We start from the raw sequence: 71,763 nt of genomic DNA on the forward strand, positions 1-71,763 counted from the left end.
GATTTTCGGGCCGTTCGCACGTGCGGACAGGTTAACGGAAAAACGACATGTGCAAGAATTGTGTGAAAGTTTCGATGCGCTAACTTTCGGCGACGCAGTAATGGCAAACGCTGTCTACGTAAGGCATATGTAAGGACTCACTCACTCACTCACTCACTCACTCACTCACTCACTCACTCACTCACTCACTCACTCACTCACACTCACTCACTCACTCACTCACTCACTCACTCACTCACTCACTCACACACTCACTCACTCACTCACTCACTCACTCGCTCGCTCGCTCGCTCACTCACTCACTCACTCACTCACTCACTCACTCACTCACTCACTCACTCGCTCGCTCGCTCGCTCGCCCACTCACTCAATCACTCACTCACTCACTCACTCACTCACTCACTCACTCACTCACTCACTCACTCACTCACTCACACCGTGGCCGGGCTGCTAATTTGCCTCCAAATGTGGTGTGCATTGAAACACAAACTTACCGTGGTGTGTGCAGGGAACCCGACGTCTAGAAAAAGAGGGAAATTAGAGCATAGAAGCAACGATGAATGCGACAGCATTAAAATCGGCGTTGTCCCACGTCCCATCACGCTCATTTGAAGGGAATCTGACAAACAGTAGTCGCAGTTTCTCGCCATTTGTAAAATGGAACACACAAGAAGAGCATGGCGCTTGTGTCGCGCGACTTTTACACGCACAGTATATTCACTGAAAGCAAAAAAACAGTGCAAAAGAGCAAGACTTCCCTCTGTGCAGAATTCCCTCTGTGCCTTGCCTTATTCTTTGTGCCGGTGTTCTGCTTCGTTTTGAGGCAACGTCTGTATGTACAAGTACAACTTGACCAATCGTTCATGTGCGTGTACGTGAAAACTCAAAGTACGCGCCAAAACTGATCCGCAAACCGAAACTTTTTTTCAGTCACAATATACTATAAACCATCAAAACAAAATATCCACGCGTTGAATATTGTGTTTTAACCAACATAATATTATAACTGGCAAAAATGTGCGCTTTAACTAAAGAAATTGTTTGTTTGTGCCGTATTTTCGTATCGGCTTCGTATCACATGCCTCGACTCCCAACATTGTGCGTGGTCTGGCGTTTGCTTTCAGCTGATCGAAGTTTCGGAGGTTCTTGTCCCGAGTTCTTGGTATTTGTTCTTCTGTGTGTCAACTACTTCGCTTCTGTGCTATAGGAGCTGCTTGCCTTGAGTCGGAGGTAACTACTCACTTTGTTTACTTGTTAGTTAACGCAAATCTTCCTATTCATCCACCTACTTCTCCTCTCGCGCGCTTAAGCCTATGGTCCCGTTTTGCGCTCTTAGTTTTAAACGGTGCATGTGAGAAAGCTGTTTCTCTTTGCCTGTCATTGCGAGTGCGTTTTGACGTTTCGAGAAAAAGTGTTAACCGCGTGCTGCTCTGCTTAACTGTCGTTGGAGAGCTCTTCTGTGCCTTAAGCGCGGAATCGTACACAGCCCCCTACTGACAGCTGGTTGTTCCGGCTCGCTGAAGCGCGGAGACGCAGTTAGGTTGCAGTTTCCCCCGCTCCCTGCCTTAGCTCACAAAGGAGGTGGCATTGCCTTGAAAGCAGAAATCGCTGCCCCAGTTTCTGCGTCTCGGCAGTTCGAACGGAGGGCGGTTACGTAAGAAGGGGTGCTTTTTACGCGCGTACGATCGCCGTTCTCGCAGCGGTTGCTGCTTGCTTGTTTTCCCTTCGCTTGTGCTGACATTCGATACAACTTTGAGCTTCGTTACATAGTTCGCTGGAGGTTCGTGACTTTATTTGGCGGTTCCAAACTGAGCGAATTCTCTTGTACGTTTTAAGTTTGCCGAAGGGAGTATCGAGCCTAAAGCTGTCAAAGTGCTTAGAACCTATGCCGCTTTGTGCGCAGTTGTGTGCTAAAATAACGCGGTTGCTAACGCTGCTCGTTCTCTGTGATACACCCTGTGTGCCTCTGCAATTCATTGATGTTTCATGTAAATGCGCCGATAAAAGCGGCCCCAGCTGTGGGCGTGTTGTTCCGGCGTCAATCATCCTTTGTTTCCGTACACATGCCTCTTCGCTGGCATGGCCGTCTGGCTGATAGGGCGACCACTGCGACGGAGGGTCGTCGCTATCTTTTTGGCATTTGCGACTGCTGTACACTCTTAACAGTCTCAGCCGACGGCTTGTGTCTGGGCATTTTCACACTGAAGGTTATGTAAGCTGCTCGTACTCGGCGTCGTCGCTGCGATGTTTCGCGCGGCATTTCACGTACATTTTTGCTGCGATAGTGGAGACGATCATGTTCAGATATGGGCAGTGCTAGCCTTGCAATAAATATACCTGTCTGTCCCCCACAGGCACATGAGAGGTCATATCTTCTACGACCGTACCGAAGGGTCGGTGTCTTTTAAAAACTTCATAGGTTGCTATATGTGGGTTTGAGATGAATCAAATTCACTGTCGGAAACTGTACAATACAGCGTGACAAACTGCACACCTTTTGGTTCATGATTTCACTGGCACAGAATCTAAGTGATGCTTCCCAATAACACATCCCGCCCTCTCTGATTGCACAATAAGGCTTCACAATTGTCTTTAGAGGACGGACACAGTATCAAGAATTACTGAACATCTCCCTCCATTTTATAGTTCACAGATATAAAGTTGAAGTGCACTACCAGACGAAGGCGGTGAAAGAGACGAGACAAACGAGCGCTAACTTGATGTGGGTTGAAAGTTAGCACTCGTTTGTCTCTTGTCTCTTTCACCGTCCTTGTCTGGTTGTGCGCTTAAACTTTACATCATGTCTCACCAATGCGCCCAAACAGCCACTTTGCTGAACTTCATGCACAGAGGTGGTGAAAGTCACAAAATCGTGTGGGGTGCTGGTGTATAGACAGAGTTGTGTATTTGATAGAGGGAGCTAGGTTTTTCTCATGGGAGTTGCAACTCAAGGGGGACACAAAAATAGCCATAGTTATGAGAAGTAGTGTACCATTAGTTAAGTGTTTGCGATACCATTTCCATACTGTACTAATTCAAAGGCTATAGTGTTCAGGTTTATCTGCCTAGCTTAGTTACCAACACCTGAAGGTTATTTTGGCGAGAGGAAAAAAGCTTTCACACTCCTAAATGCTGTTACCCATACAAATTTTTTGTTTGATGTGAGCAAACCATATTTTGTGTTATCAAGAAAAATGCTTTCGTTTTGAAGCCTTTCTGCTGATTTTATTTCCTAGAACCTGCACATGATTGGCTCAGTTGGCATCGTCGTTAAATCCTCAGTTCATTTGATCAGACTGTTCACTCGGTATTTGTGTGTAAAGATAGTTTTCTGCATTTCACCGCCCATTGTGGAGAGTTATTTGCAGAAAGACTTGCAGCTGAGACAGTGTAAACTGTGGCTTGTCATTCTTATGGCACATGTCTTGAAAGCACTTTGCCACATTGTTTTGCTGTGTTTGCTTTCTTTAAGAGTGCTCTTTGTTCATCGCCGTATGTATAAGCCTTATCATTTTGTTTGCTATACAGGGCCAGTTGTCTTGTGTGTTCTTTGGACTCCACTAGAATGATAAAAGAACACTGAGGGCAAGTTTATTCAGTTTTTGTTCTTGGTAAAAAATTTATTCATTTGCCCTTTGTGGCTTTGTTGACGTTCGTTGTACAGCGAAAGACATTTACTGTTGAGGAAGTTTGATCTATAAATGGAACATTTTTTTCCTCGCCACTGTGTTCTAACTCATGACGCCAGTAATGAAAATGGACTTAGTGATCAGTGGTTCGAAGTGAACGGTGGTGTTGCGTAGTCTCTGCCTAGCCTTAGTGGTCCTTTAACAAAGCATTGTTATCACAGGCTGTATCCAGGACTGTTTACGATGGTGTGAGCACGTTATCCGGAAGCTTCCAAGTAGTATTTAAATCAAACGCAGTTGCCAGCCGTAGCCAGTCTTATCTTGACTGCAGCAGCCATTCATGTTGCTACTGCTGCCACTGAGTGATAAAGGAGAAGAGGATGCACATCACATGGGAAATGCATGTGCACTGGGTGAAAGAACAATAGGACATTCTTGCTTGATGTGTCATGCTAGTTCCTTGTTCTCCCTATTCTCATACTGACTGTGCAAGACTGATTGCAAGGATCTCACTCGTGCCTCCATTCAACACTTCTTTCTCACCGGGAGTTCGGCCTTATAATCAATTTGCTTTCAAGCCTTTGTTAGCCTGTGGTTATACCTATTGTCACCACTACATGACAGGACGTTCCTCATACAAAATCATTGGAGGGAAAACATGACGTGCTTGCTATTCATTATTGTTTTTAAAAGGAATGCGTGCTGAATGCAACCCCTTTTAAGCTTTCTGCATTCATTCATAGGCTGTGTGTGTTTATGTGCTTGCTGTGTTGAGCCAGCGGTCTTGATTTGCTGAACACAAAATGGCTTAAGCGTAAACAAATCTGTGGTGTCGTCGTGAGCTGTGTGCAGGAGTGAACTGAAGTACACGGACTGACTTTTAATTGCACTGCATTTGTATGTAAGTTCGTACAGGCGTGGGTAAGATTGTTGGGCTTGAAGAAATTTCTGGTTTTCACATTTTGCAGTTGCAATTAGCGTCGCGTGGTTGGTTTTCAAAGAATAGTTTTGGAAGAGGCGTTGTGGAGGCTGATAGGTAATTTTTGGCTGATTTGTAGCTACACACCTAGGTTCATTTTAAATTGGCAGCCACCAATTGGTGTTCTTGCTCGTGGTTGTTTGCCTTGTAGTTGCTTCCAGTTCCCTCCATTACTGGAGCAAGTTTAATGCATCGCATGGTCTTTTACTGGCACCAGTGAAAAAAGTTGAAGACTTGGCCTGAAAGCAAAATGAGTCGTTTCTTGTGGTGCATTAGTCTTTCAAACTTGAAGGAATTGGTGAGCGCTAAAAAACCTTGGAAAAAGGACGAACACACAGGACGAAGCGCTTTCTAACAACTGTTTTAATCTCAAAAGGAACATGACTATATACACACATTTGACGTCTTATCATGCACAGAAGAGGGAGGTACGCACGCGCTGACAAGAATAAAAATGAAGGAAAAAAAGGAAAACAACAACAGCGCTTACAACAGCCGAAGATTGCTATTCTTGAGATAGGTTAATTCAGTTCCCCCTAACATCACCGAAGGGGAGCTGACGCATTGCTTATCCGTAGCAACGTGCATTGCGAAAGCTTCGATAATTTCTCTTTCCCGTCTGTTTCGAGCCCTACCTATAACCTTGGTGTTTTTGAGCAGTGGTATGCATTTACAGTGGGCACAATGAGGTGCCAGATTCCCGGATTTTGCAATTTGTTCACATAATCTTTCGTGTTCCCGGAGCCTCTTGTTAAGGCATCTGCCCGTTTGCCCAACGTAAGTTCGTTGGCAGCTGAGTGGAATGCTGTAAATGACGTTTTCGTCTCACTTTACTAGGTGTTTTCGTGTTTGATATTGCACCCAGTCTTTCAAGAAGCCTTCATTGTTGTTTTTGTTTTTTTCTAGCTGTTAGAACAGCTTTCGCTCAGTCGCGTCATGCTGTCTAGTGTGACAGTGCAGTGGGCATGTCATTTCCTTCGTGTGAGTAAAAGTTCATTTTATCCGTCTGTGACAGCGGTCGGCCGCTGCCTTCCTGGCTTGAAGCAGTTCTCTGTGGACCGGCAATGACGTCATCCCTGACCTGAACGCTGTGCCTGTGTGGTTACACGACTCGGCCAGGATGACGGACGACGTGCTGGGCAGTGACGTGCCCAGCACCACTTCCAGCTACTTCAATGTCACATCACCCTCCCCGACCCCGGCTGTGCTGCAGCCGGAGTACTTTTGCAAATGGGTCCTCTACCACGAGATCCCAGGCTCTCGGTGAGTGAGCAGCTCTCCTTGCTCGAGGCGGCTCTCACTGGCTCCCTGTGTGAATAGCTGCTGGGTGTATTGTCCTGGCATAGCTTTTCCTTCTCTTCTTCAGAGGCCTTCTGGAGTTGATGACGTGCTGCACTTAACCTAATTTCATGGGGCATAGATGTTCCTAGTTATGCCGTACCACATGGCTGTTCTGAATGTGCCAGAGAAAAGTGCCGCATCGGTGGACTTTGGTTACAGTCTTTCTTGGTTAGAATTTGACCGCCAAAACTGTCATTAGCAGCATAATGAAGACGGGCAGAGTGATTAGTAGCAGGGACCTTTCAGATTAAAGGGACACTGAGGAGAAATTGAAGTTGGCTTGTATCGACAGAATACCAGCTCCTGATTACAAAAACGCCACTCATACTGACAACAAAGCTCTTGTAACGTAGAGAAGAGCAAGAACCAAAATACAGGTGTCGCCGCCACAGGCCAAACTCGCAAGTACAAGCGTCATGACGTCATAGGACAAAACAGTGTTGCTAGAACCAATGGTTCTAGCAACGCTAGGACACGAGAAGCACAAATCACTGAGGTGCAGCCAATGCATGCGCAAATCTCCTTGACGTCGCCAGATGGCGCCACGTGCCCGGCAGCTACGCGCGCGCCTGAAGCATCGAGACCAATCAGCGCCTGCTCACCGGGCTCCCGGTATTCCGCTAGCGGTAACAAGGTACACGTTATGCTAAAGGTGTCTATTTGCGAGAACTTCGTTGACGACTTCGAGAGCAGAATCCATCGTAACGATGGCAAAACGCCGGTGCAAACGTAAACGAAGCGACGGTAGCGACGGCCGCAATAGCTGATAGATGCCTTCAACGTGCGGCCAGCGGTAGCTTTCTTTTCGGCTGCTGCTAGGACGCACTGCTGGCCATCAGAAATCACGGAGTCTGCGTCACGTCATGTTCACGTCATGTTTCACGTCACTTAGTCCTGTGTCGTCATAGGAGAATCCCAAGTTTGAATCAGAGCGACGGGAAAAACTTTTTCAACTTCGAATCCAAATTTCTTAGAAATAAATGCATTTTTCGCTGCCGGCCAAGTGGCAACAAAGCCATGACATGCCGAACTATCGGATTTTGCTATAAAGAAAATATTAATAGTGCTCTCCTCAGTGTCCCTTTAAGTTAATAATTTCATTATTAACATCGCATGGGTGCACTCTGCTGTTGTTTCATAGGCTGCACAGGATATGCCTATAAATACCATATTTCGAAGCCATTGTTGTTGGTTTTTGCGAGTTATGGAATGCAAAATAGTATCTCTTTTCGCAGATTTTAAAGCCGTGAAAACACGAGGACAGAGATTGCTTCCAAATCTGTACTTCAAAGTTTGTAATGTGTAATCCCAGGTATTGCAATGTACTTGTAACCTCGTTCTTCCTATAGGAGTTTTTTTTAGCGAAGTACATGTTGCCGAGGTTGTTGCTGTTCACAAGGGTGTTATACTACAACAGACGTATTCAACTATAGACTGGTTTTTGTTCTGCCAGGGAAGTTGAAGGATTTAGAAAAGTTGTGAGTCTTATACCCGTGCCACACGCGCACAAGAAATGGCAGTAAATGCTTAAGGCCTTAAGTTTGTTAATGCCATTATTTTCGGAGTTGGTGCTACACGTCCACTTTTAATGCCATTATCGAAAGTGACGATGACGATAACGCTTGCAAGGTAGTCAAAAGTTTCATCTTAATATAAACATTCCTAATGAGCAGAATATATCGTGAATGATGTTCAAATGTAATGTAAAAACGATTTTCCAGAAAATACTGCTGTTCCTGCTTTACAAGTCGAAAAAGTAGCCATAAACTCGCATGTCAGCACATAAGTCGAGAGTACCTGTCAATAAGGCTGGTTAAAATGGCGCTCTTCGCATCGAAAATGCTGTTTAGGTGCCTCATCTGGCTGAAAGTTAAGAATTAACCATTTTATAGTGGGCTAGGCAGTTGTAACTGACAAAGCTGCATGCTTTTCTGCGTGGGGAATGGGAACGAGAGTACACATTGCACGGGCGAATGAGTTGTGGCGAACTCAGTAGGTCGCGAATGGCAGTAAGGCTAATGCCATTAAATTTATGCGTATGGCACCACACGAATGCCATTAAAACTTAAGGCAGTAAGCACTTAATGGCATTAAATCTGTCCGTGTGGCACGGGTATTAGAATAAGTTTTAGTGAAGGTGTCTGTGCTGTCTGGTTGTCAGTATGGAAAAAAAATGCAGAAAAGATCTACAGAAGTTGCGTTAATCAAGGAAGAAGGGATAATTATCGGTACTATTGAAAGAAAACTGTTTTGTTGTCAGAATTTGTGTAGATTTCCCTGAAGCATTTATGTAACCATAATTTGTTATTCATAATTCAGCTGTTGTGGAATTAGAGAAATCAGCCTAGGTGTGACAGAAACGTATCTGAAACACTCCATGCAAATGGTGATAAATAATTGCAGGTACCTTGCGTTGTAACCTTTCTTGTTTGGAGTGGCACAGACAGTGCAGAATTTTAGTCTCCCTAGCACTTTGTGGCTCCTTCCAGGCATCAGCGAAAACTTTTTAATGATAATATATGGGAGTCAGTTTGTTAATGCCAAGCAGACAAATGCTGCAGTTTTCTGCTCAAAGAACAAAGTGATTTTAAGAAATTTTGATCTAATGTTTTGCAGCAGTGAGCGTTAAATGCTCTGTTATGCTCACCAAAACCCTAGTTAGGACAGGCATGCAGATTAAATATAAGCTGGAAAAAGAGACGAATTATAACCTTATCTTGTGTCGCCATGTACATTCACTGACAATGCAGTTTGGAAATTCTGATCTGTGATGGATGTTCACTGCCAGTAATTAGTTTACCATGTGAGGTACAACAAGAGAAGCAAAATTTACACAAGAAATATGTAGTTGAGTTAGCTGCAAATCTACCATGGCATTCTTCTATGGACGTGCACTAACAAAATTTTGGTATTCGAAAGATGGGGGTGCCTTTTGTCCAGTCAGATTTTATGCAGTTGTAAGAATACAGCCCCAGCAAAGAAGTCAGTTATACTTTATCAACTTGAAAAATTGTAATTTTCTTTTATCCACACACAGTGTGCAATACTTATGTTTTTAGTGTCGCACACCTTTGTCTCTGCCTTCTTGGCGCACCCCGTACTGCAGTCGTTCTCTTATAATGTAGTGGAATACCTTAACACGCTTTTAAAAATGACACAGGTATCGAAAGAGCATCGTTGAATCAGTATCCATCATCTGCATCCTCTTTTCTCCACCCCCCATATACCTCCCCATCCTTTTCCCTTAGTGCGCCCGCCGCAGTGGCTTAGTGTCGGTGGTGTTCAGCTACTGATCCCAGGGCCGCGAAATTTGTCTTTGGGGAAAGGAAAAAGCACAGTAACTCGTGCTTGTCAACACCAGAACCTCACCCTGAGGGAAGAAATGAAAGAGAGAGTAAAAGAAGGAAGAGAGGAAGATGCTCCAAAATAATTTCGACCACCTGAGGGTTTTTAGCGTGCGCTGAAATCACACAGTACAGGAGTGCCTATTGCATTTCACTTCCTTCAAAGCACGGTCGCTGCAGAGCAGGGTTTGAGTCAGGGCCTTCTGGCTCAGTAGCCCTAACCACTGAGCCTCACTTCGGCATGGTGTAATTGAATCCTGGCTTCAGTGGCCGCGTTTTGATGGATGGAAGCTTGCTGTAAAATGTAAAGATGCCCGCATGCAATGCATGGTAAATGACACCAGGTGATATAAAATAATTTGAAGCCCTCTACGGTGTCCCTCATAGGCTTTGTGCAGCTTTGGGAAATTAAGCTTTACATACCATGCCATACCGTACCATTCTCACTCACTCACTGGCCCGGCCACATGACCATTGGCTCACAAACTCTCGCTCACCCACCCGCCCGATTGTCCACTGACTCATTCATTCGATGAGTGAATCAGTCAGTCGGCCAGTCATTTAATCTCCCGATCAGTTTATCATTTCATCGATGATTGATTTAGTAAATTTTTTAGAGATCTGCTACCGTAATAGCCCATCATTCTGCAAATCCCTTCGCCTTTCACTGACATCAATTCGGAGCAAGCTACCCAACGTGCCCATCTTTCTTTTTGGTAACTTCAACTATCCCACTATCCTCTGCTATCAGAACCTCACAAATCACAATCAAACGAGGCAAAACAGTTCCTTGATTTAGTTCTAGATTTCAACTTACATCAGGTAATAACATGCCCCACAAGAGGTGACAATACACTGTATCTTTTACTGATATCCAATCCAGAGGACATTAAAAGCATAAACATATTACCAGGCTTCAGCGATCATAGCCTCCTATCAAAAAGAGATCCCCTACCCAAGAGCTTATCACTGATTATATGAGGACGGACTTTGAAGCAATTAACCGCAAACTTGAACAGTTTTACAAACACTTTAATGCTATATACTCATGTCGCTCTCTCAACACGAATTGGTAATTATATAAAAACATGATGCTTAATTTACAAACCATACATTCCCACCGTCCTTATAAAGGCTGATTTAAATAACCAATGGTTCACGAACCGTCTTAAAAGCCTCCTTAACAAGAAAAAACGGCATTACAGGCACGCTAAACTATTTAATAGCTGCACGGCATGGGATTAATACCGTCTTAGTGCAAATACAAATAATTATGTTCAAGAATTGAAGGCGTCTAAAAAAATTTTTTTCTTCTGATCTGCTATCAATATTACAGTCAAACCCAAGTAAATTCTAGCGAATTCTCTCCCCCAAAAGCCGTACTAATCAGTTCGAACTCTCGGGAGATGATGACCAACCGGTCGAGGTAGAAAAATGCACGACAGCTCTTAACAAATATTTTTCATCGGTGTTTTCAACCACTTGTTCCTTTCATGCATGACTTTCCAGTGACCTCAGTGCCAGATATAGAAGTTAATGCCGATGGAATAGCCAACTTAATTAACTCCCTCAAACTATCGTCATCAGCTGGATGTGACCAAATGAGCTCCAAAATGTTAAAGACTACTATCCCAATATCAAGTAAAATACTATACCTGTTGTTCCTACAGTCCCTCAGTACCGGTGAAGTTCCTCACGATTGGAAAAAAGCAAAAATAATACCTATTTACAAATCAGGAGACCGGTCAAAACCAAACAACTATCGACTAATTTCGCTCACCAGCATCCCGTCCAAACTCCTTGAGCATGTAATAGCATCAAATTTAATCGCTCATCTTGAATCACTAAATTACTTTTACCCACACCAACATGGCTTTCGAAAGCTACTATCATGCGAAACACAGCTCGCCGAATTCACTCACGACATCCCTCAGTACGTGGACAATCGTTTACAAATTGATGCCATATTTCTCAACTTTTCTAAGGCTTTCGACCGTGTTCCGCATAATCATCTGCTAGCTAAGCTTTCTTTACTTGGAATCCCGCAAACATTACATGTCTGGCTCGAGCACTTTCTGAAAGGTCGTGTGCAATTTACATTCGCCAACTGTTGCAGCTCATCGCATAGTGACGTCACATCAGGTGACCCTCAGGGCGCAGGTTTATCACCGTTGTTATTCTTACTCTGCGTAAATGATCTCCCAACTAACACAAGAACCAAACTTCGACTTTTTGCGGATGACTTCGTTGTTTATAACATCATCCATGCCCCTGAAGACACCATTAAGCTACAAAATGATATACTAGACACAATTGCATCATGGTGTGAAAAATGGCACATGCCACTTAACCTAGGCAAATGCCAACTCATGTCCTTCTCTCGTAAACAAACCTCTATTAACTGCACATATTAATTCAACTCCCATTGCCCGAACTTCCTCTTACAAATACCTTGGTGTTCACCTGACAATATCCTTATCATGGGTCACTCATATTAATTCAATATGCTCCCAGGCCTCACGCACTCTTGGTTATCTGCGACGGAACCTAACATCATCACCACCTGAAATCAGACAACTAGCTTATCAGACATACGTACGCCCAAAGCTCGAATACACCTCATCCATCTGGCACCCTTCGCAAGCATACCTTACAAATGAATTAGAAGCCGTTCAAAATCGAGCTGCACGATCTATCAATGTCGCAGTACTCGCGTGACAGTAGTGTCACTGCACTAAAACGAGCCCTTTCCCTCCCAAGTCTGCAATCACGTCGCATTGTATCAAGCCTATGCCTCCTTCATTCCTTTTTCTACCACTCTATCAACAGGCATCCTTTGCTGCAGCCGCCATCAAGAATATCCCCTCGCCTAAACCACAGCCCTCCCATAGCTCCCATGAAAGGCCGCACGCCAGCGATGAATGATTCATTCTTTCCAGATGCAATATCCCGATGGAATGCCCTGCTTGATAATATCTCTTTTTGCACAGATCGAGCAATTTTCCGCACTAAACTAGTGAGTCATCCGTGTCTTATGGGATGTATTCGGCTTTGCCAAATAATCTGATCCTGTGTTAGTCTCTTTTCATGATTTTTTTCTTTGTTTCGTTCCTTTGCGTTTTTGTTTTTGTTATTGTTGAGCTGGTATCATATGTTGTTACGCGCTGTTCTTGCCCCCGCCTGATGTAATGCCCACGGGTCTTTTAAGGCTTCAATAAATGAAATGAAAATGAATGGGCCAGCAAGGAATTAAACCCCACGTACCCACTACGGTATTAAACCCTACTACGGCCGTCCCTCATAGCCTCAGACACTTTGGGGCCTTAAACTCCGTAAACCAAACCATATCCCTTTCTCCCAGTGCAGGGTAGCAGACCAGCATCTTTCAATGGAGGCAAAATTCTAGAGGCCCGTGTACTGTGCGATGTCAGTGCGCGTTAAAGAACCCCAGGTGGTCGAAATTGCCGGAGCCCTTCACTACGGCGTCCCTCATAGCCTCAGACACTTTGGGGCCTTAAACTCCGTAAACCAAACCATATCCCTTTCTCCCAGTGCAGGGTAGCAGACCAGCACCTTTCAATGGAGGCGAAATTCTAGAGGCCCATGTACTGTGCGATGTCAGTGCACGTTAAAGAACCCCAGGTGGTCGAAATTTCCGGAGCCCTCCACTACGGCATCCCTCATAGCCCGAGTTGCTTTGGGACGTTAAACCCCATAAACCAAATCAAACCTTCTCCTGGTGTAACTACCCACCACCTCTGTCTCTCTCTTTATCCCCACTGTACGAGTGGGACTCACAGAAAAATCCACTTGGAAAGGTTGAAGTTCAGTGCCCCCGCTGTATGTGTGCTTTGACTGGTTCAAGTGGCGGATGTGAGGGGGTCCTCACTGCAGCCCACATTAGCGTGCTTCGCTGTGCAGTGCTGGAAGCCTGTGCATGCATCGCTTATCACGTGACATGCTTTGGTTTCTTTGCAGCTGTGTGGGGATGCGATGGGAGCAGGGCTTAACGCGATGTTCTTCATTCGTATCGCAGCGTCCGCATGTGGGATCTGAGCATCCTGGTGCCCAACGTGCTGTTCCTGCTGTTCATGGCACTCCGCTTCAACCGGGCGCGGCTCAAACTTCGCGCCACCAGCAGTCCCATCTTCTCCACGTTCTACATCCTTGTGAGTCTTCCTTGTTGTCGAGCTACGCTGCTCTAGGCAGTGAGAAGTGTAAATAGGACAACCAGAAGGTATTACGACGACACACCTACTTTGCTAGTTCTATGTGGAAAAGATTGCCTCTCTCTTTCCTTCACTAGTTTTGCTCTAGTTTTGCAGTTTTGCTAGTTTTGCTAGTTTTGCAGGGCCATGGCTGCGCTCAAATGTATGCTAATGAGTAATCGCTGCCTCGATTGAATTCCTTTGCTCTCGCTGCTGTTTTGTGCCTGCCTGCTTTTTTGGAGAGGAGGAGGTGGGGGGCTGCGATACTGTTGGAGGTGTTGCTAAGGTGTGGCTTTAAATTGTGCTGTAGGTGATAATGTTAAAAATATTAATACAGTTGAATCCCGCTACAACGAAATCGGCGCGGCGTACGAAAAATTTCGCTGTCGCGGAATTTCGTTGTCGAGAAATTACAGACGAGTCGGCTGATCCCGGGCTGGCGTTGCATATGTCTCCTCGCCCAACGCCGCCTCTCCTCCTCCTCTTCTCGCCCAAAGCCGCCTCTCCTCTTCTCTTCTCGCCCAACGCCGCCTCTCCTCCTCCTCTTCTCCGTTCCTTCTTTCACCACCTCCTCTACTTGCCTCCTCCCCCACATCGTTTCGAGAGCCGTCGGGCCTCATCGCATCTGCACCGCTGCGTGCTACCACGGCGCTCTCGCGGGCTTGCTGCCGCCGGCCTGGCGTTGCATAAGTCAATGCTCACGCGCGCTCCAACGAAACGTCTTGATACTGCTACTCGGGGTTCAACAGACCCCTGCGATGACAAAACGCCGGCTGTAAGCCGCCCTAGGCTAATATCGCAGTTGGCTGCGTCACCTTCTTGTGTTGAGCTGAAGTGCCCGACGCAAGTGCCTTGCCGATGTTTTCTTTGCTCTTCAGTATCGTTGATAACGAACTCGGCGCGATGCCAAAATCTGTGGCAATAATCGACTTCTTCTTCCCTTTCTGCTTCGGCGATAATACGCGCTTTTTCTTCTAGTGAAAGAAATTTCCGCTTCTTCGCTGGCGGCGACATCCTAGGAATTCAGCAGAGCAGAGACGCGACGAGACCACGCTAAACGGTGCACACACAAAGGAAGAAATGGTGAAGCGGAGTGGGCTTCTTCCTGCACTCTCGCGTTTTCCTTTTTTTTTTTTCTCCGACAGGACACGAAGCTCCGCCCACCGATGGCTCCGCCCACCGGTCCACACAGACTGCCTGAAACGCGCTCGGTGCCTAGCAGACGACTCGGCCACGGAGGACGCGGCCGAAGACGCTAGCAGATGGCGTGCGCTGGCGCATTTTACACGCGCTTTCGAGGAGCCCCTCTTCGCTTGGAGGCCGCGAACGCTTACCAGCCAACACCGCTAGCAAGTGATCATGACGCGCTTTCGTGCTTGACAGGAAACCGCGAGCACCATGACAGCGAGCTACATCAATCGAAGAAGCCCAGCAAAGAGCCAATGAGCGGGGCGTGACGTCACTTCAAAAATCACGTGGGCATCTGGAGAAAAAAAAAAGCACACGAGGGTGTGCGCGAGGAGGATGTGCGATTGAGTGCGCGTACCCCCCCCCCCCCCCCCCAACAGCCTGCGATGCAAAAAAATTAACGGCGGGAACGGGAAAGTCGCTCTTCAGCACTCAACTTCTGAAGAAAGACAAGACGGAGGGGCCACTCACCCGCGAAAATTCGCAAAAAAAATTCGTAGAAGCGAACACGTGCTCGCAAAGTACTTCGTTTTTGAGGAAATTTTAATACATTAAGTCCTATGGGGGTTTCACGGGGAATGCAAATTACTTCGTTGTGGCGAAAATTTCGTTGAAGCGGCGTTCGTTGTACCGGGATTCAACTGTAATAATCTTTATTTGGACTGAATTGTTGTCCTGGGAGGTGTGCGAAGCAAATACAGAAAGGCAGCTGCTTGGAGCTCGAAAGCTTATGCAACACAGCTTATTATGTATAACTAAAGGAATACCGAGATGAAACGCAGCTGCCGCCCAATATCTCAAACTTGAAAGGACAAGCAAAAGTGCCGACATGGGTGCTACCTTTGCGAAACTTGTACTATAGCACAATTTTGTTCTGCAACATACAGTACCCCAACTTGCGGTTTCTGCTCCTGGCTTGTCTCATATTTTTTTAAGGAGTAATTTTGCTGAACAGCATCTCAGAATCTAACCTAAAATGTATAACACATAGAGAAGAACAGACATTTAGGCAAGTTGGATATAGTTCATTTTCAATGACAAGACGGCTCAAAAGGAACAAGACATGTGTAAGATGAAGACAAGACAAACACCGACTCTCAACTGAAATTTTATTGGAAAGGGCAGAGGTTATACAGTCAACGCTAGATATATCAAACTCGAAAAGAATCAGTTCGATATATCGATAATTCAATATATAAAAGCCTACAATGAATAAGATAGCATGCAACCTAGAAGTGTGAGTATGGTGCGTCAACGCTAGGGACATTGCTTTCTGGGTGTCGCTAAGCCTAGCTTGCTTTGTATCAAAGCTACCACGGATGTTGCTTTGTAACTAGGTATTGCCTAGCATTAGGGGCCTAATGGTGTTACCGGTGCGCTATAAACACAATAATTTTCCGTTAAGATTAAGGTATGATTGGTTTTTGCAATGCCTTTAGCAGCAGGGCAGGCAACGCAAGGCAAGTGAAGAATGCCTGGTGAGACCCGCCGGTATCCTTCGGTCAGCTAGGTTAGCTTCACCACATGTCTACATGTCTAGTGCTGTACTGAATGCTTGCTTCCCCGCACAGCAGTGGTGTTGCGTGGAAAATGCTCGTGGAAAGTGATCGCAGGAGTTCCATTAGGAGAATAGCTCACCGTTCGGTATATCTATTGTTTCATTTACAGGTACAGTAGTTTGATAAACACTATCAGTAGTGCTATACTTGTGCATAGGATTCTCCAGCGGATTCGGGAACTGTTCTATATAAGCAATAATTCAATATACCCAGGTTCACTATATCTGGGATTAACTGTAAAGGCTAACAGCAGAGGCATGCGATTGGCTGTAGCTTTCGGTCTGCGAGAAGAGCAAAAAAAAGATAAAGCATGAACTTTCCATTGCACAGGCACACGAGACCACACCACAAGAGATTATCGCGAAAGTGTATCGTATCGTGGCCTACGGCACAAAATGTGTCATCAGCCAGCCCACACTTTCTCTGACAGAACAAGAGATTGCATTTTTAGATATTAGATGGATGTCTTTGCCTGTGTGTTGAAAAGTCCACAGTTTTATTTTGTCTTGCTGTTCTCCGTCTCTGCTGTTAGCCTGTGTAATCTTTGCCATTTCCAGTAAAATTGTAGTTGAAAGTCGGGGCTTGTCCCATCTTCATGTTACGCTTGTTCGTCATTCCTTTCGTGCTGTTTTTCCGTGAAAATATAACACACATCCTGGAGGGATGTTAAATGATTAGCATGCTGTTATTGCTTCATTTAAAACAAAAGACAGAGGAAATTTGTTTCAAGGAAGGGGATTCTAACTGCAGTCTTATTTCTAAGTGCCATCAGTCCATTGTGCCACAGAGCCGATAGAGATGGGTGCTTGTAATTCTGCTGGTTTCGATTCGCCTGAAATTTCTCCTATTTGCCGCTGGCTGGCATTGCATATCTTAAAGATGTGGGACTGTATTTACCATACAACGAAGAACTAGCGGTAAAACATTTCAGACTTATGTACTAGGCAGAGTGCTTCAAGTTATAGGCTTGCGCAGTCACGCAAAAATATTTCATCACGCCTGCTTTTTGGCCATGAGCCGCCACGGTGGCTCAGTGGTTGTGGTGCTCGGCTGCTGACCCGAAAGACGCGGGTTCGATCCCGGCCGCGGCGGCTGGAATGTCTTTGGAGGAGAAATTCTAGAGGCCCGTGTACTGTGCGATGTCAGTGCACGCTAAAGAACCCCAGGGGGTCGAAATTTCCGGAGCCCTCCACTACGGCGTCCCTCATAACCTCAGTCGCTTTGGGATGTTAAACCCCAATAAACTAAACTAAACTAAACTAACTTTTTGGCCATGATCTATTGCTTTAGCCATTTTCTTGTTGCCGTAGCACTGACTCAGCTACTGTTTATGATGCAGCAAAATGCTCTAGACTTGAAAATGAACACCATACATCATACGATCATCTTGCTACGTCAGTTGAAATGCTCGCAATTTGTTGCAGGTGTCCCTGAATGCAGTGATGAGTGTCATCCGGTGTGTTGTGTCCATGACAGTCAATGCAGCTGCTCCTGCCGGCGGAATAGCTGACAAGGTGAGCTCAAGGGGGCAGCATGTCTCAGGTTTTATTTCTATTCAAGATTAAGGGGGGATGAGGGGATCCAAAGCAACTTCTCTATTTTTCGACTTAGAGTGATGAAATTTGGCAGACTGGCTTAAACCAGCATCAAACAATCAGGTATAAATTTTCACAATGACAGCTTCAGTAGGTTTCCTTTTATCATTGTTTATATGTTGTTCCCATGTTGCTTGCTTGTGGAAAGCCTAGCATGACAAAAAAACAGGCTACAGGTCTGTAAATGCTTCTAATATTTACTAAGAAGTGTGGTGTAAATCAAGACTGTTATTTTTTTTTTCATTTCTCTGCTTTTTTTTAAAGGACACAATATGCACCTTCTCTTCATGCTTACAATGTATCATGATCTAATTACCATGTAATAAACACATGCGAACCTAAATGGTAAATCTGAGACTGTCTTGACGCAGACCACACTTCAGTGATCACAACAAAACAAACGGGGTAAATATCCATGCAACCATTGCTGTGCTATGCTTTCCACGAGCAAGGTATTAAGCTCAAAACAAACTTTCAAGAATACAAGCCTGAAAGTTCTAAGCTAGCACACACTGTCTATGTGTAGATGCCAACAAATATATTTATTTGAAGCGCTTACAGCTAAGTTTTGGGTGAAATGTTTCACTACGACATAGAAACAGTGTTGGAGATGCCAAAAAGTGTACTTTTCAAAAATAGGCTTTTTCACGATTTTTGTCATCTGATCCCCACATCCCCCCTTAAGGGGAGAAGCTGGTCTTTGAAGAAAATTTTTTAAAATTTATTTATTTTATTTATTTTTATTTATTTATTTACTTATTATATAATGAAGTCACAATAGTGGAATCTTCAAGAAGCATCTATTTTTGCATGATGATTCCAAATAAGTAATTTAATCTTATGTAAAACAAGTCCTTGTGCACTTATATGTCATGTAACTTTTTGCTGAGAGCTTTCAATAAATTTTGCTGCAGGAAACTTGCTAGGACACATGCCATTAGCCTGTCTTGACATCAAACTATGCAATAAGGGCAAAATTATTATCCTGCCTATCATATAAGTTGAGTTACAGAGTTTTGAATTTGCCACTTCACAAATGGGAAGAAACTGACGATTTCAGAATACTATAATTCACCTTCTATAATAGGCAAGACGATAATTTTAACGTTATTGCATAGCTTGATGTCAAGAGAAACCATTGGCATGCAATCTAACAAGTTCCCTGCAGTAGAATTTCTTTCAAACCCTCCGCAAACGTTACCCAATATATTGCATAAGTGCACAAGGACTTGCTTTACATAAAATTAAATCACATATTTGGGATCAGCAAGCAAAATTGCATGTTTCTTGACGATTTCATAGTTGTGACTTCATTAATAAAAATTTATTTCTAAAACCCTCTGCCCCCCTTAAAGGGCAGCTGCCGAGGTTTTAGAATTTTACGAGCTTAAAAGGGTGGAGTGTGTGAAACTTGCAGGTGAAGCATGCCAAATCCTTTTGAGTTAGCATTTGAAATGGCGACGTAATCACCGATCAAAATTGCAATGGCCTTCAAGCTGCCCCTCAGCGCACAAGCAGGTCAGTTACGATGATGTCTGTTATGGTACCGGTACATTCTGAACATACAAACAGTTGCTTTGAAAGAAGAAAACCAACACCACCAAGGCAAAGCCCGCTGAGCTTGTTTGGCAGCATCCAGTGACGCTCGGCAGGGCGTGGTTGATGTCGGCTGAAATTTAAAATCTTGCCATCTATGACGTCACACCAATCTTCTCCGCACTCCTGCAGTGCCGTGAGAAGAAGCCTGAAATTTATTCATCAGTTACTTCACCATTTTAAATGCCAACAGGGGTGGTATTCTGCCGGTGTCGCCTTTTGCGACATGTCGCATATGGGCGGGGCCTAAAAAAGTGCTTACAGATGCTCGAAGAAATGGAAAAAGCCGCCGGCACTTTCGTCTGCGGTGCATTCATTCACTCCGAGAAGCGACAATTTACCACTGCTGATTCACTAGCAGCAGTAGTTTCGTATCTTTTATAGCAAGAATATTTGCCATCACATGACGTCTAATGTTCAAAAAAACATTTGCAAATTTAATATAAACTCGCTTTACGTCATTTAAGTCTATAAAACACCGCGAAAAAGCTCCAAATCTATTTTTCTTTCGTTCCGGACGGTTGTGCTAGGTTTCGGCTGCGTTTCGGGCAGTTGCAGACAGTAGCAGTGTAGCTGGAGGTCCCATTAGGCTTGCGCGCTCCAGAATCGAGAGCGTATCTAAAAAACTAGGCTGAATTGCAGCTTAGACTTTATCGTCGAAGCAAGGTAAGTCATAGCGAAAAGTAACAACACCAGTAGTTGCCGGTAAACATGCCGACCGGAATCGCAAGGACTGCTGAATTGGCTGAAGCGGGCGGCTCTCGCTTGAAAGGACGTCGCCATGTTTTCACGCCAAGGGCGCAAAAGCCGCAACTAGATTCTAGTACACTCTACCGCAACTGCCGATTGCGTTCGTACGCTAACGGTAGCCCGTCGCCCACGCGAATCGCTTCAGCGCATTTCGTTGTTCGACTAAGCGTAGTAAATTGGGGCGACGTCACGATGACGTAGCAGGAAGGTTGGTCCGTGTTGTCACGCCGCCGTCACCGCGGCTCGAGCCAATCAGCGAAGAGCGAATGCGAAATGTCGCAAAAGGCGACACCGGGAGAATACCACCCCTGATGTCAAACTTGGCATGCTTTACCTGCAGCCTATATTAGATTTGAATCCTTCAATATCGTGAGAGTCTCAAAACAAGATGCAGTTGCTCTTTAATGATGCTTGTTGTAGATCACAGTGACAAAATTTTGTTACCTTCAGGTTAGGAATCGGTTACCTGCTCACTTTTTATGTCAGAAAAAGATTTAAGCAGAAGCTTGTGTTGTTTTCTTCCCTTTCTGTAGTTTTTTTCTATTTTTTGTGCTGTTCACCGAGTAGAATAAGACCAGCTTGCAGGCCTGAACAGTGTAGTGGGGTGGTAATGGGTTCGTTTAATGAGTATAGTGAAGAATCAGGCAGTACCCAAAATCAAGCGGCCACAAGTAAGTCGCGGCATTTTCAGCTGTTGTATGAAAATGGCTTTCGTTGACAGTTGAGATCAGTGTTGTCCAGGGTGGATGTTGGCCCTTCATCTCCGCATGTTGTGCATACATCTGCTGTCAGAAGTCGATAAAACGTGGCTTTGGTACAGAAATTTAACTTCTTTCATGTGGGGACCCCAATTTGCACACTGAGAATTTTGTGGCATACAGCTGCGTGCAAAGACAGGGATGCAGCAAAGTTTTTTTTTTTTTTTGCTGATGTTGTGTTGTAGAAACTGTGGACTGTTGCTGTAAACATATGGTGGTATGGTGGACATTTTTTTGTTCTTTTACTTGTCCCACCTTAGTTTTTGTTGGTGTGCATATGTGTAGTGCGCGCTGGTGATGCATGTGAAGGACTGTCAGCACTAGCGATAAGGGGCAGCAACCTGGCATCTGGGACATCAACCTGCGGCCTGCATTGCCTTCGCAGGTCCTCTGGGTGGCCGTGCGCTTCTTCCTCCTCTCCACCGAGATGAGCGTGCTCATCTTTGGCCTCGCCTTTGGTGCGTACGTTGAGCGGGTCTCGCGGCAGGGGCTTGCCTGACTCTGGGATGACGCCTTGTTTGGCTGACGGCCCCCTTTCCCCTCCCTGCCTTCTTTCGCCCTGCCCAGGCCACCTTGACAGCCGCACCAGCATCCAGAGGGTCCTCATGGTGACTTCGTTTGTGGCCCTACTCTACTCAGGCACACAGGTGGATTTGCCGTTCGCTTTTCCCCCGAGTGTTGTGTGCAGACTGTTGGCTGAGACATTTTTTTTCACACTTTTTTTTTTCCAGATCATGAGAGGGAAATAACTAGAAGAATAAGAATGCGGTGGAGCGCATATGGCAGGTTCTCTCAGATCATGAATGGTAGCTTACCAATATCCCTGAAGAGAAGAGTATACAACAGCTGTATCCTACCGGTACTCACCTATGGGGCAGAAACATGGAGGCTAACAAAGAGGGTTCAGCTTAAGTTAAGGGCAACGCAGCGAGCCATGGAAAGGAAAATGATAGGTGTAACGTTAAGAGATCGAAAGCGGGCGGAGTGGGTGAGAGAACAAACGCGCGTTAATGATATCCTAGCCGAATTCAAAAGGAAGAAGTGGGCTTGGGCAGGGCATGTAATGCGAAGGCAAGATAACCGCTGGTCCTTAAGGGTAACGGAGTGGATTCCAAGAGAAGGCAAACGTAGCAGGGAGCGGCAGAAAGTTAGATGGGCGGACGAGATTAAGAAGTTTGCAGGAATATGGTGGCCACGACTGGCGAAGGACAGGGTTCATTGGAGAGACATGGGAGAGGCCTTTGCCCTGCAGTGGGCGCAGTCAGGCTGATGATGATGATGTAATATTCTTAATATATTCGCGCAATAATATTTACAAATAGTTCAGTATAGCCAGTAACTCCTAACATCTTGTTTGTAATATCAAGGTTTGACTGCACTTCATGTGCAGCTTTTTCAGTACACTTTGAAGGGTGTACACTGAGTTCACAGCTGGGAAGCCGAAATAAATGTGTCAAGCATAAAATGATGAAAAACGGCAGCCAGTTGAACGATGTGTAAGCAGTTGTCTCGGATGAGTTGCTACCCGAACCTGTCAGCACGCTGATTGAAAGAGGTGATCTTCTGTCCTGCTTTCAAGGGCGTCCTTGAGCTGGTGCTACCGGACCGCAAGTTCTACGTTGCTGGCAGCAACTTCCAGCTGTTTGGTCATGGCGGCATGCTGTTCTGGTTCATCAGCTCAGTCCTGTTCGCAGTGGTGAGTGGTGGTCTCTTACGGGGAGACCCAGGTTTTTGCAAAAAAAAAAAAAAAAGTTTGTTAAGGAAGTCACAAATATGCAATCTTCTGGGAACATGCATTTTTGTGTTTTGATTCTAAATATGTTGTTTAATTTCATGTATAACAAGTCCTTGTGCACTTATACAATATGTTATGAGAGTCTTTTTGCTGCATTGAACTTGCTGAAATGCATGTCATTGGTTTCTCTTGAAAGCAAGGGATGCAATAAGGGCAAAAATGTTGTCCTGCCTAACGTAGCAGTTGGGTTATGGGGTTCTGAAGTCGCTGCTTAAGAAATGGGAAGAAAAGTTTGTATCCCTGTTTCTGCAATGGCACTCAAGTTCTATGACTGACAAGATGATGATGATAATTTTGCCCTTATTGCATTCCTTTATGTCAAGAGATACCAATGACATGCATTTCAGCAAGTTCCCTGCAGCAAAAAGACTTCCATAACATATTGTATAAGCGCACAAGGGTTTGTTTTACATGAAATTAAATTACATTTTTAGAATTGACATGCAAAAGTACATGTTCCCTGAAGATATCGTAAATGTGACTTCATTAATAAAAATTTTCTGAGACCAGGGTACCCCCTTTTAGGGAAGCTGAAATGGTTTTTCTAGAATTTGAAATGATTCAAGGATTCGAATGTATCAAGCTTCAAGGAGAAGCACGTCAAGTACTTTTGCACTACCATTTAAAGTGGTGACGTACTCGCCGATTAAAAGAGCAACGATGTTCAGGCTTCTCCTCACTGCCAGGGAGGAGTAACTCGTGATGATGTCATCGTTGCCGAAATTTCTGGTTTTCGCTGCCTTCACCCACATGCTACCGTGTGTCGTCCGACGCCGCCAAACAACGCTTCTTGGGCTTTTCCCTCGTTGGCATTAGTTTTCTTTCTTCAAGCAACCGTTTCTTCGCGGTAAATGTTGCTCCGCCGTACATGACATCATCGTTCGGCGCCCGCGTGGATCTGTGCGCCGCGGAAAAGCCTGAATGCCTACTCGGCTTTTTCCGATGCTAACAGAAAACGAATTCGCATTCTTTACCTCCAAGTTTCACACATTCAGCCCCCTGCAGAACCCGGGCATTGGAGGTGAATTTTTAAATTTTTTAGTGTAGAGCAGTGAAATTTGGCGTAGCTATTCGGAAGTCCACTGAATGCATAAGTACAAAATTTCACTGAAATATCTTAAGTAGTTTCGATTTTATAAATGCTTATATGCTTCATTGCTATACCAAAACTTGCAGAAAGCCTGGCTTGGCAACGAAACATGTTAGAAATCTTACCCATAAAAAATGGTTGATGCAGTGCAGCCTGATTTTTTTTTTCTAGACAGAATGTTATATCCTTGGTTGCATAATGCACTCATTAGCGTCCCGCCAAATTAGTGACTGGTTTAAAAAAGGAGAAAGTAATTCAAAGATATAGGAACGTCGTTGCGTAACAAATTTGTACAGGAACACAATGAAAAAAAACTGCATGAAAATCCGTGAAGCCATTGTCACGCTATGCTTTGTCACGCTAAGCGCCTCGATAAGCGACGTAAGGACGACGCGGCTAGACAGGCCCACTTAGCCAATGACAGATGACGGTGAATCGAGTTCTGCGTCTCTGAAAGAAGCTAGACTCTCGCTACTCTACCAGGTTTAACCAGAGCTAAACCACAACCCATTTTCTAACGTCACTTCTGGTCTGTTCTGGGGAAAAGAAATTTTCAGGATATAATTAAGAAGGCCTTATAGTTACCCAATCTGGCGTTTTCTAAAATCTCACTTTTTTAAAGGTTTCTGTGATTTGATCTCCGCGTCCCCCCTTAAAGCACGTGGCTACAAGATGTTTTTTTGAGCTCATGAGCCACTTGCCACTTCAAGGTAAAACAGTGGTTGGCTAGGTCATTTTTCTTTGATGGCTTTACTAGGCTTTTCAGGAGCAGCCATTGCAAGCGACAGCGTCATTAACTAGAGGGCAGCAGACTGTTGTTCTGGCCTGAAAGAATCCCTGCTCATGGGGAGAGATTGCCGTGTTACCAGTGTTGTAAAGGAAGCATTACTGAGCACGGAGTGGAACTCAAGAAGGCAAGGAATTAATTATACCCCTGGGGCCAGAGGCATTAGCAAGGGGTGCTAACGGAGGGGTGCTCTCCGTTGTGGTGCCCTTGAGTCACACAAGGATGTGAAACATAGTGCTTGCCTGGAAGCCCATCTGATGGAACTTATGCAGTCTTTTTGTGCTTGCAGGTGTACATCATTGTGTTCTTGCTGCCGTGGACCGGTCTGCGGGAACGCGTAGCCCTGCCTGGTAATGCCTCATTCATTTCTATCTGCAAACTTTGGCACGCCTCTTGTAAGGGGTCTACTGGCAACTGAGCTGGTTGAAGTGCCATTCGCCAGTTACAGGTCTCCCTGGGACAGTAGTATGTCATTTGGCTACTGAGTCTGTGTTCACTGGATTGAATACAGCAAAAGCACGTTAATTTGAACTTCGGGGGAATGGGAAAAATGTTCGGGTTATCCAAAAGTTTGAATTATCGAATTACCCTAAAATAACTGTCAAGAACTGCTTGGATCACATTAATTTTATTTGGACAAAGACTGGGCAATAGTTGCCTGCTTATAAGATCAGAACAGCATATGGCAAACTGTTTTTCACGTTTTCATCAATGCTTTATCGTGTGCACAATGTCGGGACTTAAGGGCCTCCTACATCCTTCACGGTGTAACGTGGTGGAGCTCTACCGTTAGTGCGTCGCACCCATTGTAAGTGGCACCGTCACATGTGAGAAGGCTTCCCCGCATGAACAGCAAATTGCACGTGACAAGCGCGCAGTTTTTGTGCACTGGAAGAACAGAACCACAAGGTTTGTATCATCCGTAGTGGCACGCGGGGTTGTTCGTAACATCCGAATTTTTGCCCATTGCACACAGTGCACTCTGGCCAGGGCATTGTACGAATCCATATCATCCCAAAATTCATATCAACTGGGATCTTATCATCATGATTCTGCTGTATTCTGTCTGCCTCTAGCGGCTGGCGCTCTGTTCGAAAGCACTTCAGCTCATTCCTGCTGGTAATCTGTTGATCTGCTGTCATATGTGGACAGGGGCAATCAGTAGGAGCATTAATTGATCTTGTGAAGTAGCAGAGAAGGTAGAGGAAGAGGTTGTCCTGGAGGTAGGGCTGAAAAAGTGATTCAGGGGCACCCACGTTGAACAGTGCACCCTTGCGAGCCAGAATGGAGCTGTGAGTACAGGAGAAAGCTGCAATCAGCTGTTGTTCTCTTGAGAAGGCTTCTGTAGAACGGTTTTCTTGGCATTGCTCTCATTGCAGTGCATTTCCTCTGCTTGACAAAGATGGTTCGGGTTTCATTGAATCAGCTTTTTAAGGCTCGAGCCTTACTTGCCCCATTGAGCAAAAACCAGTCTCTCTCTCTCTCTCTGTTTGTGTGTGTGTACGTGCGTGTGTGCGTGAGAGAGACACAGAGAGAGAACATTCGCAGTGATGGGAATGCTGCGCCAATTGCGCCAATCTGCGCCATTTCGATAAAGCTGCTACATGCTGCTCCAAAAAGGGGCCTTTTTGCAAAATTGCGCCAAAGCTGCGCCAAAACGAGCCGTCGCCAACGTCAGGTACTGCCCTGTGAGGGAACTATGCTTGCGACTGTTGTCCGCCATTGAAGTCTGAGAGTAGCCGGTAAAATCCAATACGATCCAGTTCTCAGTCTTCGTCTAGAGTGCTCCGCATGGTGCTCCGTCTACTTCGTCTTTGATGGGAGAGTGTGACTGAGTGAGGGTGTCGTGAACGCGTCACGCTTTCCACCGCGTCCGAGCTCCGAGCGTTTCCGGTGGGCCGGCACCGGAGGCGAGTAGTTGGTGGAGTGGGCCGTGGCTAGGCCTTGGCGCGTCGGTGCGCGCTCTTGCACTTTCCCGCCGCTCGTTCGCCTCGACTGCGTGGTTTCAGCGGTTTCAGCGGCGTCGTGGCGGCGTCACGATGGCGCTCTCGAAACTGAAAGGTAAGCTTTTTCTCGTTTTTTGCGCCTTTTAGTTTATTCAAATGAGTCTTTCTGGACATAAGAGCTGATGAGTCAGTGTGGCGGGGTTCAAATTTAGAAACTGAACATGACTTAACAGTAGCAAATTGAGCGAATGGCGGTGGATGCACGTTGCAGAACCGCGGTAGTTTGAGCCTGCAAGAGAGGGTGCTGTTAATTCCCGGTTTGTTTACTTTTTATGAAAGAGTACTTGTAGTTTTGTGGCGTTCGTCTTACGCTAGTATCAGCTTCGAAAGCCCTGGAGCACGTGGCGTGCTGGGCAGCCGTGTAACGTCGCTCAGTAATTTCATATTGCCATCCGCAGTTCTACGAATTCCGTGGTTGAAATAAAGCTACAGTGACGTCCGGGCTGCCCATAACAATCTTGCGGCACGAAATGCATAAAACTCGCCGGCGACCGGGCCATTCACGCGCTCCTTTATTCACTCGGCATGCGAGGTCGCTTGGTAGTTTCGGATTGTCCGGCTGCGGAGCCTACGGAATGCGTTTTCCTGACATCACTTGGCTGATTGAAAGACGTCCTTAAAGCGGTGCCTTTGCAGCTTGAGCTGAAAGTGTTATATGGATATGAGCACTGAACTCATGCTAAGGAGTTTTATGTAGCGGCTTCTGAAATAAAGTGTATACCGCGGACGTATATGACGCCGTACATTTCTCACGGAGTTGGTGGGCCTTCTGGCCTTCGTGCTCGTGTTGCTGCCGTAATTAAAAAAACTTCCGAGGCGAAAATGAAAGAAAGTTCCACGGAACGCGGTATTTTGCAGCCTTCCGGCTATACGATGAAGCAACAAGCGTCTTCTGGCGCGCCCGCTACGTTCGTACGATTTTGGCGCTGCGCTGACGGCCCTGTCTGTTGTCGAAGCTTGGCAGGCTTCGTGAATTTACGGCGGAAGCTTTCAAAAAGTAAGGGGAAACAAGGTCGTTTTTCAGGGCAGCAATTAACGGGCGGGTAAGGGATACGTGGGAGAAAGCCTCCACCCTTCCTCGGCGGTCGAGGACTGCATGATAGCGCGATCGCGCGCTCAAAGCAGGTGCGCTCTTTGTCGGCGAAAGTGGTACTGCTTTTATAATTACACGTGTCCGGTTTTTAGAATGGAGCTTGCTCTGCCAAACATCTAGACAGAAGCCTTCAATACTTTGCAATTAGTGAGCTGCAAATTTTTGGCACTTTGCTTATTCTGGATTTATAACAAACTGCTCTTTTGTTTTTACGTGTTCAAATTAACGTTTATCCAAATTAACGTTTATTCATCAAATTAGTGCAGGAAAGATTGCCGGTATGTGCAGCTCAGGTGCTCTGAAAGCCCTGAAAAAGCTACTTTTGCAGCTATTAGTGCAACAGCTACAACCTAAGGACGCTGCAGTGAAGGGCTCTGGAAATTTCGACCACCTAGGTATCTTTAACGTGCACTGACATCGCACGGCCCTCTGGAATTTTGCCTCCATTGAAATTTTGTTAAAGTTAATTTTTAATATTCAGTTCTGTATCGAGGAACGTGTTTCTATAACTTGTACTGCCACGTTTGAATGAAGTGTATAATTGTTAACCATGACTGTTGTGGGAAAAGAACCGTAGTGTTTCCTGGGTCTTTATTTTTTTTTTTTAGAATATGTTTAAGCACTCTACAATTATTCTCTAATTTACAGGATCATATTGCTTGCATAACAGCTTTTTATTTCATCAAACTAACATTATTATTTATCGTTTGCAGGACGCAACAGCAAATTTAACTCTGGCATATTGAAAGATGTCGACTGCAATGGAGATTGCTTCGAGGTGTGGTGCAGACCAGGAAAAAGGGAAGAAAATGCTTATTGCATTATTTGTAACCAGACAATCAACTGCTCACAGCATGGTGTCACAGCAGTGAAACGGCATTCACAGAGTAAAAAGCACTTGGAGCTGACCAGCAAGCTTCGGGGCCCTGACGGGAGGCTGAAGAGGCCAGCTGCTGTTCAAGCATCGTTGGATTTTTCATCGACAGGCACGATGACCCATGCAGACCGTGTCACAGCTAGCGAAGCACTTTTTGTTTTGGCATTGACGATAAAAGGTCTCCCATACTCATGGGCGGATACGGCTACACCCCTTCATCGCTTGATGTTTCCCGACTCAAAGGTGGCTAAAGACTTCTCCTGTAGTAGGAAAAAAGTGTCTTACGTTGTGTCAGATGGGCTTGGGCCTTATTTCAAGGGACTTGTGCATGAGGAACTGAATCGTCCTGGTGTGTTTTACAGTATCAGTGTAGATGAAACACCACTGCCAGAACAGCGGTGCCAGCAGTTTGATGTTCTCGTGCGCTACTTTTCTGGTGCTGAAAAAGGAGTAGTGGTCGAGCACCTGCAGTCGTTTCGTTTGGGGAGGGCAACGGCTGATATCCTTTTGAAATGTGTAAATGAAGCCACTGAAAATATTCCTCGAGCAGGGTTTTTTTCATTTTTCAGTGATGGTCCAAATGTAATGAAGTGTTTAAAGAAAAAATTGACCCAGGAAAACGGCCCCTTAATGGAAATCGGAGAGTGCTCGCTGCACAAGGTGCACAACGCGTTTTCATGTGCTCTTGATTCATTTGGTAGTGAAGTTGAAACTGTAGTCAGTGACGTGTATTACTTTTTCAAGACATCTTCGGTGCAAAGTGCCCAGCTCCAAGAAAAACAAGAGGCTCTTGGATTGCCTGAAACTGTGTTTTTGCGTCATGTCAACTGTCGCTGGTTGTCTCTTGTACCAGCCGTGGAAAGACTAGTCGAGCAGTTTTCTGCCCTAAAGAGCATCCTAGACTCCCAGAAACCAGTGCGTGCTGCAGGTAGCATGAGGGCGAGACTAAACAGAAACCTGAATGACAAAAGTTTCTACGCAAAGGCTCTGTTTGTGAAGAATGCAGGTGACCTAGTTGTGGGATTTCTGACGCTGTTTCAAAAGAGTGAACCTTTGCTGCATGTTCTTTATGATGAAATGGTGATGATGTTGAAGAAAATTTTGGGCAGATTTCTGAGGCCTCAGGTGTTCATGTTGAAACAGGAACATGAGCTCGCTTCCATTGATGTCGAAAGTTCGCAGAATTGGAAGGAAAGCATAGTAGTTGGGGCAGATACTGAGGAAGCTATGAAATCTTGGTCTGCTTCAGAGAAAGCTGAATTTCGACTAGGAGCTAGGTCATTTTACATAGCGTGCTCAAAGTACCTTCTGACAAGGCTTCCTCTTCAGAATTTGACACTTCAGCACCTCAGGTGCTTGCACCCAAACACCCACTCCCAGGAGTCTTCAGCAGAATCGTTCAGATATCTTGCAAAATGTGCGCCTCAAGTGATACAACCTAGCCAAGTTTCATCTCTCCTTGATGAGGTGACACTCTTAAGCTCTGAAGCGCTGAATGTGGGCACTGATGGGCCACTTGACAAATACTGGCATAATATATTTATCATCAAGGGCGCTCAAGGTGAGAGAAAATATCCGCTTTTGACTAAGCTTGTCAAGGCCCTTCTTTCGCTTCCGCATGGGAACGCTGATGTTGAGCGAGGCTTCAGCCAGAATACAAGGGTTTTGAATGAGAGGTCGAACCTTTGTCTGGCAAGCGTGAATGGTATTCGCCAGATTATGTCATTTGCCAGAAGGTACAACAGTGACCCATGCCAGCTTTCAATTTGTCCAAATGTCATTAGGGCCGTTCGAGGCGCATCGAAACGGTATGCAGAGCGCATTGCCTGCGAACAAGAGAAGTCGAAAAGGCCACGTGCAGGTGCGGATCCAGTGCTAGCAAGTGCCAGCTTGTCTAAAGCACAAGCGAAACAGAAGGTAGATGAAGCGCAGCACATGTTCAGAAATGCTGAATTGCTGATTGAGCGGGGCATGAAGCTGAAGAACTTCAGTGACATTGCGAGTGGCCAGGCAATATTGAGCCAAGCTAGGGAAAAAATGAATGATAGTGTCTCTCATCTGGCTGCCTTTAATAAGGGCTCAAAGAAAGGAACATAGGCCTGTCCATCTGATATCAGTATTTTTAAAGCACATGCCTAATTCCCTTTCATTTCTCTTGATTCTTGTGCGAAGGGTTGTCATACATGCTTACTGCAATCCAAGATGGTCAGTTCCTTTTTTTCTCGAAAGCAGGTTTAGTTCAGTGGCTGCTCCTGTTTACACTCATAATTTATTTTAATATTTTGAGTACTTCGGTCTCAGTTCTTTGTTGCTGGTGAAGACAATGTTTCTTTGTCTTGCGGTACAATTACCATGGTAATGATTACCAGTGCTAGTCAATATACACTTTGTGTGTTTCTGTATTGCATTGCATTGATGTATGCTGTTACAAATAAACTATAAATTTGTCTTCTAAGCTTTTTTTTTCGGAAATGCCGGCTCTTGCTACAAAACAAGTGACGCTTGCTACAAAGCGAATATTTTCCTGCTACAAGGCCTGCTACAAAATGGTTTTGGCCATTCCCATCACTGCATTCACTAGTACCCATAAAAGACGTCATCATACCACCTGCCAGGTGGCGGGTATTTATTGTGCCCTGAGGGTACAATAAATAAATAAATGAATAAATAAATAAATAAATAAATGATTGGTCGCGCAAGGTTGCTGGACAGCCTCGATCACACAAGCCCCACCGCTGGGAGCACCTGCCATCGCAGGGCAGTGGCGCATCTCTTAACCGCTGCACCACTGCGCCAGGAGGGGTACGAGGACTTGCCGCAACCTGTGAATGTTAGAGAAGGACCAATCCTGCATATATGGGCATTAACCCAATAGCTATCGCGCGATATCCTTAAGGCGGAGCATAAGCCACGGTATGGCGGCGACTGCCTTCGAGAACTTAGCGTGCAGAAGGAGTGCCGCGGTGGCTACGTAGAATGCAGCGATACTAGAATTGCCAGCTGTGTGGCATCAGGTTACATCACGCCGCAGTGTGTGGCGAGTGCGTTCACAAAGTGAGGGGATGGGCTTACGCCTTCTCAATCGTAAGCAGCAGTCTTTTTTTTTTTTTTTTGTCCTTTGCTTCTGTTTTTTTCCAGATGACCATTTTTGCAGAATCGCAAATCATAGAGTGGTGTGTGTACTTATTTAGCTGCACCATTTTTCCTTTTCTTTCCCGGTGTCAAAACTGGGACTTTAGTTTTAAATGGCCACACCAGTAATTAAGGCAATCTCAGGATCCATGTGTGGATGTGCTCCTCTCCGGTGGTAGTGTCCTTATTAGGGGATGAGTTTCAAAGAAGCTTCGTTCAGATTAAAGTTGGCAGCATTCTCTTCCGATGATTGCTTCAACATCACTTTTTGACTTAATCTGCACAAGAACTGACGTGCTTTGACTACCAGTGCATTTTTTTTAAGTGATATCATTTCCTCAGAGCATAATGGAGGTATGTAATGATGGTTGAAAGAAGAGGGTGGTTAAAGTGCAAAATTCTGTGTGCCATCGTAGGAAAGTGAGGGTGGCTGTTGGCAATACCAAGGGCTTACCGCAATTGTGCCCTTTTCGTGTGGCCACCGCGGTGGCTCAGTGGTTGTGGCGCTCGGCTGCTAACCGGAAAGGCATGGGTTCGACCTCAGCCACGGCAGTCACATTTCGATGGGTGCAAAATCCTAGAGACCCATGTGCTGTGCGTTATCAGTGCACGTCAAAGAACCCCAGGCGGTCGATTTTACCCGGAGCCCTCCGATTTGGCGTCTCTCATAGCCTGAATGGCTTTGGAACGGTAAATCTTATATAAACCATTCAACCAACCAACCAACCAACCAACCTTTTCATATGGTGTGAGGTGCATACCTTGCATATGTTCCTTCATCATGGGTAATGGCAAAGAGTTCCGTGATAAGAGGTCAAGATTAAATATTGGTGAGCCAAAAACAGCCACACGCCTTTTTCTGCAATGGCATGAAGAAACAACTTTCCCAGCAATGACTTTGCATTGCCACTGTTGAGAACTGTTTCAAAAAGTTACGAGCTTCTGGTAAAGAGGACATCCCATTGCATTTTTCCATAGTGCCTCTCAATTCTATCATCTTATAGAAAACTTAGAGACTAGGAGGTGGCACTTTTTGAACACCCCTCGTGTGTGTTGTGTGTTTCTGCATTCACTGAATGTCTCCTCAGAAAAAGTTGCACGCCTCTAACCGTAGCTGCAGCACATAAGAGTATTGACAGACCGGTGTTTAGTGCATGGAGTCAGCAGTGTTCTCCTCCTGAGTGCATGTGTGTTTTTGGTCCCCCTTTCGCAGCCAAGCAGAGCTTCTACTGGTACGCCCTGTTCCTTGCCTTGCTCAACCTGAGCCAGGCAACAGGCTCGGGCCTCTACTACTACGATGTCCAGGAGGGAGTCTGGTGAGTAGGTTTTTTTTTTTTTTTAAGACTGTTAGCTCTTACTCATCACGTTTCAAGATTTCTTGGGGTCTGCTACCACCCTGAGATCACAGCGCCATCTGTGGCAGCAACTACTCACCACGTTTCAAGATTTCGTGGGGTCTGCTACCACCGTGAGACCACAGCGCCATCTGTGGCAGCAACTAGAAAACAGCACATCTCACATTGAAACTTGTAGCGCCATCTACAGTAGCGTTGTAGTAACAGCTAACGCTAGTTACTTGGTCTTCCAGATGGTGGAGGCCTTTTTTTTTTTTTTGCTGCACCTTGGCCATTGCAGGTGTGGAGGTACCTAAGTGAAAGTAGGGCTTAATATACTATTGTTCTCAATATGAGACTGCAACGCACCCAGTGTGGTAGCAGGTCAGTTCACGAAGCAGTGCAAGCCCAGCAGGACTGAAAACTTTGCATTCAGTGGCCAAGTAAAAGAACGGAGTACCCTGAATATCTGTGCTACTGTTATGCTCTTCATGAACACGCACTGATTTGCTGTAAAGGGGAAACCTTGGTTGGTTGATAGCGGATGCGCTGCAAGTTGCATTGAGCGCAGTGGTACACAGTTTTGGTGCTCACTGACAGCAGTCAGTGGCGTTACCTCCGTGCGAGTGCATTCTAATTCTGGATGTCAGCAGCGTACTTGTAGAGGAATGGATAAGAGGGCTACTGTTTCTGTCTGTCAAGAGGGTGGGGAAAATGAGTCAAATCATATCAGATCAGATTTGATTTTGAACATTGATTACTGTGTCAATAGTCTTTCTGGCAGATAGCTGGGAGAACAGCTTGAGCGCCACCGCGGTGGCTCAGTGGTTACGGAGCTCGGCTGCTGACCCGAAAGACGCGGGTTCAATCCCGGCCGAGGTGGTCGAATTTCTATGGCGGTAAAATTCTAGAGGCCCATGTACTGTGCGATGTCAGTGCGTGTTAAGAGAACCCCAGGTGGTGGAAATTTCCGGAGCCCTTCACTACGGCGTCCCTCATAGCCTGAGTCGCTTTGAGACGGGATAACCCCCATAAACCAGAACAGCTTGATAGAGTCTAAGGAGCCAGTTTTTAAACAGTCTGCACATGTAGACAACCGTAACCAACAGCATGGCAATGTACAAAACATAACAGATATGTACAGGAAGTGTCCTGGCAGAAATGAGTACAGGAAGTGTCCTGGCAGAAATGAGTACGTATAACGTTAAAATCAGTTGAAATTACCAGTTACACATATCACATTTTGGCTCGTGTCAGTACGGTATTTGTATAGCTTGTTTAGGGTCACGAGGGCGTTCTACATCAACAGCTGAAATGCATAGTTTAGTTGGCATCATGGTACAGTAGAACCCCTCTATAGTAAAAAGTCAATGGGACCAACAAGAATTCTTGACTGTATCAGTCTTTACATATCAGTTGTTGGTGATGGCATGGCTCTGAGGATGCTGTCTGGTAATTAACTTGCTACTTACTGAACACATAGTGTTGGTTTATAAAAAAAACGCTCAGAAATACCTTCCGTTCTGCTCTCGTCATCCCTTTATATGAATTGTTTGTTTTCAGTTGTCATATTTTGGATTTCGTCTTGTCTCGCAAAAATACAACGCAGCTACAAATACAATGCATTTGAGGGCATATGAAAACCAAACCTTTGCGTGAACACGATGTTGCCTTCCGCAGCCGCTTTGTCATTTAAGAGGTAATAGCTAAGAGATCAATTAAGTTGAATCGAGACCGGCAGAACCACCTACGCAGTACTGCCGCGTCTCCGCTTCTTGCAGTTGCTGCCTCGTGTTTTACGCTGCCCAGTGCAGTGAACGTTCGCCCTTTTCTTCCCATCCCCACTGTTCACTGCACTTTTGCTGTCTTTCTTTTCTCAGGGGCCTACGCCGTCGTCTTTCTGTGTTCATAGCCAGCTTGCTTTTTTTTTCCTGCGCATGCCGCACACTTTGCTTCATGGCCCCTTGCATTACCCTAAAAAAAAAAATTGGCTTCTCCTTGCAGCTCATGAGCCTGGTGGTAAAGCCATCTAAAAAAAAAAAAAAGCAGTTTTTATAGTTTTAGATATGCATTTCGCCTCAGACTTTTGGCCTTGCTATTGCGCCATCTAATGTTTGTAGCTTTCAGATGTTCCAGACTGCACGCATGCCGCTATGTCATCATTCTGCGGGAAGTATGTTGCCATAACCAAACACTCTTAACTACGAGGGGTACCCAAAAGAAACCGGACTTATTTTTGTTTGAACTTATTTGTTCACATTTTAACTCTTTCGTTACCACGCCACTGTGCTTCGATCACCGGTGATCGAAAAATTCGAAGCGCTACGGCAGCGCGACCGCGGCCGCTACGGTCTTGCTGAGTCATTCGGTTTGTTGCTCACACATTAAACTTCAACTTCCTGTTTAGTTTATATTTTTGCCAAGAAGCCGCAATTTTTGAGACGCGCTTGAAGTTGGGTGTGCGGCGTCGGGCGCTCCAAACATGCCGTCATCATCGGGAATGGCGCTCGCTCGAAAAAACCCCGTTCCACTCAATTCCGCTGCGTTTGCACCACATATTTTTGATGTATCGATTAGCACGGACCCTGACGACGATGCTGTATCGTCAGGTATTGTTTCGAAGCCCAAACTGGGCAACGAGAGCCCAGAACGCTCGCCTGTGCGTTCAGATTCCTCGTTCCGGTGTGTTTGTGCGAACCGAAGCTCCTCATTGTAGCCGTTACGGTGATGTGGCGCCATCTAAGTTGTTCTCCAGAGACTACAGTTTCGGTTTCTGCGTGGAGAGCAATTTTCCCACGACGCGCGAATTTTTGAAACGCCCTTGAAGCGGAGGGTACGGCGCGGACGCTCCGTGCATGGCGTCGGGCGCGCAGACGGCGCGCGCTCGGAAAAACCTTGCTGCGCGCAATTCTACTGCATTGACTGCAATTATTATCTATGCTACGAGTAGTAGAGCCTCTGGTGACGATGTTGCATTGTCGGATTTTGGTTCAGACGCTGTAACTGCGCAAACCGATCCCGGAACGTTGGCCTGATAGTTTCGCTTTCTTTTTCCTGTCCGCTTGTGCGGGCGCATCTGGTTTGTTGTTCAGACGGTTAGTTCCATTTTCGGCCTAGTTCGTAATTTCCCCGCCAGTCGTGCATTTTTGAAGTGCCCTTGGAGCATAGGCTTATTGCGACATAATACGCGGTGAGGATGGCGTCGCGTCGAGGTCGGGCGCTTCGCGCGCTCGGAAGAGTCCCGCTGCACGTGATTCTCCAGCCTCTGCAGCTGATTTTAAAGATCCTCCGAGCAGCAGTGACTCGGACGAAGATGTTGTAACGTCGGATTTCGATTCTGCAGCTACATCGCAGCTATACTTATCGCATACTATATATCGCAATATCACACCTATACTTGTTGTGTTTTATATTTTTTTTTAATTTTTGACGTAAATTAAATAAGTTTTGATTTGTATTTTTTAAACCACGCTTACCAAGCTTTCGTTTGGCTCATAACATTACACTTCCAATTTTTTTTTCTTGGACTGTAAAAATCATATAAAGGGCACTCTCAAACGAGCCTTTTCAAGAGGCATGAAGAAAAAAATTCTAGCTCGAAAACTATTCAAGTTATAATTTTCAAACTTTAATGCCATGTTTTAGAAAGAATTTGAATTGTTTTGTATATTCTAGAATTTTTTTAGTACAAGTGTTTGGAGAGTTATTGTCATATAAACACAAAACTTTTCTTCTTTTTTACTTTTTGTTGTGTTTACTGATTTTTTTTCACAGCATTTCAAGCAGAATATGTGTTCAAATAAATTTCATTATAAAGCGCATTCTATCTGAATTATTGTTATGCATTTTATATAATTTTATCTATCACACTTTTTCTAAAAAAAAATGTTGTCTGAGACATGTGAAAAATGATCGTTTTTCCCGTGGTAAGGAAAGAGTTAAGCACAGACCTTCAGTCTCCTTCAAAGTATTCCCCACTTGCAATGATATGCTTGTCGAATCTTTCATTCCATTTCTCAAAACATTGTTTAAATTCATCTTTTGTGATGCTTGACAGTGCCTCCGTCGTTTTTTTTCTTCACCTCAGCAACATCAGCGAAACGCTTTCCATTCACCTATTTTTTCATTCTAGGAAACAAAGAAAGTAGCACGGGACAAGGTCGGGAGAGTATGAGGGTTGAGGAATAGGGGTCATGCCATTTTTGGTCTAAAGTTGTCGTAGAGACAGGTCTGTGTGAGCAGGGGCATTGCCATGATGGAAAAACCAGTCACCCGACCGCCACAAATCAGGCCACTTCCACCGCACACTGTTGCCCAATCTTTTCAAAACATCCAAGTAGAAAGCCTGGCTAACTGTCTGACGCTGCGGAACAAATTCTGAATGGACGACTCCTCTCACGAAAAAAGAAATCAGCATTGTTTTGAGGTTTGGTTTCACCTGACGAGCTTTCTTGAGATGAGGTGAATTTGAAGTTTACCATTGGCATGATTTTGCTTTGATTCAGGATTTGATTCAGGAACACTTGAGTTGTTCCCACAGCATCGCCCTTGTACGTCTTAATATTTCAAGAGTTTCCATTCAACTTTTTCCGAGCAAAAGTCAGAATTTCACCGGCACACGCTGTTCACGAAAATCAGCCATTGCAAAAACGACATTCGCACAAAACAGTCGTCACTCTGCAACTCTGCCTAAACTAGTCTGACCTCCTTCAACGACGGCACTCGGCTTACTGACTCTGGAATGTTTGTTCTATGCGCTCCTAGTGGCAAAGCGCGGTACCACAGAAGCTTTGCCGACCAAAAAATTTAGTCCGGTTTCTTTTGGGTACCCCCTCGTATATCAGATTCTTTAGTGAGATGTCTTTACTGTTAAAAAAAAAAAATGTACAGTCGTCTATTGGGACTGCAAAATTGTATAGAAATAGGACTTTCCCATTTGGGTGAAATGGGACTGCAGTTTTCCTTTACTATGTCTGAGATTTTAATATCCGAGTTTCTTTTAATAGGTTTCTAGTGTACCAGCCATTTTCCAAAACCATAGGCCGCATAAACATAAGGTCGCATTTATATTCCTGACATATTTTTTTTTTTTTTAATTGTGATCACATTTCTAAATTGGCTGACATAAACACAGCTTCAGAGCTGGGTTGTTTATGAAAGTTTCCCTTTGGTAGAAAAAGTTGCACATATGTATAATATGTTGACACAGAAAGAGCATGTCTTTGTTCATCAGTTGTCATTTTGAATCCTTTGACAGTTCCTTGACTGGTGTGGTTGGGCCAGATGTGCTGGAAAATTTTAACATAATCCCCCCAAGGCTGTCTTCTCTCTCGTACACATAGAAACGTTATCAGAGGGAATCATTTGCACGAGTGTGCAGTCAACAGTCACTCCCCAGCAGAAGGGAAAGCTTACATTCTTTTTTCTTTCTCGAGTAGTTTTCCCCTAGACTCATGATCCCTTGGTGCCTTTTCAAACTCAGTGGAGAAGTAAGGAGATAAATTTTCTTTTTTAACAGAGTATTCCCTCTCATAGGGTTCTCTGCTGTGCGGTGGCAAGGTTTTAGCCTGTTTTGGGGCCTATACAAAGCATACCCAAGTATGCTGACCCTCTTCCTTTTGCATAAATTCTGACAGCTCTCTCCACCTTGCACAGCATTAGTGACTGGTGGAGTGAAGACCTCGTGTTGTGCCGTCTATTGGTTTTCACTGGGGAGAGGGCCAGGTACAGTCGGGGACAAAAGTCTCCGGACCACATGTTCCTCAAACGAAGCTTATAGCTCTACTATCAGACAGAGGCTCGAGACCGCACTTGTGGAGATGAAAGAACAAAAATTTAACTTTTACCTCCACAAGTGTGGTCTCCAGCCGCCGACTAATAGCAGAGCTATCTGCTTCATTAGAGGAACACGTGGTCCGGAGACTTTTGTCCCTGACTGTGCAAGCAAGCGCGATCCTTTTCTGTTTTCTTTTGGCCACTGTGAAGGGCAGCGTTTCGCTGGTGTGATGTGATGTGCATTGTTTGGCACACAGTGTTGGCCTCCGCAATGATAAAACTGCAAACAGCAACGGGATGAGGAGAGATATTGATGCAGCCAAGGTTGAGACATAGTGTGGTGCTTGGGACACTGTTCATAGGTGAGAGATGAAGCTCACAAGTATGTGTCCAGTCAAATGCAGGGAGAATGCACTTGGGGCGCTGCCTGCAAATTCGTTACAAGACTAAGTCTGCCAAGCCATGGCCACACATTTCTCAGTCCCTCCCGTAGCATAAATAAACTCGGTCATCGTTTCATTGTGCGTGGCATCATCGTTGCATTAATGATTTTGTGGACCAGGCAGCACTAATCACTCGTTGTAATTTTGTGGTAAGTGCTTCTGTATTTTTTTCTTGCCTAATAGTGACTCATTGTGCTTTTGACAGCCGCTAATGTTTGCCCCGTCTTTGTTTTCTTTTTTCTCATTTTATCGTGCAGTGTGGTAGATGTGACGAGTTACCTGTACTTCACCATCTTCACCCCACTCGTGTACAAGACGTTCCTTGCTGACTTCTTCAGGTGGGTGATGGTGAACTGCCATCTCTGCTTTCCTTCTTCTTCTTGGTGACATCGTCTCACCACATTTCGATATTTTTTTGAAGAACCATACGAGCACGGTGCAATGAGAGTGGACAGTGCGAGAAAATCTGGTGAAGTGGTAGCATAAAGAAAATGCAGTGAAATAAAAAAATTTCTTGCAAGAGTTGAAAGGACCATTAGTCTGCTCGTGTTGGACTATACTTCTTAGCTGCAGCCTGTTTGAAACATTGTGAACTTGCTGCAGTCCTAGGCTGTAGATTGCAGGGCTAAGACAAAGCGTTCATTCCAACTTTTTTTCTTTTATTTTTGTTTATTTGATTACAATTATTTTTTAGTTATTTATCCTCTTTTTTTTTTCAAGTAAGTGAGAAATAAAAGTTCTCATTGTACAGCTGCTGCGTCAGTTTAAATGAAATTCATTGCATTTAAAAAATTGTTGAACTGTATACACACAAATTAGACAAATGTTCATTCAGACCGATACTTTCCTTTCAGAGAAAAAGAAACTGCTGAATTTCATAAAGCATTAATTTTACCTTTCAAAATCTTATGATATTTTGAGTTCTTGCTATTTAATTTTATTGTTCGTAGTATTTCCTTTTCAGTGATTCTTTCATGAAGAATGCAGGGGGTAAAGCAAAACTGTGCTTTTCTCAGCCACTAGACTGTCACATTAATTTCAAACCTGACCTCTTAAATTCGTGGGTTTGGAGGCGGCTAGCCAGCCAGTGAAGAGCTCCAGAGTCTGAAATTGAGAAAAAGAGTTGAACACAATGTTCTCTTGAGTTGCTGCTAAGTAGCCAATTATTGACGAGGCAGAGGGGCAAGCCATTTTAAATGTGTCATCAAAATTGATGCTGCAGTTGTCTGTTGGAAGCATTTCTGTGTTATCTGTGTATTGATGGTTGGGCTAACATGGCTGACAGAGCTGAGTAACGCTTCCAGCATAATCGTTTATTTTTTTCAGTTGCCCTTGAATTTCACATGGTTAAAACATAGTAGTGGTGCAGCAGTTTTGAGCAACCCTTTCTGCAACCATTTTTTCTTTCCATCCAAAGCAAATATCTTTCCACTTACATATTGAATTGAGGCATCAAGCAAGATAATTTAGTTTTTTTTAGCACAGAGTTTTGGTGTTTGATATATTACAGGGATGTCCAAAATTTCGCACATAGAGTCATAATTGAACAAAATGGCAAAATTCAAAATGCTAGGAATCGTCACATAAACACACGAGAGATCAAGGAACAGAATTTGTTTCAAAGTTGGACGTTACGGATCATGTTATTACTTGTGAAAATTTTTCTGCACAAAAATGGCAGACGATGTGCGACCTGCTCACTGTTCACGAAATACTTGCTGTGTTCGCTATATGAGGCATAGAAAAGCATCTTGTTTGCGACAAGAAGGATCATGAATTCACTTGAAAAAGTGAAATCACTGCAAGGTGCTGCATGCATTCAGAAAAAGCTGTGACTTCGCTGTGTACACAGTTGTGTACAAAGATCCTTAAAGGGTTAATACTGTATTTATGTATGGTACTTGCACGTCTTGACTGAAATAAATGTAAGTATGCATCTCGACAGAAGTGCCTGGTGGCTTTAGCCTCATGGCACTGCTGAAAAAGCGGCGCCACTCCCTGTAGCTATGAAGGGGCGACAGCCACTGAAAATTTCATCGCGAATGTGTCACTCTTTCTACCGTGAAATTCAGCTTCTTCCACCTGGCATGGCCTCAGATGACACTGGCTTGTCAAAGGAAGCATTACTGTACATACTCAAATGCAGTACCAAACTAAACCTGCACGCATGCATGCAAGCATGCACCATGCTTGAGCATGAACAAGCCTCGCTGGAAGAAGCGCTGATACACATCTCCTTGAGTAGCACAGCGTTTCTTTTGTGAGCAGATGAAGCTAAGTCTGAACTCGGATCTCTCCTTGAAGAAGCACGGAAGACAATTTGAAGGTGGCATGTATTGGCAGGGGTGCCGCATTCTGATCACACAGGGACCACTCTCACTGAAAACAACTCTTTTATAAGCTAGAAAAGGTAAAAAAACAAAATAAATGCAGGTGTTGCCACTACCAGCCGATTTAGCAAATAAACCGTGCGCATCGATACTGATTTTTCACTTCAGAAGAGTTTGAAACAAGTGGCGGGAAGGTTTTTAAATCCAATTTTCTCGGCGATGAGTGATTCTTTTGCTTCCGAACAAATGTCAGCGTAGTGAGAAAGGGCCCCAGAGCAATCATTGGATGGAGTTGGCATCCTCAGTGTTCCTTTAAGGCCTCTCTGCAGTCGCATTCTAAGCTGATGGAATACAAGAATCGTGTATTAACACAACGTTACTTTTTGAAGCAGTCCAGCTGGTCTGAACTAACCCGAAGCCCTGCGTCCTCTAAAGACTCGGTAGCGCAGCATTGGGACACACAATTCCTCATTGTGCTTTTTTGCAAACCAGCTCATTGATCCACGCTTTTCCCCTTCCTCCTCTGTCCTTGTAGCATCTCGCAGCCGAGCATCATGTTCTCCTACAAGGCCCAGACCGACGACCCCATGGAAGACGACAACGTGAGCCTGCCTCACCAGCTGTCGTGTTCGTCGCTCAAGACCGACTCCGACTACATTTACCAGGTGCACATCGCACACATCTGAGCAGTGCCTCCTCGCTTGTTGCTCGTGCTGACTTGACCTGGCTTGGCCCGCATGCCGACTAACCCCGCGTGCTTGGCCGCTCACGTCACCACTGTGCCACTGAGTGCATGTCATCGTTGCATGCGATTGTGCGCTTATATGGCGGTGTAATCTGTTGTAACGAAGTATGGAAGGGTGGTCATTGTGGTCATACGAGTGCTATCTTTTTCTGGGCTGATCACCATGCCGCAGGGTGATTACACTGACGAGGCACCTAAACAGTGCGAAATGAAGGTGGAACACAAAAAGAGCGCACAGCAGCACTCTTACTGCTGTGTGCTCCTACTGTGTGCTTTTTTGTGTCCTGCCTTTGTTTTTGCGCTGTTTGGGTTTTGTGAACAACCAGCTCGCTCAGCGAGCTTCATAACTAAGAAGGATTTCTTTGCTTGGGGTGGGATAGTCATTGCCTTAAATCTCGACTGTAGGAGCAGCTTCATCTACGAAGCGACATGCCTCAAAGATGTGCCTTTCCATGTGACTGTTAGGATAAGCACACTGTGCCATACATTTGGGAGAGAAGCTCTAGAATTGGGAAAGAGTGCTTAGTCGAGCTGGTTTGTTTATGATCAGATTAAAAGCAGGAAACAACACCTGAACACTGATCACAGAAGAGTGTGATAAGCGACTGTGCTTCATTTGTTGTCAACTTCTTCTGTGTCCCATGTGCAGAGTGTTGTTTCATACTTTTTTTTTCTGATATTGTGCACCTTGTCGTATGGTGATCCTTCTGGTGAAAAAAAAACACTCGTGTGATCATGCTAGGCTGTTGCGTACCAGGCTTTTTTTTTTTTTTTCAAGGAATGCCTCTGTTGAAAAGAATAGCATTGTTTATTTTTTGTTTGTTGGTTTGTTTGACCGACCACCTGTGACTCAGCAGTTCTGAGTATGTCTGTGCTTGCTTGTTGCATTTCATAGGGCCTGACAAATCTTTACTGCCTCGGGCCTCTTTTAGTTCCATGAGGAGAGTGGAAGTATTTCTATGGAAACGAAGGTCCTCATGCAGCTGCATTATCTGAAAACATGCATTTGTCATCACTCTCTGTCTTAACATTGCAGCAGTGTCTGAAACAAAGGTTAACTTTTATTTAGTTTTCCACATCACCTGTTCACTTAATATCAATGTTTTCTAGGCAAATAGCAAATAGCACATACTACCGTAAAAACCGGAATATAGGTCGGACCGGAATATAGGTCGACCCACCAACTAATCAAGTCTAAAAATAAAAAAAAAAAATCTTTTTCAATGCCAGAAGTACCGAAAGACACCCTTACCTTGAAACAAATGCGACTCAACCGGTTGCACAATGGTGACTGTATTTATTTTCATTTAGATGCTGCTTGTATCTACACCCGGCCAATTCTTTGACAGTATCGTGCGACCATCGACCCGCGTGCTTGTCAGCACCTTATTAACAGCGCTGAGCGGCGAAACAAGCCAGATATGCATATGTATACATATGCGCTTACTCGCTTCTTTCGCCACTCTGTGATAAGGTGCTGACAAACACGCGAGGCAATGGTTGCACGATAGTGTTAAAAATTTAGCCGGGTGTACAGCACAGTGAAGGGCACAAAGTGCGCAAGCGTTACTCCGAGTCATCAGAGACGTCCGAACTCGAGTGGTCGGATGACAATAGGAGGTATTCACTAAGGCCGCGCTACCAGACGGCGCGAGCGTCGTCGCGGCAGGTGCGCCATGTTTGCGGTCGTTTCAGGCCAGCTCGCGCAGTGTCACGGTGCGCCGTGAGGTACCCGGCCTGAACTGTTAGTGATCCGTAACATATTTGTACGTTGTTGAATACGTCAGCGACCACTTATCCTTGTGGAGCGCGTATTGTGCATGAAGCTTGCAGCAGAATTCTTCTGCGCCGTGTTATAACCGAGCTGCCTCAACTCGGCAGCAAAACTGGCTGGCTGCGCTGCACGCAAGAACGTACACGACTTGCAGCTTTTAATATCAGTTGATAATTGTCAGCTAGTCATGCAGGGCACATCGTGGATAAACAGCACGATTGATTACCGAAATTCCAGAACTGTCACCGCAGAAATTGATAATTCAAGCGCCTAGCTGTAGTCCGCGAACTGCTGACGCTTCTCAGACGTACGGTCTTTCAGCAGAAAGGCAAAGCGTCATAGCTGCCTTATTTACCCGACAGAACGGCCAAACAAATACTGCCATGCGCTCGCAGCACGAACGGCAGACACAGCGAGAATGTTTTGCAGTTTTGATTGTAGCTACGTAGCGCTGCTTCGTATGCACAAGACCGTTTTCGCAGCAACGCAGTGTGCAGCCATTCCGCTAGATTCAGTTGTAACACGTCACTTTCAGCAGGTAGAGATGACAAGTTAAGCTACAGCTAAGTGAACAGACCCTTCGAATTACTCACCTCTTCAAAAACGGCACTTCGGCCGTCAGCACCGCGGACGTCGGCACCCACAGCACGGCTCTTGGACTCACCCGCTTGTCAAGTAATTGCACCCTCTCATAGGTTTATATCCTTTAATTCCTTGGCCTGCCAGCAAACTTAAGCCGTGCACAAGGTGGGCTTCGATACCGGTGAATTCAGCGCGCGGCAGCAGTCTTGTATACGTCGCACACCATGCCGGTGCCTCCGCATTCCTACGGGGGTCGACCTTTTCACAAAGTAGAACCTTCTGAGCGTGCCCGCTCTTTTCTGCTTCGCACAGTTCACGGAATATTCACTCAGTCACGCGGCGGCACGGGTCGGACAGAAATCACGTGCGGCGAGACGCGAAATACACTCACATTTCACCCATCACCAGCTATTCAAACGCTGCGGCTGGCTGCGGCGGCCGCGCGCGCGACCACCAACATGGCGAATGGCGCGCCGGCCGCTAGCGCCCCTTGCGGATGACGTCATGTGAATACCTCCTATTGCTTCTCGCTGCCCACGTCCCATAGGGCATCATCTTCTGTGCCGTCTAGCGCATTGCTTATGCTGCATTTTCTAAAAGACTTGCGCACCATCTCTGCGGGGAGAGATTTCCCCGCCGACAACACCCAGCCACAATGGAAACGCAAATTCGCGGTGCCACAACGTCGCCATACCGCGTTGCTGCTGATGGCGATGGTGATGGAGGCTGTTGACTTCAGCCTCCCATTGTTGCAAGACTTCCATAGTTTTTCCACCAATGACCGGTATATAAGAAGGGGGTCGACTTTTTGCCATGGGTTTTTGAAATAAGTTTGACCTATATTCCAGTTTTTGCGGTAAATGTACCATATTTTTTGCATTTTAATGTGCATCACTCAGTAAGCAGCTGTTATTCTTTTTAGAAGAAATTGGTTGATAGGTTACCCAAACTGTGAAACATGCCTGTTTGTGCAACTGGCACAACAAAGTTGCAGTCAAACGCCGCCGCGGTGGCTCATTGGTTCTGGCGCTTGGCTGCTGACCCGAAAGACGTGGGCTCAATCCTGGCTACGGCAGTTAAATTTCGATGGAGGCAAAATTCTAGGGGCCCGTGTGCTGTGCGATGTCAACGCGCGTTGAAAAACCCCGGGTGGTGGAAATTTCCGGAGCCCTTCACTACAGCGTCCCTCATAGCCTGAGTTGCTTTGGGATGTTAAACCCCAATAAACCAATAAACCAAATCAAAAAGCTACGGAGAACCCTTGTTAACTTGTTATAAATATGAGCATAGATGAAACACTTAAATTTTCAGTGAGCTGGTTGTGCAGTGTTGAAAGTTTAATACCTCTGTGTAGCTTTATTTTTCCATGCAGACTCCGCTACGCAAAGCAAGCTCTGAACTGTAATGAAATGAGTTGTGCCTAGCAGCACAGTAGCACGAGAAACTCAGGTGGCAAATTAGAGTTCGCAATCACATTGAAAATGCAACCGCAGCAGCGTTAACCTCCATCTCCACCATGGCCCAGAAAATGGTTCTACCTGTTCGGGGCATGTCTGGGACATCAACTTCTTGCATGTCCCCTCTCCAGTCTCCTCTCCACTCCTCTTACCTTTGCCACAAGCCTCAAAGCTTCAAAGTTAGGAGCGGAGGCAACGTGCGTCAGGTGTCAGTTAGGGAATTTCAGGAAATATGAAGGTGTACAGAGTGGCGGGCTCGCACAGACTGACTTGCTGGTTCACGGCATGGTTTGCACATGAAAATCGCTGGCTAAGGGCCTTTTTGCTTTCGCAGGCCAGATTTTGAGGAATCTGAATTTTGTCCCCCAAAATTTATAGATAAGTGGTGACATACTCATAGCATCATTGAATCTTTTTGTATGACATGAAAGACTTTCCAGTTAACTGATATCTCTAATATGAGAGTTCAGGCTAGAGAGGGTTTAGTTTAGTCCTCATAGATGATATGAAAATTACTATGGCTCTGGGTGGTTCACATTGTAGTCCTTGAGATTGTATGGAGGAAAACTTACGAAACATGCTTGCTACTCACGGTTTTGAATGGTTTGTTTATTGTTCATGTCATTGGTCAGCCAACTATCATTTAAGACCACCTGTATTATTGGCATCATTGTCTAATAGATATTCGTTTATCACAAGCCTTGTGTGCTTGACTGTTTACTTTGTTAGCTGCCACTGTTTGGGCATTTCTTTGCCTGTTGTAGGCTTATGGGATACTTCCATGTAGGAAAGGATTTTTTTATTTATATACATATATATATATACTCTATGTACTAAAGTTCTCCGAAATGTGTAGTGACACAGGTCGTTAACATGCATCCAGGAACATTGCATCACAGGAAAGAGAAAAGTTGAGAGAAGCATGTTCTGACAGACTAAATGCTAAACACATTACCAGTGTGCTGCAGTGGTGTTACCTTTGATATAACCACCTGTCTCGTCCTTATCTTTGGCGGCATACTAATTCTGTCAGATCCTTAAACAAGGATTCCAGACCTATGACTTTGTTCTGAGCCTCCTTGACAGGCTTTACTTGAGCTGTGGCTTAGACCTCTGTGTTTGCTGAATTCATGAACAAAACTTTGTGTACTGAGATTTTTCACTCTTTTGGCAGAATGAAACAGTTGTAAACAGAATGCACATCATTATCTTTTTTGAAAGCCAGGGACAAAGTATGCAACTGGGACCAGTGTGCAGGGTAACTTGGCTGAAATATTGGTTGATGAGTAGATTGCTTAATTTTTCTGGCCTGCGTCAGCCCTGTCTGTCTCTGACTGTATGTTAATGAGTGCTTATGAATAGAAGATACTTCTTACTTAGTTCATGCTTTTATGACACACGTCCTTCAACGTCCTATAATTTTTCCCAAGTGTGGCAGTAATTCACTAATTTCAGCCTTTATGTGTTTCCTCTTGGAGCACGAAGGTCGTCAGTCAGTAGAGACAAAAACCTGAGCGTTTCTTCCTTGTTATTTACTCATCGTACTCTTGTTTTTTATTCCTCACTGTTGAAATTTATATGTATAGATGTGTATTAAATTACTTAGTCTACATTCATTTTTGTCTGTATAACTAGTTTGTGCACAGTTTTATGAAATCACGATTTCACTTCATTGTTGCAAGTAACAGACTTGGATGGGGGGCCCTCTAGCAACATTGAGGCAGAATTATTTGCCACTTGTAAACTAGTCATAAAACATGCGTTAAGAGGTCCCACTTTGTATTACAGTTTAAGGCACGAAGAGAGAAAGGAAATCGAGGGTTGTTTAATAGGCCTGTACAGGCTTAGCTGAATGCTGTGTTACGGGTTCAGTGGAGTAATGTCCATGAATATGCAGCATTATGTCAGTGTATCAGCCAGCGCTTCCTTGTCTCTGTTGCCAGCTGTGCTCGTGGCTAAGCCTATCTTAAATAATTGTCACTGTTTGTTTGTTTTGCGCATTTTATTTGTCTGAAGGATAACCTCTGTTTATCTGGCATTTGCATGGTGTTGCATTACGTTTTGTCATTCGGTGAGAAGTGTCAGCATTACTTTTGATTGCCTTTTGGTCATATTTTGTTTTGTTTATATTTTGCTATGCAAGGGCCAGCCAGCGTATGTGTGTTACTTTAGGTTCTTTAGGCGAGTTTTAATATGCATTGAAAATTGAAGGTATCGCAAGGTAATTTTATGAATCTTTGACCAAGTTGGGGGAAATAAAGGTGCCGTGAAGCCCGTGGAAAAGCTTTCTAGCATCATGATAGCTACTCTCAGGCTAGAAAGTTCAGTGTCGCTTGTAGTAATTGTCGGTCAACTGCGGCCTCATTAAAGAAAAACTAAGTTCGAATTTCACTAACCTGCAAGTGTGTTTAGTACACTGGCTTTATTTGGCCGAATGGCTTGCTTCGTTAGCAGGAATTACGAGCAGAGTTAACGGGGATGGGGAATTCTGAGTCTAGCTAAATTGATATGTCAGTGTCTTGAAATTGCAAATGTGTCATTTGTACTGAGAAACAGTGCTTGGATAGGACAACTTCAAACATCAGTCACATCGCCATGCACAGGCCTTCCTAATGCAGCGGTAGATCAACTGCGACTGGACCCACTGTCACTGCTACCACTCAGGGGAAATGTCCAGACCAGCCCAACATCCGTAGAGATTGGACCTTACGGGAAAATTCTACACGCAGGCTTTCCCACAAATCTCCATTTGCGGAACTGAGGTGTCCGTGCTCTTCAAGCACACGCAAGGCGAAAGCACATGGCCTGAAGCGGGCACTCGCATTCTTACTCCTCACGCACATTTTCTAGCGTCAGCAATGCTTTAATCACCATCTTAGCTGTGCTGGTTCTGTTAGTAAAAGTGTGAGGGAAATCCTGCTTGTGGAATTTCACACAACGTGCGTGCACTAATCATTTCCGCTGAGTAGCCGCCGCGGTGGCTCAGTGGTTATGGTGTGCTTGACTGCTGACCTGAAAGACGCGGGTTCGATCCCGCCCACAGCGGTCGAATTTCTTTGGAGGAGAAATTCTAGAGGCCCGTGTACTGTGCGATGTCGGTGCACGTTGAAAAACCCCAGGTGGTCGAAGTTTCCGGAGCCCTCCACTACGGCGTCTCTCATAGCCTTAGTCGCTTTGGGACGTTAAACCTCATAAACCAACCAACCATTTCCGCTGACCATTTCCGCTGAGTGGGTGGCAGTGTTCTGTGGGTGCTGGTTGTACTTTGGTGGATTTTTTTTGTTTGCCGCTGGTGTAGGTGCACGAGAAAGAAAGCTAGAAGTAGGCAACAATGTAGTGAACCTCCCCCCACACCCTTTCCCCGTCTCTGACCAATCCCCTGCCTGCTTTTGGCCTGCCTGCTAACACATTGCCTTGCATGCGTCTGCAGCATGCCCCACATTTTCTGTCCCTGTGAACCTGCATGGGAAGTCACCTGGGTACAGCCGTGCAAAGTAAGTGCCCTCCCCTCTTTTTTTCTGTTCTTTTTGGAGTTTGGTTACTTGGTTCTCTTTCCTCTCTGACGGGTTTCGCACTGGTGGTTGGTGGCCGGGGAAACCTTAACCTTTACTTGTGGAGACCATTACTTCCTCTACCCTTCTCATTACTGTATGTCTCCCGTTTCAGTCTCCCTGCTATGTTAGATGGCACGCAGTTTCCCATGCACTTAGCGCCCGTGTGCGTGGTTGCGTTTAAGGCATATCCATGCTGCAAAATTTCCTTGCAGCGTGGCCGTTCCAGCAACACTTGTAAAAGCCTTAAAGGGGCCCAGAAACACAATCTTAGTTAACTGTTTTGCCTGTTGATTGCATACAGTGAGTTACAATGGTGCTATTAGCGTCGGCAATACCGCGTATATTCCGTTTTTTAATATTTTAATGTCCTCCCAAAAACAACTTCATGGCTCTGATGGTGTCGCCACACAGTGGCGGGTTTTTAGCAGCGGATATGACATCACCTGGCACGAGCTTGATGATCGGACAAACAGTAAATATACTGCAAATTGTGTGATTAAATAGACACATCTTGTCACCTGTCTGCGTTTTATATTAGATCAACAAAAACAACTTGTTTGTCTTAGACTAAAGCCCCGCAAAGCAAGTAAAATAAAAATACACCACTAGGGGCGCTCTGGCATGGAAACTACGCTGCGAGTCTCAGCAAGAACGAGTTACAGGGAGCAGGCAACCATGGAGCACAAACTTCCGCGACATGCTCTGGCTGGCTGTTTTGATTGGTTGCGCCAGGTGCCGTCATTGGGAGAGCGAAATAGGAGTGGGAAGCCCCGCCAAAATCGATTTGAGGGCAGCGTTTTGTTTGCTTGTATTTTGAAATTTCTCCACTGAATAACTCCCGTTCCTGTGCATCGATTCCTGTAACTCTTTTTAAGTCAGCATCTGTGTGACATAAAGAACCCACCCGAAGTATAGCCAGTATCCCCCCAAGCAGTGTTTCGCAGCCCCTTTAAGACATCAGGTCCTTGTGCAGGGATTTTGGGTTGTTTTGTCGGCGTAGTCCTGGCTGTGTAGTTGAGGTAAATTATGCAGCTGGTGGATGCTGCGCGAAACCAGGACAAAAGGCCTGGGGATGGTAGAAACGAGGTGCTCAACTTCCGACGCATTTTTATTGCGAGTGGTTCACAAACACATCTGCTGTCCAAGGCAGAGGTATCGGCTACACATGCATGTAAAGATTAGGTCTTTTTCTGATTGCACAGAGTGCGCCAATTTCATGCTGCCAGGCTTGAATCTAGAAATTTTTTCTCATTCTACAGTTCCTTACAATTCCTTGCTTACTTTTTTTTTTAAATCAGGGCAGTACTATCGAAATTCAAGGTAATCTATGCAACTTTGAAAGGGGTAGAAATGAACAACCAAAGAGATTAGGCTGACATCAGCGGTTGGTCATTTGCTTGAGAGGATTTAACCGCTCAAGTGAAAAGTTTTTCTTCATTTCTCACTACTTCCCGGCGAGTTTTTCACCAGAAATTAACTTAAAAGTTGGCAAGATAAATGTAATGAAGCCTGTTTTCTATTTCTTTAGAAGCCGCAGTATGTTCATAGTTACATTCTTTTTATCCTTACATGTTTTTTTTGGTGTGGTCCACAATGTGACATTCGAACAAACATGGGCTTCTTTGGCAGCATTGAATCTCTACTGCCTACTTCGTCGTCGTGTCAGGAGGTTACACCGTCCGACGGAGTATACAGATCAGTATCAGAGTGGCCATTTTCCTGAATCAAGGCCTCAATTCTTGTGGGACGCAAAAACTGACTGTCAAAAACTTGCATTGTCTTCAAACATCTGTGCTTTGCGTTTTCCTCTAAAAAGAGTTGATTTTCCTGCCACCTGTAGCAAATAATCAGAACTACACTTATTTCGGCATAGTTTGTGTCTACTCCAACAGGTGACAGCAGTAAGACGGATCATAAGCAGCAGATTTAGGCAACAGTCAGGTCTAAAGATACTCTTTAGTTAAAGGTTTGATGATTGCAGGGTCAGCTTGTAGAGTATTTACTACCAGCTGTAGAAGTAATCGAAACACGGAGGTGAGCGAATGACCTAATGCTCCAGCTAGGAAATGACACTCGAGGTAGGGATGTTGAGCCATGCCTGGTGTTTTCTAGCTAAGCTAACTCCTAAAGGTACGTTAGGCTCCAAGCTATGAAACCCCATTGAAACTTTCAGGTTCTGGTTACTTTTGCAACTGACTGTACTCTATTACAGCACGAATTTTCATAGCTGGCTCAAAGGGAAGCAAGGAAGCCTTCAATAAAGTTGTACTTGCGAAAAAGTTAAACCGCATGTTGTTGTGAACTTTGTAATTTTCTCTTGCAAGTAACTGCAAGTGCATTTCCTCTACACCTGCTTTGTTCCAGTAAGCAAAAGCAGCACTGTGTCATCAGAGTACTGCTACCATAGGCAATTAAAGCTCAATTAAAACTCTAATCAGGCGAGTTGGTTCATAGCTTGAAAGGGGTGCGTGCTCGCGCAAAAGAGGGGACAAAAACGAGGAAACACAAACGACACGTACAATGCGCAACTTCCAACTGGTTTATTTCATAGAGAGCTACACATTTATACCCTAGAGGTCAAACACAGCGCTTGACACAGTTTATAAGTGTGTAGCTCTCTATGAAATAAACCAGTTGGAAGTTGCGCATTGTACGTGTCGTTTGTGTTTCCTCGTTTTCGTCCCGTCTTTTGCGCAAGTATGTACTTCCTTTATATCATAGGCAGGAAGTACCAAGGCTCGCACTTGATGACACAGCTGGCTGCATCCAGTTCACATCTGGCATCCGTTTTCTAGCATCCACGATTGTCTTAAGGTGAATTCCGATCGCAGATCCAGAGTAGTCTGCCCGCTCTGCTTAGCGCCTGAATCCTGCAGAGAGCACCCGACCCAAATCTGCGTTTGGAACATTTGTGCTTGAGCCGAAGAAAGCCGGTGGCAGTATACAAAAGAAAGTATCCAGCATTCCTTGTGCTCTCTTGCACACGTCATCTGCAGTGATGGAATAGCAGACATCCAATTTCGGTAGGGCAGTCCAGACTGCTCTCCCATTCTGCCACTGGAACAAGTGATCCCCGATCCTGATTTGCCATTAGAAAGGCTTTGCTCCCAAAAAAGCAGGAAAGGTTATGGGGTTTAAATGGGGGAGATAAACACGTATTCCCCGTTTAAGCGCGGCTGACTCAGTTCAAAACCGCGCTGACCCCACCCCGTGGTCGCGTACGCTACTGAGCGCACGCCGACCACGGCGGGCCGTGCTCTACGGGAACAAAGGAACGACACACTGGCTGACACAAACAAGGCATTTATTGCTATAGCAACAATAACGCCAGCTAGCAACAAAATACACTGAGGAATCTAGGATGTCCGACTCACCAGCACGGCTACGAGCGAACGTCCGCCCACGGTAGGGCAAAGGGATAAACTCCGAGGCCCGACGGAACGAGCTGAGGGGAAGAAGTTTCCACACGAGGACGCCCGCGGCCAAGAGCGGAGCTTTGCGCGTGAACGTCCACACGCTATCCTGTCCCAGGGAGAAGAGAGCCAGCTATCCCCCGCGCGCGCGCAGCAAAACGCCATCCGTGGCGCTGGTGTCGCTACGACGCGAGCGCCCTCCCCTGTTAGTTAAAGTAACCAAAACAGAAGAGCGCGTTTCGGAGGAGCTAACAACAGTGGAGTGTAGTGCGGGAAAGTGAACGCAGGGGACGAAGGCGTCCCCACATCCCCCCAACCTTAAATAGACCCACGCGCCTGCAAGTTACATGCTATGGAGGAGTCTCCTGGTCTTCATGCACTTGAGGCAGGTCTTGCAGCGGAGGTCACGCCGACAGCGTGCACGCAGTCTTCCGCGGTATTCCGAAGGCGGCGTGAAGGTCTCCGCTGGGACGACTCGCATGGCCCGCGGACTATGTGCCCGCAGGCCCGCGAAGAGGAGGGCCGGTTGACCACTGCAGTCCAAGATTCCGCAGTAGTCGCCAGGGCAACAGGTGGCTGCTGTCTGGTCTCACCACAGCTGCCCCGGATGGATGCAGCGAACAGGATACAGGCCGCTCCGTCGCAGCAGGCGGCAGCGAGACGATGTGCACAGGACAGCAAGCCGCAGTGGCTCCAGATCTGTAAAATTTACGAAACACACTCCGCATGCCTTTAACGTAGGTCACGGGAGGGGAAACGGTGTACACAAGGGCCTGGTGGCTCAATGCTCAACTCGCTAGCAAAATGTGTCGGGCGGCTGTGCAACGCAAAGTTCGAGTGAACAAAGCCCTTTCTTGAGTTGAACGAGAATGCTCGGTTCATGCGAGGTTAAAAAAAACGGGTGGGCCAGCAAAGTGCGCCCCCTCTCAATACCACGGTCCGGTGGTCGTGTCACTTTTGACAAGGTGCAGGCGGCTATGAATAGCCTTAGGCCTCAATGCCACTGTGAAGGTCAACGACCCCCAACAAAAGAAAGACCCGAAACGGGTTTCGTGCGCGCAGCCGCGAGGAGACATAAGCGTTGTGGGGTGGTCCTCCCCGCTCACTGCACGAAGCAGCTGCTGAGTGAACGGCGCCCACCGTATCGGACGGTGTCGGAACGCCCGGTGCCGAGCTGCAATACCAGCGAGCTCGTTACGGCACCCGTGGCCCCAGGCCACCCGGCTCCCAGAGCCGCGACTCCCAGAGCCGCGACTCCCAGAGTCGAAAAAGAGACAGCGAGAAAATATATACAGAAAACTCGGACCACCCACGCGGCTTCCGTACTCACTCGCTTCGGGCTCGGCAACTCCGCGGGCGCTAGGCCTCGCGCTCCCTCGATGCGGACCAAGTGGTTCTTGAAGAAACTCCAGGAAGAAAACTTCACAAAAAAAACGTGCTGAGCATGTCGAAAAGTTCAAACATGCTGCAGCGCAATACACCTCGCACTCAAGAAAGCATGCCGCAGGTCCTAGCGATCAAAATTCACTCTAGGCCTAGCACTTGTCAAGTCCGGACAAAGAGCGTTCCTCGAACCGAACTGACAGTCGTCCAATGTTCCAAGAGCAGGCCCCACGTTGGGCGCCAGATATGGGGTTTAAATGGGGGAGATAAACACGTATTCCCCGTTTAAGCGCGGCTGACTCAGTTCAAAACCGCGCTGACCCCACCCCGTGGTCGCGTACGCTACTGAGCGCACGCCGACCACGGCGGGCCGTGCTCTACGGGAACAAAGGAACGACACACTGGCTGACACAAACAAGGCATTTATTGCTATAGCAACAATAACGCCAGCTAGCAACAAAATACACTGAGGAATCTAGGATGTCCGACTCACCAGCACGGCTACGAGCGAACGTCCGCCCACGGTAGGGCAAAGGGATAAACTCCGAGGCCCGACGGAACGAGCTGAGGGGAAGAAGTTTCCACACGAGGACGCCCGCGGCCAAGAGCGGAGCTTTGCGCGTGAACGTCCACACGCTATCCTGTCCCAGGGAGAAGAGAGCCAGCTATCCCCCGCGCGCGCGCAGCAAAACGCCATCCGTGGCGCTGGTGTCGCTACGACGCGAGCGCCCTCCCCTGTTAGTTAAAGTAACCAAAACAGAAGAGCGCGTTTCGGAGGAGCTAACAACAGTGGGGTGTAGTGCGGGAAAGTGAACGCAGGGGACGAAGGCGTCCCCACAAGGTGGATCTGGAAGTGCTCCGAATCTGCGATTGGAATTCACCGGTATTAGTTTAATTAAGCTTCCTTGGCACACTATGAATGCATATTGAGGTCGGCTTCTGGAGCATTTTGAAATATAGGTTGAAAGCATCTACTGTGATGCCCCGCTGTGGTGGCTCAGTGGTTACGGCGCTCGGCTGCTGACCCGAAGGACGCGGGTTCGATCCCAGCCGCGGCGGCTGAATTTCTTGACGGCGAAATTCTAGAGGCCCATGTGCTGTGCGATGTCAGTGCACGTTAAAGAACCCCAGGTGGTCGAAATTTCCGGAGCCCTTCACTACGGCGTCTCTCATAGCCTTAGTCACTTTGGGACATTAAACCACAATAAACCAAACCAAACCATCTACTGTGATGACTTGCTGCAGTGCCAGAACTTGGGCTAGGGCTGTTTTCTAGGGTGGTTGGCTTTCCAAGCTGGCTACCATTACTCCTCACAAAAGATTGATGCTATGGCTATCGTGATTAGGGACAAGCGTGGTACACATGTTGGCAAGGCACTAAGGTAATAGGTCAGTCAAGCTTAAAGCCAACTGATTGAGAAGATTGATGCTATGGCTATCGTGATTAGGGACAAGCGTGGTACACATGTTGGCAAGGCACTAAGGTAATAGGTCAGTCAAGCTTAAAGCCAACTGATTGAGAATATGGCAGCTTGGTGAATAGAATCAGATTTAGGGTTGAAGGTGTATTGACACCAAATGTTTGCTAGCGTGTTTCTTTTTTTCCAATTGATGCGTTAGACATTAGTGTACAAGTATCACGGCTTGGTATTCCCCCTACGGCTGCTAAATAATTTATGATTCAGTTTCTTCTTGATGCTGTTATGGTTTCAGTTTTATCAGCCGAATGATAGCTTTGACTTGTAAAATATGCTTAGGTCGCGTGATGCCTGAAAAAAAAAACTGCAATATAACCAATGATACGTAGCTTTAATTTACTGCAATGCCAGCCTGCTTCAATATCTGGAATGATAAAAACGACGAATCAGTGATTATACTGCAGTTTTTTTCCATGTCTCGCATGACCTAAACATGTCGCTTGCATGTCGTTGCCATTGTTTGGCTGCTGAAACGGAGAAGTCATGAGAAAAGAAATTCGATTATAAATTATTTAGTGGTAGTAGGCACATACCTTGTGGTGAACCATGTTTTCTGAAGTCTTATACATCATTTGCAGCGAAGAAAATGCGCAACTAGAATTAGATGTGTATTGTCCTTTAAGCACTTTAAAATTCTATTGTAAAGCACATGCAGGGTGGAGGAGCACTGAGATTTCACATCATGTGCAAGAGTCTCTCGATTTACTGGCAGGGTAAAAGGGAAGAGGGTGGGATTACAGTTACTCAGATGGGCAGATTAATATCTGACATCTTGGACTGCAAAACTGTGTCGTACGATTTGACTAAGGGTGGTGGAGTACGTTAGCACAATGACACGACAGTGTGAATTGACAAGTATGCTTTCTTTGCATCCATGAGAGTAAAGTACTAACAGGGTAGAGAAAGCAGGCAGAGAAATGAAGTCAACGTGCAAGGACTGCTGTCATTAGACTCATTTCTGTAAAGGTAATGTCTTCGTGATATCTGTCAAAGCAATAGATAGAGCTCAGGTGCCACCCAGGCATTGTACATATCTAAGGATTTAAGATCAAATCATGCTACTGCGTGCAAATGCAAATGCAAATGCTTGGTACTGCCTGTTTCCTTGCTGGGAAGGAAAGGCACTTCATAGATTGACTACAGTGCAGAAAAAGCAACACCTAAAGCTGTCATTTGATACTAATGCCTGCGACCCATTTTCCTCCCCGGACCAGGAGGAATTTTTATCCAGCTGTGAAGCTTCAGAGAAAGTTGTATAGCTTTCTATTGTAGGTGTATGGCAGCACTTGATGGGATGCTGATTGCTCCCTAATCATTTCTACTCATGCATTCAAATGAAACATAGCTGTCAATCAGCGTGGGCATATCCTCCACTCTGTCTCTTAAGTCAGCCCTGAGCCTTCGTCTCGAATTTCAAACCAGCTAGGCCAGGCAGCTGTCGCAACCAACTCCCCGACAGTTTGTGACTAACTGTTTGGTGTGGTTTTCGCGATCTCTGCAGAACAACTCGCTCTACGACAGCACCCACTTCGACGCAGCCAATATCAACCCCCTGTACGCTCAGTCTCTCCAGTCACCGGACAGCGTCGTCGGGTTCGACTACTGCGGTGCCTCCCAGCGGCCCACCTACCAAACGACCATTGCTCCGCCCCAGCCACAGCAGGGAGCACTGCCACCCCCCGGCAATGGAGTTCCGCGATGAGGGCCCAAGACGTACGCTGTGCCTCCATCGAAGGGTCGGGGTGTGAGGCTTATTTATGAGGGGCTACGACGAACACACTCCTTCACGTAGCTCCGTGGGCTGGGTGTTGAAGGAAGTGCAGCTTCTGTAGTCTTGCACGACGCTGCGTGCCGCTGCTCGGTGATGAACGGACTGACGTTGCACCGTAGAGCGATCCCCGGCTGCTGCCTGCCAGCTGGCATGGTGCTTCAGTAGGCAGTGCAACGCTCAGCGACACTTCGTTGCAGCGGGCTGCCCTGGAATTATTTTCAAATGTGCATCCTCTGACGTCGTCGTTGCGAGTTGGACTTGCAAGCAGACAAAAGCGGACCTCCTGGATGAACTCTGCGTAGAGACTTCTGACATGTCTCAACTTAAGCTGTACCGGCGGGCATTTTTTGTGCGGGTGGCGTTCGACTGACTTCACTGGGACGTTCTCTGAAGCAGCGTTAGTTTGCTACTTGTTGCTTACACTTAATACTCTGAAGTGGTAATGCTTGAACGTATGCTGCTGCCTTGATTGGGATCACAACGTCCTGTTTGCATCAGCCAGATATTTCGAATATGTATCATCCGGTGTGTAACAGTTGAATTGATGCGATGACTAAATCGTTCGCTCGTTTGAGCACTGTACCAAGAAACTGTGGCTTTTAGTAGTCCACTTGGGGCACAGGCGTAATCTTGTTGCATGAAATGATTCTGTGCCTCTTGTAGCTTAACGCACACTACAATTTGTGTGCGCTGCAAACACAGGTCTATAGAACGTCACTATATTTTTTTTAATGATGGAAAGAGTGTCACTCAGCTTGCTGGCTGGTTTAAAGGAAGTCTGTCTGGTATGATGGTTAGCGTATGCTGTGCTGATCTAGAATGCACCTAGCATGTCAAGCTAAGGGAGGCCGGAGCAGTGCCCAAGGCAGGGTTGGAGCTGTTATTGGTTATAGGCAGGTGTCTAATGTCATTCATGCGCAGAAGCCCTGCTTTATAGAAAGTTATCCTTGAACCTCAGTTCCAGGGATCATAGTGCTTGTTTTCAGGCATCAGAGCACTGCTGTTGATAACGCACGGTCATACTTACGGTGTCATGGGGAACGTTCACAGTCCTGCTTGCTTGGCAACAAAAAGTATTCTAGATCACTATGACATGTGCCACTGGTCTCTCTAGCATGCTGGGCTGCTCGCAGGAGCCATTAGCTACTTAAAGAAACGGCATCCTTCATACCAGCAGTACGAGTGGACGCAACGGACAGCCAGAAAGTGACATACAGGAGAATCGTTTTAGGTACAGCACTTGTTGGCCTGTCACAGATAGGTGAACGAGTTTATCTCTTCAGGTGTTCACCTTTATGATTGGTCTGCAAGATTCTAGACCTCCTCTACCATTCTCCTTGTTGCTACCTTCTCTCCCTGTCTGTATCTGCAGAGCAGTATTCTTGTTCAAGAGAGGCACGGGTTTGTGATGTGCACCAGCAACGCTCAGAACTTCAACTGAAGTGTAGGAGACCACAAGTGCGAGCTGCAGTTCGAAGCATTTAGAGGGGTTGTTGTGTGGTCCTCGAGGCTTAGCGGATGGAGATGGGTGGCTCTGCTGGTTTCTGACATTATGCGTTTCCTGAGATGGCTCGCTGCTATTCCGTCCTTCTGCAGCCCACCTTACTCAGATTTTTGAACGCAATACACCTTGCAGGCTATCGTAGGAGAGGCTCCGTGGTTGCTTTGAAATCGGAGAATGTGTGGTGGCAATGGAAGCTCGCTGACAAAGCATGACTTCATCCTTGGTAGTGCAGCTGTTATGTCATTGTGTAGCCTTGTTCCTGGGAATTCAGAGCTGAGATGCCTTTGGGTTTCTTCTAGTAGGTGCAGTATGGGAGTATATAAATTAGAAAAATTTTATTTATTTCAATGTGGCAATCAATTGCTTTGGCAGGGAATGGAAGCACAAGTGCTGGTATCGCAAAATTCGCTGTATAAATACCTCTAGGAAGACTTCTGCAACTATTTAACTTAATGGATGCTGCAAGTGCATTGTGCCCCCCTGGACTAGGGAAGGTACTATCGTGGACGAAAGTTAGCGGGCCGCAAGTTTGGAAAAACGTTTATTGTAGCTACACATCGCTACCCAGTCGCCTGATATTGTATGAAGGTATTAAAGGCCTAAATGCTCCTTCTTGTGGTAATAATATCAGGCGACTGGGTAGCAAGGTGGAGCTACAATAAACATTTTTCCAAGAACTCGCGCCCCGCAAACTTTCGTCCACGATAGTACCTCCTTGTATCTCCTCTTTCATAAGCATGGCAGCTTCTTATCTACATTGCAAAGTTCGTGGAGGTTGGACAGTTTGATTTTCCCTAAGATGGCAGAGCACGTGATACGGTCAGTGAAATGACCTCGTTTGGAGCATTAGATGAGTTCAAGTGAGTTTTGTGCTTGTGGGTATCGCTGGTATTATGTGTCTTTTGTTGGTCGGTATGCATGTAAGAGAGAAACGGGATTCATCGCATAAAAACCTACCAGACCACAGTCTGCTGACACACTTGTGTCATGCTGGAAGCTTGTGGAAGCTTGTGTCATGCTGACACAGGCTTCCTGCACATATACCACTGGTTTTGTCTCTCTGCTTCATTGTAGCACCTTGACATGCTGGCCAGGTCATCCCCCTAATCAGGAATGATCGGCGAATGGCAGTCATCCGTAACAGGGATATTTAATCGTTAGTGACTCTATTTACGGCTCTGTGTGTAGCCTGCCAGCCTCATGCTTAGTGCATTTGTTGAGTGACAGGTCTTCATGAAAGCCAGTAAATTACTTTGGTTCTAATTTTTTTTTTTTTTTTTGTGGCACCTGCACACAATTCATGCAGTTTCCTTAAAAATGCAGGCATCCGAGTTTTTTTCATTTGAGGATTAGGAGCATGCGCAAAACTTTTTCTTGTTTGCATGGAGTGTTGGTAAATAGTTTGTAACAAGCAAATCCCCAGGCCTGCGATGCATGTAGGGCAGAGAAGTGGTTTTTCTTCTTTTATGGAGTGAACAGTATTTATGGGGTACTGCAGTCGGTGCCTAGTTGTGCTCTTCTAGATGGACGCTTACACTGTTAGTAAAATTGAAATGCCGGTACCCTGGAAAGAAATCCACTTAAAGTTGGTCCCCACGTGTTACACATTACGCACAAAGCGGGAATTCTGTGGGCAGTGATATGGAAGCAAGTATAAACATAAAGGAAGGTAGGGGAGGGGGGTGGGGGATGTAGTTTGTCTTGCCTTCTGCTGAAGCCACTCATTGACCTTTGTTCTTTGTAATGCTGAGGCAGCTTGTTATAAGGCTACGCAATGTACATTGTCACTCTGACTCAGACAGCAAAACCAAGCGATGGCTTCAAGTTAGTGACCTGAGAGCCACAGCCGCCGGGACTCTGTGTGCCTAGGAACAAAAGAAAGTTTGGAATGTGAAGTTTTCATCACCTTGCCTGTACGCCTGAATGATGCAAGCTATCCTAGTCGCTGTGAACAAAGCTTCTCCGCCTACTTTTTTTTTTCTTTTTTTCTCATGTTTGAAAGCAGGTACGCGATTTATAGATTGAAGAAAGTGTAGTTGCTGCTGTTTGATGCCCTATAACGAAAAGTAATTGCTCAACAAGGCAGTCGCTGCGGCATTCTGACACTGGTTTAAAGCTCGAGGAGGACACATTGGTGGCGCCTCCAGTGCTGCACACAACTTTCCCATCTACTGCGTTTCACTTGCAGGATCTGTGTGCGACAGATTGCACACAATTGCCTGCCATGTTCAGTGATTAACAGGGACATTGTTTGCTATTCTGTGCAGTTGACTGTCTTACCTTACTGACTTATCCATTGCATTGGTGGAGCCACTTCGGCTCTTTTAGCATCATGTTACATGCATTTCCTTGGGAGTTTAATTACAAATGCTAGAGATCAACATTCCATGTAAGATAGGGAGAAAACTGCAAACCAAATATCGTCGTTGGGTTGTTTTCAGTGTTATTATACTTGTGAAACTTAGTTCGACTGATGTCAGTGAATGATGTAGTGTTGAATGCTGTTGATGGAAGTGCGTTGTGCACCTCTGAAACTGCAAAAAGAAAAAAAAATCTTTCTGTTCGGCCGGTACTTGCATCTGTGTCCATTGCAGTGCTGGTCCCTATTCCGAGTCGCATGGCTAGGCTGTAAGAAAGTTGTTTTTCCAGTTTCACTGGTGCACAAACATCTTCCGGAGACAACTTTTTGTTTGTTTGTTTTTCTGCTTCAAAGGCAGGAGGGGGCACATAGATGCTCGTTATGTTCCTATCAGTGTACCTTTTGTGAGAGCAAAGTGTGTGCAATTTGAAGGTCTGGACAAAGCTTTTGTGTGTTGATTGTGTGTGTCGTGATCACGAATTATCTGCCGACGAGTCAGGTGGACAGAAATGTATATCAGTACACATGTAACTATGATTTGTGACTTAAAGAAATAGATGATTATTTTGTTGGGCTTAACTTACGAGTGTTGTGGCTGTCGTTCTTGTTGTTTAGTCACAGATGCAGACCTTCACCTGTAGTTGGAAGTGGGCTGGAATGCTGCATACGTTAAAGGTGCACTGAAGAGGAATCTGAACTTGTCTTTTTGCCGCGGGAACTCGATCTACACGTTCCGAGCTTTCTTAGAAGCTTCGATTTATTGCCGTGTGTGGCCGACTTCCGTAAAATAAATCGAATTAACGTCCGGCTCCCACCTTTTTTTTTTAATTCTCCCCCGTACGGTGGGCGGAGTCGACCAACGCGTGGAGTGCCTTTCACCCAGTCCCCTGGCGGCTTGCCGCTCTGCCATCGGCGGAGTAATACGTAGTAGTCCATAGCAGCAAATAGTCCGCGCGTATTTTCATTTCTGCGGGCTTATTTTGCGGCTATATTATCTGCGAATGAAACTATTTATTCACGGAAACCTTAAAAACAAAATAAACCGAAAGCAAAGCCTCCACGGAGCTGGCTGAAAGGCACTCCACGCGTTGGTCGACTCTGCCCACCGTACGGGGAGAATTCAAAAAATAAAGGCGGGAGCCAGACGTTCTTACCGCCGCGGTGGCTCAGCGGTTATGGTGCTCGGCTGCTGACCCAAAAGACGCGGGTTCGATCCCGGCCGCGGCGGCTAGAATTTCTTTGGAGGAGAAATTCTAGAGGCCCGTGTACTGTGCGATGTCAGTGCACGTTAAAGAACCCCAGGTGGTCGAAATTTCCGGAGCCCTCCACTACGGCGTCTCTCATAGCCTTAGTCGCTTTGGGACGTTAAAACCCCATAAACCAAACCATCTCTTTTTTTCTTTCTTTCTTTCTTTATTTATTTCAAAGTATGCATGTAATTACATAAAGACACTCAAGGATCCTTAGCCACAGGCTAGTCGTGGATCCCAAAATGAATACAAATAAGTCTACTGACGATTCAGGAGAAAAAAAAAACACACATTTGTCAGTGTAGAAGGAAACAATTGCAATGCAAAATACAATACAAATTACAATGCAAAATACAGACTGAAACGCTATCGTATGACATACATATAACCAAAGAAAAAATAAATGTCACTCTACATTCAGATTGCCACGTTCAATGGATTAGTGGTATTATGCCACGCCACAGACGCATATAGTGTCACTTCACTGAGACGCTTCTGTTTGAAGAAAAAAATTCTTCAATGCTCCAAATGTATTAGGTGAAGATATGACTGAGCATGGGATAGCATTCCAAATTTTGACACCAGAAAAACGGAGACATCGATGACCATAATGATTGTTAGATATTGGAAGCAAGAACTTTCCATGAGCCGCTGATCGAGAACTGGACGGAGGAGCCTTGTATGAAACTAAAGGAAAGGTGCTAGGGTTGCAGATAACATTGTGTACAAAAATTGTTTAGGTTAGTTAGTGGCATAATGTTATTTTGTTTAAATAAAGGCTGTGATGGAGTTCTAGGTGCAACAAAATTGATCATTATAAGAGCCCTTTTTTGCAGCCTTACCACGGGATCAATATACGATGGATACGTAAGGCCCCAGGCCTCAATACAGTATGCCAGCTGCGACTGAAACAAACTGAAATATAATGTTTTTAGCGTATTAGTCTGAAAATATTTAGATGCTTTCGCTAATGTATAACAAGAGTACGACAGCTTTTTACACAGGGCATCAATGTGCTGGTGCCAGTTGAAATCTTTATCCACGATCACGCCCAAGTATGTGATTGCATCAACTTGCTGCAACTCATCAGCTCCAATATGCAAGCTGCAGGGTGGCTGGCTGACTAACGGCAAACTGAACGACCGAACTGTTAACGATTCTATAGCTTCAGTTTACGACGAGATGTGCGCTTCGGATGTCGCCAGTTTTCTCGCATGCAACTCATCCTAGAAAGTGACTACCAGTGTAAGCTAGGTGGTTAAACGACGCGCAAGTAGAATTTTCATATCATAAGCAGTTTGCACATGAATTCGCAATCTTTTTATTTTTTGGTACATGGAGCTCCCTGCATATTGCTGGGAACGAACAGCGACACGAGGCACGTGCTACCCATGGCTCAGCTGAAACTACCTTATACCCCACAGATAGTCCGACTTTGTGTGTACGTCGATCCCCCTAATTTCAGGGGGCCGAGTTTCGGAAAAGCTACATGTATGCAGCTGCATATAGTACCTAATGTTTATGCTTTGTTTTCAGTTGCTTCCCTTCTTGCTATATGGTTCCTTGACCCTTTCCGGTCAGATGTAGTTTCCCCACTGACTACTGTACCGGTCAGCATGCCTTCTAGCCCCTTGCAAAGAAAGGTAGTGCCATGACATGATTTTGTTATAAGCATTTATTGAAAGCATTTTTCTTAAATTGCGCTAGGGCTTCAGCGGAACTCTTTGAAATGTGGAACCTCTTGAAGCACTCTCCTGGGTGGAGGCCATACTTTCTCTCCACCGTCTTGCAAAAGAATAAGTCTCCCTTCGGTCTCTGTTTGTCGTTCTGTCACTGCAGACAGGGTAATCTTTGCTGCTGTGGCCTTCAAGTATGCCCTCAAGTCATTACACAACTTCCCTTTAAACACGCCTGCCGGAATAGAACTCATGCCGCGAGTTTTTGACGCCAGTTCACGGCCTCAAAGCCACGTGATCAAAGATTTTTTTCCAGCGGTGTGGTGCTGTCATCCTCGAACGAATTTACCTACAGAAATAGTAGGCGAAACATTGTGTCGGGCCATGCCTTACAACTGACTGGACGGGTACTTTTCCGCTATCGTCCGATGCCTGACAGATGACCAGAAAGGGTTAAATAAAAGCAAGCATATATCAGCCTACACATTAAAAGGGCTCTGAAAGGGGCTCTCAATAAAAGTGGGATATTGTCACCGACAAAACGCAGCAGGAAGCACAGCCGTTTACAGGGACGAGGCTCAAGGAACTGCCAAGCTCATTTGAGACAGACGTTCCGCTAGTTCCGCCACACGCTGAGAGGCATTTTGTAGAAGGTACCCGTTGTCAAAATTTGAATTTCAGCATCTTTGCGCCTTACCCTCTCCTCTCGTCACTTTTTGCACGCTGAAAATTTGGTGCTCCCACACCGTGCCCAGCTGCCAACATGCGTGGGATAGGAATTCCCGAGGGGTGGAGCTTCCGACCCACTAGAGCGACACGGATGGCTGGCCGTGGCCACAGCAGACATGTGACGTCTGAAAGAATCTAACCGATAGCCATCTCTCAACAGAGATACGCAGGAGCATGAAACGGAGGAGAGTGCGATGATGAAAAAGTTGCCGGAAAGTGCTCTCATCTGTAGCTCTTGATTGTGGGTTTCCTGCTGTGTGTAGAAGTGTATTATTTGGCTCAGGTGTTTATGTCAGCACAGTGTAGGCATTGAGCTAGTTTATGTACTCTCCTCGGAAGGTGTTTCAGAGCTCCTTTAACATGAAAAGCATGCCGAAAATCAAATTAATTGCTCTCAGTGTCATGCTTTCGCTGAGAAAGTAATTCACAGCAGCATATCTGAGAGCGGTAAAAAATAATTTGCTGAATGCATTCCATGGGGCAGTACTATCTGAATAACATTGAGAATTTTGAATTGCTCAACCGTCTCTGCCTCCCCCTTCCTTCGAATCCAGCCTCGGTGATGGGAGGTTACTATCTGTACATTTGAGCTTTCATGCATGTCATGCTTTTCAGGTGGAAAAAGTTCGAATTTCACTGCTCGGCAGTTTTCTAATGCATGCTGTATGCAACGTAAGATGTTGCATATTTTTGAAAAAATGTTTAAGCTTCGAGGTGTCGCCATTTCTTTGGACATTTAAAGAAACGGACACAGTCAGCTGTATGACTTGTGCAAACTAATCAAGACTGCGACTGTTTGGTCTACTTGAATTTTTTTTTCTTTGTACGCCTCCTTTATGCTAGGCCTGTTTCCAGCTTGGCTTCGCATCTGCTGTGGATCCCTCTCTGCGAATGGTACAGAGCACTGGTCTCTACGGAACCGTTACTATACCACCATATTCCTAAGTGCCAGATATGCTAAGGCTGAAGCTCAGCCATTTTAGGCATCTGTGCCAGCATGACGGTTGAGACATGAACCAGAAGCACGTACCATAGTGGGGTTGCTTGCGTAGTAGCAGTGTGTAATCTATTTGTATCTTTCATTTGCAAAAGTAATTGTGACGTGTCAGCGTGGCAACAATTCGACAACAAATTAAGCAAAAGGCAGCCAGCAGCTAACTTGTAACTGCTCATGATAGCATGACTAATGAAGCCATTCAATGATAAGGAATGATAAGGCAGACAAAAGATTGAGCGTATGGGAATAGGCAGTTCGAACAATGATGGGCTGGGGATTCGTCATGTTCTTGTAAACTCTGGGATGTTGGTACTGCTTAAAGGAAGACTGCAACATAAAATTGCAAAGGTCAAATAGAATACAGTATGAGTAACCTTCAAACTGAACGCAAAGATTCAGAAAATTGTTCTCAAATTTTAGGTGCATTGATACGCTGACCTTAAACTCCACTGTGGCTGAATGCTTTTTTTTTTTTTTGATAATTCAAAGCTCTTTGAAGCTAGGCTTGGGTTGCTTGGCAACGAAATTCTACTAGTGAACGTTCCAATGTGTAATTTGCTGTAGCTGCCTGCTAGATATGGTAACAACGGTGTGTTTCGTAACTTGTTTGGCCTTCCAGCCTCAAATACTAAAAAATATCTTGAAGGTTCCGGAAATGAGCCTAGAATTGGCGGGCAAGAGTGAGTATGTTAGTTTGTATCAAAATGTTACAGCTGCTTCGAGAGAAAAATGTTCTGGGCTGGTACGCTGTTCCATTCCATTTTTGTATTTCCCGCACACCATAATTTATGGCCAAGCCCAGTTTGGTGTCGCATCATACAATGACGAATCTGCTTTAGAGTCGTTATGACTGTTTGTCCCAATCAAACATGCGATGGCTTGCGATGGTTATAGCTAATAGTCACTCTCGAGACGCTGACTGCAAACTCGTTGAGCAATATGTGCGAGTCCGTGACAACACATTTCTCTCAACATAAAGCACTGTAACCCTGCCAAAACCATATCACAATGTCACCAACTCGTGCATTGCAGCAGCATTCAAATCAAATGCAGATATTGCAAAAATGTGGTGTGGACCAGCTGTGCACTAATCCACATTACCATGAGCTGATTCTCCATTAGAGGAGGGGAGAGACCAAACTTCTTGGGGTGTGTTTCTCTGGAATTATGCGTAAGACATTTGTAAACACGGATCACCACATTGAAGTCATTAGCGCTAGATAACATTTTTTTTATTTTCTGTAGTGTCAGCTTAAGTGGTCAGACGATGACTGCGACGTCACAAGCACCGTGGTCACGAGTGTGAGATTACTTGAGGTATACAAAAACTGCAATATAACCTACTTTGTCGTCTTAATGCACTGCTACGCTAAACTGCTCCAGAGGTCGTAATGGCAGCAAGTGAACAATCAGCTGTCTTATTGCAGTTTTTGTATGCCTCACGTGATCTGGTACTCGCTTGTGGCATGGCAACTGTCTTTCGTGGACTGCTGAAACAAACTGCATGGCGTGCGGCGCACATGTATGGAGGTGCAGGAACAGCAAGCAGCCCATGTTTTAGCTAAATCTTAGCGCGAGCAGCTGTCCGACGATTCTACCGAGTGGTGAAAGTGTGCCGAAACGCAGCGAACGAGCAGCAGCTGTAACGCGAGCGGTACTCTCGCCGCTGTGGCTTAGTCGTTACCACCATGGTTACTGCACTCCGCTACCGAGCACAGGACGGAAGCCAAATCCCGGTCATGGCAGCCACGTTTCGTTAGAGACGAGACGCAAAGGACGGCCTTCTGCTTAGCGTTCGCTGTCGGTGTAGTTCGTTGAACAGCCCCAAGCTGTCGAAGTTATGCGTTAGCATTAGAACGGCCATGCGAACGAAAACCCGGCGTCCCTCTGTCCGTGAAGTGTAGTAGTGAAAGGAGGGGGTGGTCCCGTGACGTCACAGAGGATCGAGTAAGTACACAGATGCACCTCGCCTGAGAGCAAAGGGGAGGAGTAAAAAAACTGCAAATAATTGGGAAAGTGGCATTCAGAATTAAAATTGGAAATAAAATTAGACCTGCAAAGCATTCAAAGAAATAATTGCCAAAAGGAAGCATTATCAGTGCTGTGAGTGAATTCAGTTCAACACATCTAACGAAATCTGAGCCCGCATGCTAACGCATTCCCCTCCGCATTAATCGCCCGGGAATTTTTAGCCCTCCACTACAGCGCCTCTTTCTACTTTCAATACCGCCTTCCTTCCCATCCCTCACTGCGTGGTTGAGGTGTCCACCGCAAAGGGAGACAGTTAATTACTGCGCCTGGCGATCGTGTCCCATCCGCTTCCCTTGCAGCGCTTAAAGGCAGAGTGCGGGCGCCTGTGTGCTGTGGGATGTCAGTGGTGGTCGAAATTATTCCGGAGCCCTCCACTACGGCACCTTTTAGAGCGCGAGCCCTACTCCTCGGGGTGCAACTTTCGATGTAGATGAGACAATGACCGTAAATGTCTCACAAGGTCAAACCGAACTTAAATTCGGGATGGTATGATCCAAGCTATATGGTAGTATGACCACGTGATCATATAACTATGACCATTGGGGTACCTGACTTTGAACCTGGCCATTTCCCTTGACATTTGATTTGAGACACTGGGCCTGTACCACATCGACAATGACCTTCAGTACAGATCAAACCGAGTTTAAATGCATGGTGGTAAGGCCCAAGCCACGGTAGTATGACCACGTGATCATATGAATATGACCCCCTGACCGTGACATTTGATTTGAGACAGTGGACTCCATGCTTAACAGAGCTTTCGCTCGTATAACTATGTTCAAGCCACGTTGGACCCCAGCCATTTTTTCTCTCTACTTTCAATCCCACCTTCCTTCCCTCAGGGCGCGGTTGAAGTGTCTACCAAGAAGTGAAACGGTTAAAGCGCTATTTCTTTAAAACCACTAATTTACTGAGTAGGAGTACCGGGGTTCGAGCCCGACCGCGGCGGCAGCGTTTCGATGCAGGCGAAACGCCAAAGGTGCCCGTGTGCTGTGCGATGTCAGTGCATGTTAAAGATCCCCAGCGGTCGATTGGAACGTCAAACATTTTTTTTGTTGCTTAGAGCAGGTTGCAGGAGAGACGTACTAGATATGGCCGCCCGCCAATCCTTGGCTTATCGTGGGGTCCTCCACTATGACGCTTCTTTCTTCTTTCGCTCCTACCTTCCTCCCTTCACGGCGCAGTTGAAGCGTCCACCGAGAAGTGAGTTACTGCGCCTTCACGTTCAAGATAACTTTATTTCCGTCGATGTAGAGGCCCCTCCGCTCCCCCAGTCGGGCCCTAGGGGTTCTTCAAGGGAGAGACAGCCCCGCAGTGGGACGTCTTTCGCAAAGCGTCCCGTGCCAGACGGATTGCTAGAGCTTGGTGCTCCGGAGGAGAGCATCCCAGGTTTCTTTCTCTACGATTCCATCAATATGCCCGGGAAAATCGGGGCATTTCCAAATGAGATGGTCCTTACCCGGGTCCTTCGACCCGGGTAAGGGTGATTCCACGGCAGCCCTGGTGTAGATATCTCGGGCATTGCCTGGAATCTTCTTGTGAGCCGGGACCTAGGCATTCCCACCAGCGTCTCAGATGAGAAGCTGTTGAAAGCGGGGGTACATAATCCGTGGCGGAAAATCGCTACAACGGTGAGGGAGGCGCAACTCTGGAGACTCACTTCCATGCGGGCAGGAAGACAGATCCTGGCCAGCATAGGGGAGAACCAGAAGGAGCGGTCATACGTGGCAGCGGAAATGGCTCTTCAGGTTCGAAAGAGACTGAAGATCGCTCCAATTCCGAATAATATGCACCCGACGCACAACAAGGAGCGCAGGGAGCATAGAGTCAAAGTTATGAGAGAAAGACTACAAGGGGCAGACTCTGGTCAAATTGCTTACTGCGCCTTTCATTTCCTCAAAGCCAATTTTCGCAGAAACGCTTCGGTCTTTCTCTCTTCTTTCGCTCCCGCCTTCGTGGTTCAGGTGTCCACCGAGATGCATGAGACAGTTACTGCGTCATTTTCTTTCCTCAAAACCAATTTTCAATATATGGTTATTGGAGGGAAAGGCGCTGTAACTGTGTTACTTCTCGGTTGGCACAACGGCGCCGTGAGGGAAGGGAGGAGGAGGAAAGAGAGAGAGAGACAACTTTATTGTCGGAAAAGAAGGGTTCCTGGGCGCTTAGCAGAACGGCCAGGTGGCCATTAGCTGATAGCTGGCGGCGACCTCTTCGGCGCGCTCGATGGCTCCTGCCTGGACGGCGGGGTCCGAGCTGCGCAGCACTTCTTCCCAGGCGTCTGGTGAGGGAGCTTCTATAAGAGCTTCGAACTTTTATTATCCTGCCAATCGCATTCCCCCACCCCCTTCGGCACTAGGCAGGAGGCATAGCTTGTGGGTTTCTAAGTGGACACTGGCCACCACCCACCGCGGGTTCGAGCTTCGAGCGAGCCAAGGGCCCCGATCAGCCGTCACCACACACACTGGGACACCGATGCGGCGCACTCAACCTCCGCAGGGAGGAGAGTGATTCGCCGCAAAGAAATAGGCCTCCAAGTTCACAAAGGAGACGTTTATTCACGTCGTCCTTCAGCAGATACACAAACACTCAATAGTCACCCCGTCCCGGGGGCGCGCGAGGAGCAAGGCTCCGCTGCGCGCACGAAGCGACTCGAGTAATGCGCGCCGCTAGCACGCCGCTGCAGGAGAATGTCCCCGCGGCAGTGCTGTGATCTCTCTCTCGTGTCGACCGTTGGGCCGGTTGCGAGAGAGAGTGGGCAATCAACGCAAGGTACTCCTGTCGGAGGTCGCTGGACCCCGCTGGACAGGCTCGAGCCGCTGCAGGTCAGAGGACACGTGCGGGCGAGCTCGAGTAAGCACTGGTCCGAACGGCAAAGGCCGGCACGGACAAACAGTAACGTACGCACCTTACGCTGTCTCGGAGGGATCTCTCTCTCTGGGCCCCGCTCGGACGGTCGCGGGGTGCGCGGCCGCCCAAAGCGGGTCCCAAATTCCCGCCAAAAGGCGCCAATGGCAAAGGCCCTTGGGGAGCCGGGGCGGAGCTGTGGCTAAATGACAGTGATTAGTCACCCAGCCGCCTCTCCACCGCCTGAGGCGGGAGCAAGGGAGAGAGGAAAACAACGCGGGAGGCCGGCACTGCCACGCAAAGGCGACGGCGGAAAGCCAGGATTCCCACACCCCCCTCTCCTTAAATGCCCTCCTACCCATCGGCAAAGCACGCGGCCAAAATAAAGAAATCAATACACAAAAAAAACTAGCTACACTTCAGTTCCAAAAATAATGAAATGAATACACACAAAAAAAAACTATCTACACTTCAGTTCCAGCCAGAACAACGTAAGAAAACAAAGGAAAAACAAGGCAAACAAACAAACACTTGCCTACGCTTCAAGAACACTAAACAGCTTGCAGATTATATACACGGTACACAAGATGTGAATTCCACTGTACAA

At 46.0% G+C, this 71,763-nt stretch overlaps 1 protein-coding gene and 1 long non-coding RNA gene across 3 annotated transcripts; both read left to right on the forward strand.

The window, feature by feature from the left end:
- Positions 1–1,094: 1,094 nt before the first annotated feature.
- LOC149327868 (transmembrane protein adipocyte-associated 1 homolog) lies at positions 1,095–58,356 on the forward strand. Of its 2 annotated transcripts, XM_089563261.1 has the most exons (13): positions 1,095–1,230; positions 5,624–5,871; positions 13,330–13,462; positions 17,673–17,762; positions 21,333–21,405; positions 21,515–21,594; positions 22,527–22,643; positions 24,909–24,969; positions 32,941–33,043; positions 39,537–39,617; positions 42,145–42,274; positions 49,598–49,661; positions 57,497–57,637. In XM_089563261.1, the coding sequence occupies exons 2-12, from the start codon at positions 5,729–5,731 to the stop codon at positions 49,622–49,624; spliced, it is 1,038 nt and encodes a 345-aa protein (XP_089419387.1). In that variant the 5' UTR covers positions 1,095–1,230; positions 5,624–5,728; the 3' UTR covers positions 49,625–49,661; positions 57,497–57,637. The 2 variants fall into 2 exon arrangements, with proteins under 2 accessions (XP_089419387.1, XP_089419386.1); XM_089563260.1 differs by lacking the exon at positions 49,598–49,661 and having other exon boundaries at positions 57,497–58,356.
- Positions 52,421–57,489, forward strand: LOC149327869 (uncharacterized). Its single transcript, XR_016286248.1, has 3 exons — positions 52,421–52,845; positions 55,359–55,899; positions 56,002–57,489. It is a non-coding gene; the product is annotated as an uncharacterized LOC149327869 (long non-coding RNA).
- Positions 58,357–71,763: the final 13,407 nt, after the last annotated feature.

This window comes from Amblyomma mixtum, chromosome 10 (genome assembly GCF_055824585.1).
Source record: "Amblyomma mixtum isolate Tamu chromosome 10, ASM5582458v1, whole genome shotgun sequence".
NCBI lineage: Eukaryota > Metazoa > Arthropoda > Arachnida > Ixodida > Ixodidae > Amblyomma > Amblyomma mixtum.

Bases quoted from the DNA above. Each gene is read 5' to 3' on its own strand.
- LOC149327868 (XM_089563260.1), top strand. From the start codon at position 5,729: ATGACGGACGACGTGCTGGGCAGTGACGTGCCCAGCACCACTTCCAGC. The intron at 21,406-21,514 runs GTGCGTACGTTG...CGCCCTGCCCAG, and splicing joins CATCTTTGGCCTCGCCTTTG to GCCACCTTGACAGCCGCACC. The intron at 22,644-24,908 runs GTGAGTGGTGGT...TTGTGCTTGCAG, and splicing joins GCTCAGTCCTGTTCGCAGTG to GTGTACATCATTGTGTTCTT.